At 37.5% G+C, this 72,089-nt stretch overlaps 3 protein-coding genes across 3 annotated transcripts; 1 reads left to right on the top strand and 2 right to left on the bottom strand.

Moving 5' to 3' along the window:
- The first annotated feature begins 8,210 nt into the window (after positions 1-8,210).
- On the top strand, positions 8,211-24,991 carry LOC140171393 (uncharacterized). The gene is given in 4 exon segments (XM_072194639.1): positions 8,211-8,290; positions 20,653-20,814; positions 21,471-22,211; positions 22,214-24,991. Coding segments are annotated over 3 exon segments (3,183 nt in total). The 5' UTR covers positions 8,211-8,290; positions 20,653-20,770; the 3' UTR covers positions 24,612-24,991.
- LOC140170798 (craniofacial development protein 2-like) lies at positions 14,879-16,495 on the bottom strand. Its single transcript, XM_072194018.1, has one exon. It carries the CDS (start codon positions 16,493-16,495, stop codon positions 14,879-14,881), a length of 1,617 nt encoding a protein of 538 aa, XP_072050119.1.
- Positions 24,992-40,753: 15,762 nt separating the features above from the next.
- On the bottom strand, positions 40,754-42,077 carry LOC140170799 (nucleotide-binding oligomerization domain-containing protein 2-like). The gene is made up of 2 exons (XM_072194019.1): positions 41,930-42,077; positions 40,754-41,421 (listed from the first exon to the last, which is right to left on the bottom strand). The coding sequence occupies exons 1-2, from the start codon at positions 42,075-42,077 to the stop codon at positions 40,754-40,756; spliced, it is 816 nt and encodes a 271-aa protein (XP_072050120.1).
- Between the last annotated feature and the right edge of the window lie 30,012 nt (positions 42,078-72,089).

Raw genomic sequence — 72,089 nt, forward strand, 5'->3', positions numbered from 1 at the left:
ATAGCCCCGAATTGCGTGCTGAATCATAATCTCTTTTTTAATTTACCAGTCACGTTGTGCATTTTTGTTTCTTTAATTTATTTCCATCACGTTTCTGATCTTCTTTGTTATACAAGTCCCGTTTTAATTTTTTTATCAGCTTCGTCAATTTAGCATTTCTTTATAGTTTTGCATTCGGCCTATTTGCTATTTTTTCTGAACACACGCCCATCTAGAACGCTTGTCAAGCAATTTTTTTTTTGGGTGGGGGGTATTTTTATTTTTCTTGTTTTTTGCTTTGCTATCTTCTGAAGATAGGGCCTACGAAGAAAAGTTAAGAAACTCTTTCGGAGTAGTTTTATGTTTGGTGATTGTTTTTTGCTGTCTTCTGAAGATAGCAATTACGCCGGGTTCATATAATACAAAAGAGGGGATTTTGATATTGTGCCCCATCCCAAAATGTGGAATGGACATGTCCCCTTGCCCCTTGGGACCCTCCCCGGATTGACGCCCATGATTCATTGTAGGCCTATGACCTGTGCAAGTTGAAACTTCTAAGACAAAGAGTTTTCAAGATATGATGATTTGAAGTAGTCCTGGTTTTGAGTTTTGTGTAACGCTTTACTCTTTGGAGTCTTCCTCCACCGCTCCCCCATGACATGACCCCGGGGGACATGACATGAAACATCCGGTCATTTTAGACCAGAAGGTGTACTGTTAGCCATGTCTAGACCCCGTCTAGACATGTTATTCCAGTTGAAATACATACACCCCCTATGGAAGATATGATCTTATCCTCCCACACAAGGGGTATAAATTTTAAATGGGGTCGCCCATTCAGGTAACCCCATTTGAAATTCACACTCCCTGCAGATTAATCCCATGACGGTCTTCCACAGGGGGAGTATGGCTTTAAACTGGAATCGCCCAATACGATGCTGATCCAGGTAGGTCCCTTCCATGATGGCCTTATGTTATTCCCTATGCATTTAAATAAAACTTATGAATAATTAAGTAGCTTTTTACCGTCACGCTACAAGGACACAATCGATGTCACACTTTTAAGGGATCTGGAATGAGCGTTTTGACAGTATTTTTTGTGGGACATGGGAGCACATCAGACATATTGAATTGCATTCTGAATACGCAGAATGTCTTTCTGATATCAAATAATTTTCATTTTTTTGAAATTCACGATATGATACAAATTTTATGACAAATTATTAGAATTTGATATTTTCACATTTTTGATATATAACAGTCCTCGAAGTAAATTTTATAAATCTAATGATATATTCTTAAAGTGTATGTAGTTGGGAGGAAAAGTTGACGATCAATTGAAAATTTCAGAATTTTCAATTGATCGTCGGCTTTTCATCCCACCTACATACCCTTTAAGTATAAATCATCAGATTTATAAAGTTTACTTCGAGTAAATATCAATGTCAATTTTTAATGATTTGCCATAAAATGTGTATTACATTGCGAATTTCAAAAAATCAAAAATGTTTGGTATCAGAAGGACATTCTTTGTATTCAGAATGCAATTCGATATGTCTGATGTGCTCTAATGTCCCACAATAAATACTGTCCAAACGTTCATACCCCATCCCTTAAGAGCAATAAATAAATATATCATAGGCCTTCATCATAAAATATTTAGGATTTCGATTACAGTGAACATTGTAAGCGGCGACGTGAAGACTGAACATCCGAGAATGTGATTGACATGTTTACTCCCTATTCCAGAAAAATACACAGCACTAATGTTTTTGGATTAATAAAAATGTTATCATGTTTTGCCAAATGAAACATAGCTAAATCATAATCTTTTAGGTAGTTCTAACTGGCAATAAAAGTCAAATATTAATATTTGACTAATTTTTGGAAATAGGCCTAAGGGCCAAAACATGCCTTTTTAGGGTGTGCCAATCAAACCCAAAGACTTGTACAAAGACTAATTTCCGGTTATGCATTTTAAATTTTGGAAAACACATTTCCTTATATCTTTGTTACCAATTATCAAACTTATCAAAATTAACATTAGTATTAATTAATATTAGATTTATGAGCAAACTCATAGAAAATTTTGAATGCTTGTGCCAAGTCTTTGAAGACGTGACTGAAATGGTCAAAAAATCACATAACATTTTTTTGGCCAATTTCCTCTCAAATTGTCAAACAATTAAAATTTGACTTATAATGCCATTTAGAACTAACCAAAAGATTAAGATTTAGCTACATGTTTATTTCATTAAATCATGATAATATTTTTTTAAATCCAAAACCCACAAAAATTGTGCTCTATTTTCTGGAATAGGGAGTCACTAGCTACACGCATTGTAGTGCTAAACAATATTCTTTTTTTTAAATTCCTATGCAGTTCGAAGCTTATGAATAATGAAGTGGCTATAGGATCTTTTGATGTCATATTTTTAAAGCTTTAAATAAATCAGAATATTGATTAAAAATAAAATGAAATATTGAGGATTTTATTGAACATCATTCATGTTTAACGATCAATTTATTTCCGACAGTAAATATTGGTATTGTGAAGTAGGTGGCTTTATACTCATACTTTGCTATCTACTGAAGATATCCTTTTTTTAAATTCACTTTGATATCTAAGATATAGCCTATTTCATACCCACATCTTACTATCAACTGTAAGATAGTTTTATAATCGTACTATGCTATCTACTGAAAATCACGAATTTATACTCAACCTCTGCTATCTTCGGTAGATAGTTTTATACTCACACTGTGCTACCTAATGAAGATCATAAGTTTACACTCAACCCTTGCTATCTTCTGTAGATATAGTTTTATTCTCACACTATGCTATCTACTGTATATAGTATTATATTCACACTATGCTATCTACTGAAGATCACAAGTTTATACTTAACCCCGTCTATCTTCGGTAGATAGTTTTATACTCACACTGTGCTATCTACTGAAGATCACACTATGCTATCTACTGAAGATCATGAGTTTATACTCTACCCCTGCTATCTTCTGTAGATAGTTTAATACTCACACTATACGGTAGGCTATCTACTGAAGATCACGAGTTTATACTCATCCCCTGCTATCTTCGGTAGGTAGTTTTATACTCATACGCCCTATATTCTACCTGCACAGAGAGCCATCATCTACAAGGCCATGATACGATCAAAAATGGAATATGCCAGCAGTGCTTGGACTGGTGCAACTAGCTCAGCTTGACTCCGTCCAAAATAGAGCTAAACGTGTCATTGGTCTGCCAACAAATGAGTATGAAGATCATCGTATTCAGCCATTGAGCCACCGCAGGGCAGTTGGAGCAGCCACCCTCTTCCATGGTATGTTTTACAAGGAGGCCCCTGAGTTGTAATGCCAGCTGATGCCAGACATCCATGTCCATGACCCCAGGTTGCGACGGTCTGTGAGATCCCATGACCTAACAGTGGAAGTCCTAAGATAAAACCTTGTCAGCCATGAAAGATCATTTCTACCATCTACAGCCCAATTATGGAATTCTCTACCTGCCCAAATTCCAGCCATTAGATCGAGGGCCAGCTTTAGCAGGGAGGTTAATCGCTTTCTGGGTACATCCTCGTCAGCAGCTTCTAAATGATTTATTTGTCTCTGCTGTTAATGCCCAGTTATGCCATGTCGTAAAAAAAACAAAAAACAAAAACAAACTATGCTATCTACTAAAAATCATGAGTTTATACTCAACCCCTGCTATATTGTGTAGATAGTTTTATACTCACGTTGTACTATCTACTGAAGATTATGAGTTTATACTCAACCAGTCTATCTTCGGTAGATATTTTTATACTCATACTATGCTATCTACTGAAAATCATGAGTTTATACTCAATCCCTGTTATCTTCAGATATATGGGGAAAATAAAAAGTTTAGGTTTTTTTTTACCGTTAACTTCAATATTGGCTGAGGGACAGTCGGGATCACCGAGTTAATTCACTAAGAATAAATAAAATACTTACATGAACTGAATTATTTAACAGATGTTTTTGATGAATAGTATAATTAGTTTACTGTAAGTTTCACCCCATCTATTATGGATGGCGGATACTTTCTTAAGACGCCTAAGATAATACGCTTAACCTTGCAATCGTAGACGTCCACACAAAATCAGGCATCGCAAACGCAAAATCGGACTCAACTGAAATTTTGGGAATAAGCTTTTTTCGTGAATATCTACTGAAAAATATCATAAAAAGAGGATGCTAGGATCACGAAGTACTCCTTTTAGGGGTAGGTCACCCACCTTTGCAAAGTATTTTTTGTGGGACCTGAGCGGGGCTGAGCGGGGACCCGAGGGTACATCAGACACACCAAATTGCATTCTGAATACAAGGAACGTCCATCTGATATCAAATTAAAACCCCAAAGACTTTATTGGAATCAGTCAATAGAAGTCTATAGAAGGGTAGACAGGATATCGGCATATTGGTTCACATATGGAAAGAGTATCGATACATATCGATCGCGGCAATCGGCTGATATTTCTTCAATATCTACTATTTAAATGGGTTACATGAAGTTTGGTCTTTGCGGGGGTAAGGGTTTGAACCCCAAAAATGAGTTGGTTTGCTAACTCACCCCCCCAAATCAATTCTCTTAAAACCAATCCCAAAAGAAATTTAAACTTCCCCAACCCACTACCCTATAGTAAATTAAATATTAAAAATTGGCCCGGTAAACACATAATTTCACCTTCACTCTGTGCAAAAAGAAGTGTAAAATTGAAAATTGGCCGGTAAACATGATAAACATAAACTTTCACCTTAATTTTTGGCCAAAATAGTGTATAATTGAAATTGCAATTGTAATTTGATTTTTTTTTATTTCCCCACTCAGACAACTGACCCTGATACGCCACTGAACATAATAAATTCTTGGACCCTCCCCCCTAAAAAGTATTTTACAAAGTCCACACTGGTCACATGTGATATTTAAAGGGGCACATGCACTTAAATTTGCATAATAATACAACGCGTGTCTCTATTTCGTATATTCTCCAGACTCCAAGGCCTACTCCTCAGTTGCAGACTAGCTTTAGTCTTGACAACTCATCAGCAGGACCGTCGAAGGCTGGACGGTATCTAGGCACCGTTCAACCAGTTGGAACTGTTCTTACAAGATCCTCCCGGCTTCAGGTGAGTGGTTTTAAAGTTATACTTCCATGGCAGATGTCTTCCAGGGTAGGGAAGGTTTGTAAGACTAAAAAAGAAATTGTTAACGTCTAAAAATTCACGGCAGTTTCAAAAACGAATGCGGAATGATGTTTTTTTTTACGATTTATTCTATTTTGTAAAAACTAAATTTTGAATGAAGATGTCATTTTCAAGTGTTCAAAAGTACACAGAATAAAATTATAGTTTATTTACACAATTGAAGTACAAATATCAATTGTTTTAAACCTAAACAATGCGAGTATCGAATCAAGTATACTCTTCTTCCAAGTTTTTCTTAGAATTTCATTATTTTACGACTAAAAAAGAGGAAATAAGAAACGAATTCAGCCTTATTTTAGCCTAAGAAGCTGACATTGGCTGGCGGGTAAACATCATTATAATATTTTCCTGTAAACTTGTGAAACTTTTAATGAGAGCGTATAATTGAAGTGTCATCGCGTATTAACTGCGTTGAAATGCACTTTTCTCTGATTGGCGAATGTTTGAACGAACCTTACGCTACGTGTTGTTAGCCCTTACCATAGTATTATATCATTCGCTGTTTCTTTTTTTGGAAGTGAATATTCATTTATTTGACAAAAAATGTATATCAATGTATTGAGCTGGATGTTTGAATTGAAAAAAGTTGAAAGAATTCACGGAGATCTTAAAATTTGAGTTTAAAAAATCCACTATCAAGAGTCGAGGGAAAACCCCCTTGTCTAAACATTGATATCGGCCCTAACAAAATGCTATCACCAAGGGTTCTCACCAGGGGTCGTATTGCAGGTTTTTGCCCCAGGTAAAAAGCAAAAACTAAAAAAAAAGTGATAAAAAGTTCAGTTTTTCATCTCAAAACAAATTTCTAAGTTAAAACCCAAAATTTCTGGAGTGTAACAAGGTCAGATTTTGTAATTATTAGTGACATATTAATGGCATGGGTTTTCATTGCTCACTAGTGCTTTCAACTGAAAAGTGGCATATCAAATTCAAACCTTTTTCATTTTAAGGATTTGATGAGACAAAAATAATTATGTTGAATGATTCATTAAAAGTTGTGTGTTACTGTTTATGAGCTTTCTGTGTTACTTTTTAAAATTTGAATGACTATATATTTGTTTTGCCAGTTTTTGCTATTTTTGCCAAAGGCAAAAACTTTCAAAAACAGGTTTTTTCCACTTTTCTGGCCGGCAAAAACCGAACTCTGGTTTTCATCAAGGTTGTTCATCACAAAATCCAGCAAAATATTATTGATTAGGATGAAAAGTCACTAATGCGGCCCATACACGGTCATTTTGATTGATCAATATTAAAGACCCTAGATCCAAGAGTTTGTATCCACTCCCGACTCTATCGAGGGTCCCCAATATTGATCATTCTTAGTCAGTGGGAGTGGTCTAGTTCGTATACACATTTCTGATTGGATAACCGCATGATTTCGGGTGCCGTCTATCAGGCCGTAGACGACCCCACGTCATCATGCGTCTTGATAATGCGTAACATGCGTGTAGAGGTGCGCGTATGTATCGCGCTGGATGCGTAGACTAGTGCGGAATACGCGAACGCGCTAGCAATACGCGCAACAGAATACGTGAAGTTGTAAACAAGTTTCGTTCATTTTATAATGAGGGAGTTTTTATGTCGGTAACTTAGTTTTTGCTTAAAAATTTGTTTACAGTTATTAAAATAATATTTAACTGACTAAGAATGAGAATAAACGATAGAATTTTTATTTTGCCTATCCTCTCCTATGATAGACGACAGGCAGGTCCAATATTTTTATCGTAGTGGATACCGGCTGCGCCGGCATCCACTACTCAAAATATTGGACCTGCCTGTCGTCTATCACACGGTAGAGGATAGGCAAAATAAAAATTCCTATCGTTTATTCTCTAAATAAATGTGATCGTGTATGGGCCGCATTACCTGTTCAGACTCCCTTTTCATGTTTTATTAATTAATGTTCAAAGTAGAAACAATGCATATTTAAAAAAAAAAAAAAACAGGAAAGAAGTTTGTGTAACCTATAGAGCGCTTGGATAGTGCAAGGTTATATTGATCATGAATGGGGCCACAAAATTGCCCTATAATCATGATAATACAAACGAATAGATCCTTTAATTTCATTGAGTAGTGTATAATGAAAGTTTCCCGTATGTATGATAGAACCATCATATATTGATGACCGAATTAAAAAGACTATGGTTTGCGTCTGACGTCATGGCAAAGGCGCGACATGATTGGTTGCTGACCTGCGCAGTACAGCATTTTTGGTCTGGTTGACAGGACGTCATACGCAAATTAGTCTTTTTTAATTCGGTCTTCAAGAATCTAAGGGTGAGTTTCTTGAAGGGTAACTTATAGCCCATATAGTCCAGTTGCAAAGTGTATGGTTTTTATATGTCGTGGAGGTTTTGTGATTAAGACTTAGAACCAAGCTATAATTCATGCTGAAGACCTTGAATTACCAGAAAAAACTTCGGTGGCAAATGCACTTAGTTCAAAAAGAGTTCAATTTCAAAATTGATCAGATTTTGTTCATAACCACATCAAAATATAGAAATTGTCTAAGTGCAATGACGTCCCAGTAATACAATGAAGGCTGACGACAATTGAGCACAAATAAGCATTACGTCATTGCACAATTTCGGCGCGGGAATTTTGAATATCGCGTGCTAGCCGACTGTTTTTATTCGTTTTAATGGTCAATATGATTTTGTTATAAATACAACCATGTGATTTGTGCTTGATAATTATTTTTCTAACATATAAGACATAATGTTATGCTTACCGGAGACTCCTTTTAAATATCTCAGTAATTCAATGTGAATAAGCTCAAAAATTAAAATATGCAATACTATAAATATTAACAAGATCAAAATACATAGTATATACCGATTTTCTAAAAAGGTATGTTTCTATAAACAGCAATAAAAGTGTCATCATACCGTATACCTAGCAACTGCATTTTGAAACTCATAGGGCTGTCGGATGATTGATTATTTCATAATAAAATATCACCTATCTGTATTTACAGCAGCGCCATCACACGACTGACATAGTGAGTGGTTTGGTTGGCAGAGATCGAGCTGGTTAGTCTACCATTGTGCAGGAACAGTCTGTAAGTAAACATCTAAAAAAAAGTAACTAACCCCCTTAAATAATGGTAATTATTCAAAAACGGGCTATTGTATTAAAAATATGTAAAATGCGTTGGAAGCAGAATTTATTTCTGCACATTTTGATACCTCATTTGTAACAATTGACTAACTATTGACGCCCACAGCGTACATTTAAATCAATATAACTCAAGATTTGAAAGTTGCAGTAAATTCTGTTGATTTGTATTCAGTATAATGTAAGGAAATCTGTACTGTTGTAAGTGCAACTTTCAAATCTGGACCTCACTATATTAAACGTACCGGTGTTTTATTGTTTTCTGAGCTATTGTATCAAATGATGTGTCAAAATGTGCAGAAATCAATTTTGCTTCCAACGCATTTTACAGATTTGTAATACAATAGCCTGTTTTTGAATAATGGCCATTATATACTTCATTAATATATTCTTGTTCATTGATTGGTTAAAAGTGGATCACATGACCAAAAATAGTTTTACCATCAGTACTCCTATCCGTAAATAGTACCTCTAAGCCGTAAATAGTATTTTCAATGTCCCGGATGAGCCGTAAATAGTACCTCCAAGCCGTAAATAGTACTTTTGACCATGCCTTCCGCGCGCGCGCATTCGATGCGACGGAACAGTTCACGCACGCGAAACTGCCATAGCGTCATTTCGCGCTGCTGTAATTGGTTAGCCCGATTTTAGGCTATTCGATTTTTTGAAGGGTAGGTTGTGCTTAAATTAGCCGTGCTGTTCACTCAGGATAGAAGCGGGAGAGTCAAAACGTCAAATAATTTTCTTTTAACAAATCAATGAACAAAGAACATATTAAGGTTAGCCGAGAGTTTTTCATGCGCTTGATTTCAGAGGGGCGTAAGTTCATAACAGAAACAGCCATGCAGAAAATGAACAAGCGTACCGGGACGTAGGCCTACTTACAATAGAATATCGATCCACGGTCAAGACATGAAAAAGCTATGAAACTTGGCTTAATAGCTCGTGCCCGGAGCTCGTGAGTCGCGGGGGGGTCATGAGGGGCGGCATGCCGGGGGGCACAAGCCGTTTTCGGCAATTTTCATAAGGATTTTATCAATTTTAAAATTGATTGGGGGCACTTCGTCAAGCTACGCCCTGGAAAATGTGTTGATTTTGAATTTATAGCATTGATATCTTTGATGAAATCAATGCTGCTATTCCCAATACAATGTAATAGGGTACACTAACATCAACAACAATATCAAAAAGTAATTATTTACAAATCGAATTTGGGAAGAATATCAACAAGACAGACTTAGCAGGCCTACAAATTTCTGAATTATATAAAGTGAAAAACAATCGATCACGATTCACTGCAGTCAGCGAATCAATCAAATAAAACTAAAAAGACAGGAGCAAGAAAGAATAAAGAAATAGTGAAAAAGAGAAAGAAAGAGAGAGAAAGAAAAAGAACTAAAAAGAAAGAACGAAAGAAAGAAAGAAAGAAATGAAAAAAAAAGAAATGAAAAAGAAAGGGAGAAAGAAAAGGGAAAGAAAGGAAGTAAAAATGAGAAAAGAGGGAAAAAAAGGAAAATTCAGCCGCACGGGGACTCGAACCCAAAAAAATAGTTCATAACAGATTCCCAGTCCAACGCTCTATCCACTCGGCCATACATCAGCTTATGCAATTGACTGTTCTCGAAGCGGATATGTAACTATAATTGGATGCAATTACGTGATTACAATCGCGTCCGCACAATGGCTCTTAGAATAAACACGCATGTCGGCGCTGAAATTTTGAACGAACTAATGGAGGAAAACCTCGTTTTTTGCAATACTAGCTTCAATTTGGAGTGAAAATCAAATGGGATAGCAATTGGCAGAATGTTGAGAAATAATGTAGGTATTCAGATGTCTAAATTAACGTCCCGTAATCAAGATATCGATAATTACACAAAACAGTTTTTTCTCAGGCAAGATTCTCGAAAATGTTCCCCAAAAACGGGCTTTTAAAATTTAATCGGTACTGTATTTGGTTCTTCCCCATGGCAACATTATTTCTTTAATCGATTTGTAGTACAATACAAAAAGAAGAAAACAATCACTCGGTGTGGTTTTATACGGGGCGCACATTTGAAAAAAACGTCATGGAACGTGTTTTTGATCTTGTGAACATGGTGCGAAAAACGGCTTTAAACGAAGGATTTTCAAATTTATTTTAAAAATTTGTATAAACACACAAGAAAAATGTTAAGCTATATCCAATGCACCAACATTTCACTTGCTGCGATATTTGATTACTGAGAAAACTCTGTTTTAGAGAACAACTTTATACGTCTTTTATACGTTTTTTATACGTTTCTTTGTGTAACCTTAATGAAGTATATAAAACAAATATATACTGCCTTTATTCGAAGTTCTGGTTAAAACTATGGTCCCTCGTTGAGATCAATTAATACTATTTTCCTTTGGGGCTGCGCCCCTCAGGAAAATAGTACTATTGATCTCACCTCGGGCCCATAGTTTTAACCAGAACCTCTCATGGCAGTATATATTTGTATATTATTTAAGGGGGGTTGGTTACTTTTTCCCTACTTATACAATCGATAATTCATACCGGGAGCCACTGTACCATTATGTCTGATTAGTGCAGATTGATATTATTTTTCACACGAGGACACGAACACGAAGCATCCTTGATATGAGGGAATATGAAAAAATCAATCCGAGGTCAAAGGTCAAATGTTTAAGTTTCTCGATTGGGCTACTGAGGCCATTCGATGTCAAAGGTATATATTTGGTGCAAATCATCCTTGATATGAGGGAAACATGAAAAAATCAATCTAAGGTCATCTGCGTTCAAAGGTCAAATGTCCCGATTGGACTTGACCGTTGTGCAAATCATCCTTGATATGAGGACAACATTTAAAAATCTAAGGTAATCTTGGGCCAAAGGTACACTCGTTTTCAAAATGTCATATATTGTCACATGGGTCAATGTGGTTTTCAGCTTAAAATTACGTTTTCCCTCAAATTACGTACACTAGGCGGCTCTCGGCTGGGCGCGATTACCTGGCTGACGGAGACTGTACCCACCAAGTTTCATGCCCATTCGACAGTTTTTACTAATTTGACCTCAGATGATCCCTGGTGAATGGTAAATGACCTCCCCAAAATTTGGCTCTAAATGGTGATTGTACCCACGAAGTTTCATGCCCATCCGACAGTTTTTACTAAAGAAGCGGCCCGGGAGAAGCGGTTTACTAAAGAAGCAGCAGCCACTGACGATGCAGCAGCCACTGACGATGCAGCAGCCACTGATTTACTTATTGACCTCTGGATGACATCGGGTGACCTTGACCGACCCACTAACCAATACAAACTTGTCCTGTATGTGGTCAATATGCACCCACCCACCAAGTTTGAGGAACGTGCGACTCATAGTCTCCGAGAAAAGAGGTGGACAGACAGACACACAGATTCCGGTGAATTATATAAGATGTGGCATAGTGATGATACTTGCATACACATACATTGACATTAGCTTGTACCGTCTCTGGGGAGCTCACGTATTTAGGACCAAAGGTTATTAGGGCCATGCAGTTCGTTTTGTAACATAGAAAATCGACTTCTAGTGTTCTTGACTTAGCCAGTTTAAAATAAAGAAATAGTAAAGATATAAAAATAAAGAAATAGTTACGACAACTCAGGAAATCTGTCCAATTTTCACGGCGTTAGTATTTTAATTGTAAGCCCATCAACTTTTATTATCTCGAGATTGTATTTTCGTCAGGAATTCACGAAGTCACGTTGCGCAATTGAGTTCGTGACGTACTTATTGACTTAAAGCCATATTATAACATTTTCAAACAAAATAGATTAGCATATATTTGCCATAGAATGTTAGCTTTTACTGTCAGATATATCCCCTTTTATTTTTGAGCCGAACAACTACGGCAAAGCAAAGACAATTGGAATTTACTACCAGCGCACATGTCGCCAATACGTACCACTCCTTTGTTGTTGTGTATATCACCGTCCCGCACGCCGTGTACGTACTGTGTGTTATGAACATCGTGTATGCGTTCGAATAATTCCATCGTAATAATAAAGCGCCGGTTCTCGGATTTTGGCAAAACTACAGCATCTAGAGTCTTGATTTTTGCAGGGTATATTTGTTCAATAAAGTACAATTTAATCGTGTAAAAAAAGGAATTTTAAAAATTCAGTGACGGCGTCTTCCTCAGCAAATGTTATAATATAGCTTTAAAGTCAATAAGTTAGGATCTCGAGATCATAACTTTGTGGCTTAGAGCTTGTGTTACAAGCGCCATCATTTGATAACTATTATGAGGCGCTTGTAACACAAGCTCTATTAAAGGTTCGTGACTTTAAGGAACTCAAACGCGGCGTGAGTTTGTGAGTTTCTGACTTTAAGTCACGAAAATAAGATCTCGAGATTTAAAAAAGGTAGACGAGCTTACAATTAAAATTTCAACAAAAATCTTGAGATCCAGAGTTGTCTTCACTATTTCTTTATTTTTACATCTTTACTATTTCTTTATTTCAAACTGGCTAAATCAAGAACAGGATTCAAGTCAGGATTCGTGATCACAAGATCCTGACTTCTGGAGTTACAAAGCTAACCGAATGGCCCTTAGTTACTTCCTTATGTATGTTAGGTACAAAAACTCATATTCCAAAACTTCAGGTCAAATTTGATCAATAATTGGTATATACTGCTGGTAAATAATATTAGTAGCTTTACCGAGATGGTGTCACTGTACCGATGAAGTTTACAATATACACATGTGAGGGATGTTGTCACATCTTGGATACCAAAGTACAGCATTTTGGTAGATCAGGCAACACTCATTATATTTGAACTTGACTGGGCCAGTAACCTTCATTGTCAAAACATAATTAGGGTGGTATTGTTTCAGTGCGAAAAAAGGGGAGATATCTGAACAGAATTATCTTAGTGCCATATCTTGATAAAATTATATCTAACGATCAAAAGTCTATATGGAACCAGTTTTATGATCGAACAACTTATACATGATGGGAGCCATTCCTTTTCAGGGATATTTTTATCTAAAGAAACCGTAAGGACGAATGATGTGACTTCATTTGACCTACCTTGACCTAAGGCGTCGGCACGGATGCTGATGCACTCTGCCTTGCCATCTGATCCATGGTGAATCCATGCCATACCACTCGGTCTTTGGCCATTCTTCCTGCTGCTGCTATGGAGGTGATATTTTTAGCCAAGCAGTCTGTTTTGATAGTGTCCATCCATCTTTTGGGAGGTCTTCCACGTGGTCTTTTTCCATGTACATTGCCCTCTATCACAATTTTGGGGTATCTGTCATTTCGCATTCGCTGAATGTGACCAAAGAAGCGGATCCTTTTTTTGGTGTTTTTATCAATGATTGTGTTGTTCAGTCCAAGTGTGTCCCGTATTATGGTGTTGCGTATTCTGTCCAGTCGTGATACGCCCATGATCTTTCTCAAGCACATCATTTCAAAGACTAGAAGTCGATTTTCGTCTTCTTTCTTGATGGTCCAGGTTTCGGCTCCATACATTAGGATAGATAGTACTAGGACTCTGTATAGTTCAATTTTGGTGGCCTGTTGAATGTCCTTTGCATTCCATATGCTATGAAGTCTTTGGACTGCTCCTAGAGCTTTTCCTATTCTGTGTTTGATGTCTTCTCTGCTTGTGCCCTTCTGAGATATGGTGCCTCCCAGGTACACAAACTCATCCACTTGCTTGAGCAGATTGCCATTAATGTTGATGTTAAGGTTGACTTTTTGGCTGCTGATAACCTGTACTTCGGTTTTACCAATATTGATCTTCAGTCCGAGGTTCGAGCTGCTACGAAAGACGTTGTCCACTGCAGTCTGCAGGTGACTAGCAGAGTCAGCTAGCAGCACAATGTCATCGGCGAAGCGGAGGTTTGAGATCATCTGTCCCTGGATCAATATTCCTATGTCGGTGTCATGGGTTGCGTACAGCATAACAAGTTCAAGAAGTATGTTGAAGAGTTGTGGGGATATCACACACCCTTGCCGCACTCCCACTGTTGTGTGAAACCACTCAGTCAGGTCGCCATTCACACGCACAGCACTGTTTGATATACTGTATAGTGCTTTGAGGAGCCTGATGATCTTACTTGGGAAGCCGAAGAATCCCATTGCTTTCCACAGCCCATCCTGCCATATGGTGTCGAAGGCCTTTTCAAAGTCAATGTAGCAGCAATACAGGTTCTTGCCTTTCTCAAGGAATTTCTCTGCGATTTGACGTAAGGTGAAAAGTTGGTCGACTGTTGATCTTCCAGGTCGAAAGCCAGCTTGGGATTCTGAGATGACCTCCTCTGCTTTTTTTTCATGATTCTACGTTGTAGAATGGTGGTGAACACTTTCCTGCATGGCTCAGTAGGCTGATGCCCTGTAGTTTGCACAGTCTAGCTTGTCTTTTTCTTGAATATGGGTGTTATTACGGCCTTTCCCCAGTCCTCTGGGAAGACTTCATTCTTTCATATTTTGTTGCACAGCCGGTGCAGGATTTTGACACCTGCTTCACCCGATGCCTTAAGCTCTTCAGCTGTCACGTTGTCATATCCAGGTGCTTTGCCATCAGATAGCTTTTTATGGCACTGGTAATCTCATCCTTCAGAATGTCTGGCTCCTCTTCTGTGCTTGGCATTTGTGGGATGCTGTTTACTATCTCTTCATTAATAGGGTTTTGGTTGTTGTAAAGTTGTTCATAATTTTCTCTCCATCGGTTTTTCACATCTTGAAGTTCAGTTAGTATCTTTCCTTCTTTGTTCTTTACAGTCTGCATTTTGGTGGTTGGTTTGTTAGTGATTTTCTTTATTGTAGAATACACCTCTTTTGACTTGGCAGCCTGGTGTGCATTCTCTACATTTCTGCATAGGTCTTTCAGCCAAATGTCTTTGCAGCCTTTGGTTTTCCGTTTGATTTCCCTAGTGAGGTAGTTGTACCTTGTCTTTTTGCTAGGATCTATCAGTTTCTCCTGCTTGACCTTTGAACGTTCTTCACTTAAACTGATGACCTCCTCGCTTATCCAGGGTTTAGGCTTTTGAGCCTTTTTGTTTCCCAGTATCTTCTTTGATGTGTTGCTGAATGCTGTTTTTATTGCTTCCCATGAGTCATTGATGTCAGTGTCTTCATCGTCAAGCAATGGGGCAAAGCTACCCCCAATTTCGACCTCATATCTCTCTCTTGTAGCTTGAGTCTTGAGTTTGAAGACATCATATCGCTTGGGATATTTTGGTTTAGGTTTAGTCTTGAATTTCAGTTGGATGTTTGCTAGTACAAGTTGGTGGTCGGATCCCACGTCAGCACTTGGAAAGCTCCTTGAGTTTGTAATGCATCCTTTCCATTTGCTGCTGATCATAATAAAGTCAATTTTATTATGAGTTCTTTGATCAGGGGATTCCCATGTCCATTGTCTGCTGGCTTTGTTTTGTTTGAACATAGTGTTGGTGAGGCACAGATTGTTTGTGGCGCAGAAAGTTAACAGCTTTTCACCTCTGGCGTTTATGTTCCCATATCCATAGTTCCCCATTACATTTGCCCATTCTGAGTTGTTGTCTCCTACTTTGGCATTGAGGTCCCCCATTACCATTAGAATGTCTTTTTTGGGCGTTTTGTTTATTTCATGTTGTAGTTGGTCGTAGAATTCGTCCACGCTGTTTTCAGTATCTGCAGTATTGGGTGCATATACTTGGATGATGGTGATTGCTCCCGTCTTAGTTTGAAATCTTGCAGACATTATTCTTGCTGAGATGGGGTTGTAGCCTAGGAGGGCATTTTGTGCCTGTTTGTTGAGAATCAGAGCGACTCCTGCTCTGTGGATGGTATCATTTCCTGCGCAAAGGATTTTATAGCCTTCCATGGTTAATTCGCCAGAGTCTGTCCAATGCGTCTCAGCAATTCCCAGTATTTCCCATTTAAAGTTTTTCATTTGATTAAGTAGTATTTCCAGGTTCCCTGGTTGATACAGTGTTCTAACATTCCAGGTCCCGATTCCAATACTTGTTTTTGTAGTTAGTAGTGCCACTCTTTCCTTTGGTGTATCAGCAACAACCCGTCTAATTGGGAGTCGGCTTGGTGTTGGTCCCGCGCTGGGAGAACCATCAAACCTTCCGATTGGCTTTAGGGCTGCAGCGTCATGGTGCTCTGTCCTTTGTAGGCCCATTAGAAGAAGTGGCGGGTTAGTAGTTTCAGGGCTTTAACCCTGGTGCTGTTTTGGTTCTTCATCATGAATCAGTTCCACTCATATGTAAGCTAGGCGGGTGAGTAATCCTCTCCTAGCCACCCTGGTCTGTCCGCCACCAACTGAACAAGTCAGTTGGCTCACAACCCCGCCACTTGAAGGTAGACCAGGACGTTTACCCGTTATCTCACAAGTCGGTCGTCCCCTCACACTACATGCTACACTACTGTCTAAACTATCTACATGCTACATGCAAGATGCTACCAGGGACGGTCTCCTCCTTGTATGGTCCATCATAACAAGTATGATAAGAGACTACAGGCTTTTAGGGGGTCAACATTAAATTAAAGGAAATCTGTACCATAAACTAATCAATGGCTAATATAGTTATATACCCCTAAATTAAACATACCAGACAGTCTATATGAATTTCGGAATATTCCTAACAAAGAAAAAGCACTTTTAATCCTTCGTTTCTGCGATTCATGGAAGCCGCCATGATAGCTGCTTGCGAATCCTTTCTGCCACAAGCGGTAGTGTAACCTTTCACACAGACCCGCGGCGAGCGTGTGTTGCTATGGCATTCGCGACCCCACAGCGAATTTTGGTTTTAGTGCTGTTTTTACTTTTCGTTCTCAAAAGACATTGTTGATCATAAATATTACTTAAAATACATTTTTTATGTTCTTCTGTAGTTTTATGGGTAAAAATTGTCGCGTTTTCTTTTGAACGAATGTTGAATCTGAACTTTGGTAGTATTCGCTTCGTGTCACCAAAGTTCACGAGGGACGAGGCTCGTGGCACGGATTTCGATGGTTTCAAAATCGGGGTACCGTTACAGCGTAATAAAATACATCGGGTATCAATATGGCCGCCACCATGGATTACAAACTGATCGCTGATTGTCGTAAGGAATTAAGAATTTCTCCTTTATTTGGACGTATATAAGCTTGGGACTTTTACTGTTTGTCGTTTTTATTATTACTGCAACTATATAGCCATTGATTAGTTTATGGTACAGATTTCGTTTAATGGAATATGACATATCGTGACCCTACTACGACATTTCCCCCAAGTCATTTTTTAGATAGAACAAAGTGCAAAATGTGGTTCAAGCATGCATCACTCACGAAATCACTCTAATTATTTCGGATTATTCCCTTTAATATGTATCATTATCATTTGTTTTTGTGCAAATATTGGTGAATAAATATATTTAAATGCATCTTGAACCATGTTTTGTACTTTATTCTCAAACTTACAAAAAATGACTTCAGCAATTAGCGTAGCAGGCTGACGATATGTACTTTAATTACCATAGGGTTAGAACCTATGCTTCCCATACTGTTCTTGACAATGTGATTTGCATATACTAGGGATATGAATCGATACACTTGAAAAAGTCGAGATGATTAACAAACCCAAAACGGTATTGAGAAAAATAATAAACTCGCTGAATGCAGCAATTCATACTGCGAATTTTGACATCTCATTTGTTGCACTGCGATCTCGTTCAGAAAAGATACAAACATTTCAATGGTAAAGGATCGGATTTCAAAAGTTGCAGTAGCCGCTCAGTACAAAAGTGCATTTCCTCACAGAACAGAAACATTTTCCTCACTCAGCAGGGATACATTATATGTCTGGCTTGATGGGCGTGTTAGCCATCTTCTTCAGAGTGTCCCATAGGTTGGGTTCAATTCTGCTTTTCATCGATTATTCAACCACGCAACCATCGTAATGGTTCAAATTTGAATAAAAATGGTGCGCACAATATAAAAGCATGTACCACATTGCATACTCATCCAGTAATCTATGCAGAACCCTTTGTTAGGGACTTCTGCAACTTTTGAATTCCGACCCTTTACTATTGAAATGCTTGTAATTGTCTTCAACAAGATCGCAGAGCAACAGATGAGGTGTCAACATTCGCAGTATGAAATGCTGCATTAAGGGATGGGTTTATATGTGTGTAAATGGAGGAGAAATGGGAGGATTTGGGCATGTTTGCTGTGATTGTTTGCCTAGCAATATTGATCACAAGTACACAATTGATGGCGCATATCAAGGACCAAACTCTATAGTTTTATATTTGAGCACGATCACTTCTGTAAGGTCATGGGAAATTATGTAAATCGGCTTTTATATTTGATGTTGCATATCGGCTCACGCACTTTTTTTTTGTACCCAGTATTTCACAAAGTCCCTGTACTCTGATGACCCTATGACTTTTTGCTGGTATGTTGAGCACTTTAAACAATTAATTATAGTACTTACCTCCTACTTTAGGAACATGCATATGCCTTAATGTATGTCGACCATGTCAACAACCCAGTGTAGTTTTACATGGTTGGAAAAGTCTATTTCCTTTCGCTATTTTGCCAATCATAATTCATAAATTGTCCAACTGTTTTGACAAAAAAGAGTTTTGCAACTATTCCGCCAGCAAGGAAACACAAATTTATGTGTATCCAGTGCGTCCTTTACGTTTAAATAGTTCAGTTTATTGTCAAGTTGTGCCTCTATACGCCATATTTACGGAATTGATGATACGAGCTGATACGGAATTTTTGAACGCAAATTTCTTGAAATATACATTACCTTTTTAACTTCTCGCCACGAAATTGAATTCATAAGAAGGTCAAGTACAAGCCTTCCATTATGGCTGGTATCATCATCTCGATTGGTGTCTTGTGTTAGTATTATTCCATATTTTGCTGGTAGAAGTTCAATGAAACCCTCCATAATTCACGACTTGTGTCACTTGTGTTATAAACTCGATGTGTTTACTATATTGTCGCTCGGGTCCGCGACTAATCGCAGGGACCGGTCTATCATTAGCTATTCTATACACTTTTCAATAGCCTTATTGTGATGTGTGGGAGTTTTAAAAGCCGAGCCATGAACAAAATATAATGCGAGCACCCGGGGGCATCAACTTTAGAGGTGACGGTATGTGCCTGTCAATATATGCCCCTTTTTTGAAGCCGACTATACCCGATGACCAGGCACCTTCAGTTTTCAAAATATTATACCCAATGACCCCTTTTTCATTTTGATTGTACATAATGACCCTTTTTTTAATAAAAAAACCCCAACGTTTTGTATGATATGCGCCTACTTCGCGACGCTTGTAGGCACATATACCCATCAATTCTAAAGTTGAGTGCCCTGGGTGAGCGCATACTGCGGGCCAATGAACAATGAGATAGTGGCTTTTCTGATATCGCTTTGAGGAACTGTTGAAGTATAAATCAGCCAACGAGTAGGTGTGTCCAAATTGCACATCTTGAATTGAGACCAAGACATGCTGTTATTTCAATTGTTATACCGTTCCGGTTGGTTTATTACCTACCATTGCCTACGAGATGCAGTTCTAAGGTGACAGAGGGACAGGTCTGCAATTCGATTCCACAACCATTCATACCTTTCATCTGTTTTATTGTATTATCGTGCGAATTGCTCCGTGGTACCTTACGGGTACCTGAATTTTATTTGAATGAAGATGACTCTGTCATGCTCGACGTCATATTGCATAATTTCTATACAGTATATGCAATAAACCAACCAGAACAGTATAACAATTGAAATAATAGGCAGTTCTAAGATAGGTTAAGAAGAATATAACGTCACAATTCTGTATTATTATTCAAGGTTGTAACGTGTGTCTATGCTGTCATGTAGGCCTACCTGGCAACAGACACGCCCCCGGTACAAACAGATGAAATTTGTAGAAAAGCGTGATTATGACAAAAAACATTAAAAAATGATACTTTGAGGTATTGTTTTTTTAATTTTTGTATGGCAGATCATACATACACATGTGCTGAGGTCAAAAAGGTAAAAATTTTGTTTTTTACCCCTGACTCACCTGTCATTCCAAACAACCCCTTAAGCGAATTTATTAATTTGCCGAATACTATTTTGTATTTTAAATTATAGCGACTTTTTCAAGTGTAACAATACATTTTTGAGAAGTGTACAAATGGTGTATAAAAACCCACAGCCACATGCAGCTAAGAGACTTGTAGTAGTGATTTTACATTCTAAAGTTTAGGAAAATATGGGGCTCCAAAAATAATCGACCTTATGTTGGCCATATGTATTTGTTGTATTTATGATTGTTATAATTATTACAGGATGTTACTGTGTCATCTTTGGTGATACCTACAACGTGTAAGGAAGCCGAACTTAGTGCTCGTTATTGGCTTTACGATTGGCTCCTGTTACAGTGACATACAGAAAATGGGCTCCATCATGCAGCAAGTGTTGTTGTTTGCACTGACGTTGGCATTTTTAAGGTATTCACAATACATGTGATATATTTTACATTGAGAAACCTAACAAATGTAGCTAGCAATACATGCATGAGTAATGTAGGGTTTATTATGTTATGGGTTAGCGTCCGTCATCGTCCTTTAAAAAGGCGCCTTCCCTGTGACGTCAATGACTCTTGGGAATGAGCAAAGTAGATATGTATGCAACAAATTTGGTTGCCATGTACAATAACTTTCAAAATATCTGCTCCGAAACGAAATCAGTGGTCATAATTCTAATAATCAATTTTAAAGAATTTATCAGTGTGTAATATGATATAATGTGATCATAAACTAGTTAAAGCCAACTCAATTCGTAAATAAAACAAGAACATGGCCAATCATGCGCCGATTTCAAGCAGCCTACGAGATACCCCGCTGTTTCCGGTTTTGGTTTTATAGCCAATGAAATCGCTTCTTTACAAATAGCTGTTCGGCTGTTTTGTTGTACCAGGGAGAGATAGGAATCGATTTCATTTTCTGTGTAACCGAAACAAACCAAAACAAAAAAACAACAACTGAGGATTCAAAATCACCTGGGCGTCTATTTTTTTTATTGCATTGCTGGACTGAAAATCTGTGTGTATTATATGAAATTTGAAAATTGAAATACCTAATAAAAATTCCTTCCTTTTTGCCAGATGCTACTGTCACAGCCAGGAGTTTGACGACACAGAGGTATGTGATTTTGTGGTAATTGGATCTGGGACTGCTGGTTTGACTGTTGGGGGTTTATTGGCAGATATTCCATACTGGAGAGTTTGCATGTTAGAACGTGGGCCTAGCGAGAATGAGCGAAAAATGTATGGCTGGGGTACCAACTCCTATAAGTTTACAAGTGCTCACGATCCAGTTTGGTTGACGGAACCTACACTTCAAACAATTGTTAATGGTTACAACCAGAACAAGGATGGGCGAAACATATATATTCCCCGATATCGTGGTCGTGGAGGCACTTCCAGAGTATATGGAGCCATTGTCAGACGGGCAAGTCCTGACGTTCTTGACATGTGGCCACGAGGTTGGAAACACGAAGAGCTTTCACATTACTACAGAAAATCTGAAGATCACTATTGTCATTATGATTCCGAAGCCGCAACAGGGATTTCTGAGGAGGAATGCAATAAATGGCACGGAAAAGGAGGGGGAATGCAGGTTAACACACAACTAAAAGAAGCATTTCAAAAGTTTCCAAGAGAAATGGCGTACATTTGCAATCAAACCACAAGGCCATGGAACGGTTTTGCTGCTGATTATAATGGTCCTGAAGAAGGCAGAATTAGTTGCAGTATGTTTCAGCAATTCAAACTAAGAACAGAAGAACGTGACAACCGTGCATCCAAAACGGGCCGAGGCAGCAGTTTTACTGTTATTACAAGGAGGCGATAAACAAACCTGAACTTTACACACAGATGACAGTTACAAAAATCCTTTTTGATGGCAATGGTGTAGCTACTGGCGTTCTCTGCCACCATGGCCAGGAGGGGCAGGTTGTGAAGTTTTTAGCACGAAAAGAGGTTATTCTCGGCGGTGGTGCATTTGATACGCCTCATTTGCTTCAAGTTAGTGGAGTTGGTCCAAGAGATTTATTGAAGAAGATAAAAGTGGGTGTAGTAGCTGATAATCCTCATGTTGGTCAACACTTATGGGATCACATATCGGTGCCATATGTTTTGAAGCTAAGTCCAGAGTCCGATGACTTATGCTGTTCCGTTAAGCCAGGTGGAACTCCATATGTCAATATCGATGGCCAAATCCGCAAAACAAGCTATTTGGACAGCATCAATGGTCCATTTTCTTGGATACTACATTATCGATCAAACAACACTCGAGGACCAAAAGTGATGTCAGACATCCAACTGTATGTGATGGGAAACTCCAAACTCTTCGATGAAACAGGTTCTCTGTGCACATCTGATGCGGGATTAGAACTGAACGAGTACGAATTTGATGGAGAGCACGAATATGACGATAAAGAAGAAAACCTTGAAGGGACTATTCGTATAATTAACCAATGGCCAGAATACAGAGGCACTGTAACCGCTAGTACCTCTAGCATTCTTGATAAACCTTCAGTTGATTATGGATGGTCATATACAGTAGATGGTGTACAGACCCCAGAGTTTCAAGAAGGAGCAAAGCTTATGAGAGATCAAATTCGTCTACTAAGAGACATGTTTTTTGGTAATGATGTTCATGAAAACTTAAAAAAATTAGTTGTAGATGAAGTTGCACCTGGAAAAGATTTAGATACAGATGAAGAGTTGGATGCTTGGTTCAGAGGAATGTATGTGTCCGCATTGCACCCGGCTTGTACGTGTAAAATGCCTGAGTGCGCAGATGAGTACTTACAAGTGCGAGGAGTGTCAAAATTGAGAGTTTGTGATACGTCGGCATTTGCCACTCAAACGGACGGAAATCCTGCTGCTACGCTATATGCGATGGGTGAAAAACTCGCTGATATGCTCAAATATCAGTATGTAAAGTATGTTAAAGTTGCAGTACGTAAGGATCTATTCGTTCCTGTGGAGGATGGGCAGGATTATGAACGTTTGGTAGATGTATCAACGATAAAAGCCGGCACACAATGCATTGATGTCTCATTTACTAGTCAGTGGATATCAACTGGCAAGGACACGTCTGCTGTACTATATGAATGGTCTCTCACCTGTAATGGAGAATTTGACGACAAAGAAGTGGCGAATTTTGTTGCGAAAGCAACTCTGGATAGCGATACTAAAGATGATTGCTCGTCAGAGGGCATTCCACTATTTACCACAGAAAATGTTGCAGATGGAGATCAAGAGTCCAAACCCTTGCATTATGAGTCGTCTTACATCTATATAGTTTGGTGTCAAGCTTACAAATCGGCCACACCTGATGAACTTTGGACAAAGGTTGGTACATGGAAAGGGCCGAAAATACCTGGGACAACTAACTGCTTTAAACTCAACTGCGACCCAGAAATATGCTCTAAACTGGTGAAGTTTGACGATTCTGCAAGGGAATTTGTCTATACCGATGGAGATTCAATGAACACAACTGATTATACTGCGATAAAGAAGGTCGCATCCCGCCACTACGATAAATCATCGGTCTATTTCAGATCGGCGTCGATGAAATCATATCCGGGCGCAGATTGGAAGTTTGCTGCTGAATATTTCCTCGAAGACGTCTATGCTTCATCAGGTCGACGACTGTCCCGTCAATACCCACCACTGAATAGTCAACCTGGTTGGTGGTCTGAAACGTCTGATGGACTGTTATATTATGAAGCCAATGGAATGCGCACGAGTACAAAACTTGCTAGTTTTGATTTGGACGGTACACTTATAGATACAAAGAGTGGTGACACATTCCCTCAGGATGAGAACGACTGGGTGTTTAAATACGATGGAGTAGTCGCAAAACTGCAAGCAAACCACAAGAATAAAATCAATAACGTTATCATGAGCAACCAGAATGGTATTGAATCCGGAGCACAGAGCAAAACTGAATGGATGGATAAAATAGAGCAAATCGTATCTCAAGTGGACATTCCAATGTACGCAATGGCATCCATTCGAGACAACAAATACCGGAAACCAAAGACTGGAATGTGGGACTACTATACGTGTAAACTGAACCAGTTTCAGATGGTCGATAAAGCAAGTGCTGTTTATGTTGGAGACGCAGCTGGTCGTCCTTCGGACTTCAGTGATTCTGACAAACAATTTGCAGACAACGTTGGAGTCCAATTTCAAACTGAAGAAGCGTATTTCCAAGGGAAGGTAGAGCTGTAATGTTCTAGAAGCAAGTGCAAATATGATTATTGACAAACATGTAGAAAAGTAGAAATGTGAAGTCATTTTCAGATATGTTATGCAGAATTAAAATGATATCAAATTTGTATATCAAGAGAAAACTTGACTTATAGCCAGAACGCGGACCCTATTTTCTACGCAAAGTCTATGGAAAGCTATTTAGTGATATGAACCCTCTTTCATACCATCAAATATCGAGTCCATGTCATCTGCACATGGTGTCAGGAAATTAATTTAAAGCCATGACATTAGCCGGGGACATCGGTTGACATTTATGGGCGAATTGAATTGTTCAGTTTTATTTATATAGATAAAAGCAAACTCTCTTCCCAATACATACTGCAATACCGAGCTTTTTACATAAATTGTTTGATTGAAAAAACTACTACAGTCAAGACCAGTAAATCCAAAATAAGTCAAGCGTATCTTTGAAAAGGAAAAAGCAACATGAAAGAAGAACTATTACTATAACCAGAAAGCTGGTAGAGATCTTCCCGTACTTATCCCAGGGGGTCCATTTCTACATCAAGATTTAACAGATGGCGACCAACAAGAATACTTAAACATCATTACTTAAATGTAAAACGCTTAGGAAAAACAGAATTCTAAGATCTTAGACTTTCAACCTTTGAAGCAAACAAAAATCCAAGTTTTGCTTAACCAGTGACAAAATTCCATCAGCCACCAACAGTCAAACCTCCAGTCAAGTTCAGAAGTTCCTCCACAAGATCATTCGGCAGAACAAGAGCTAACAGAAACAGCTACCAACTCAGAGTAACGACCTCCAACAAGACCAAGTCAATAGATACGTCTAGCTGAGCAACCCCATCATAAACCATTAACACCATCAGGAACAGATGTCGCAACAAGAACCAAAAGAAGATATTTTACCCTTCCCAGATCACTTCATTTGATCAAATAACAACCCCATTACATTGTACAGGCTCCCTTTGTTTTCAATTCGAGAAAAATTAAAGATAGATAGTTAAGAAATGAACATATTTTGCAACATCTGGATGTGCTCTGACTATTGAGGTTGATTTTGTCACTGTCGATCCATGTTGCACTAGAGAGCAAATTGGTACAGGAAATTAAAATGGGTGAAGTGTATTATGGGAAGTGTAAGGTATATTCTCTTTGTTGAACCTATGAATTTACAAACTTCAGATAATGCTACTTTGAAGAAGGTATATCTCAGTGTGGCCGGGTTAGCTATTTCAAATTTGTCGGATAATGCATGACACAATTTTAAGCGAGTACTATGTCATATAAACTTGTCACGATGGTGATCCTTGTTGCGCATGAAATCTAGCATTTAATTTGCTCACCGATAGCTTCACATTCGATGCTAAAGCCCGATGCTTTCAAATTCTAGTAGTAACATGATCATAATTATAACAATTTTGCTCAAATTAAACACAACAAATGCCCTAGGTCTCCTAGATTTTTCTTTACCTTATTTCCCGCGCTCCAACATGAATCTGCAATTTGATGTATGACTTACATTTTTATGATTCTGCAGGCTATATCGAAATGATTCAGTACCCATCAATTTACTGAAAAGCCTTCCTCTTCCAAATTCAACATTGGAAACACATGAAATGTCCAGAATGTATTATTTATGACTACATTATTAATCTTCAAATTATTTGGTTTGAATTTTTATGTGTCAGAATCATCCAATATCAATGAAAACTAATGGGTACCAATCATTTTGATACAGCTTGTAAGTAAAGCTTTTTGTATTTGTAGTGGAATTTGCACCGTGTATTTCGGGAAAAGATTATGATACCTATAGTTATGTGTTGATCGATCGATCGACAGAAAAAGTTTTGTATAGACAGAATTGCTTGATGTGCAGTGCAGTAAATTTGTAATTTACAAAGCGAATTTTAATGCCAGATATTATTTTAAAATGGTGACTTTTAGTGAAATTATATGTGTGTGTAAATTAACTATGATATACCCTGTTTCAGGGGAGCAACTTTTAAACTGGCTTTTAAAGGTATTGTTGACATTATAGTTTGTTTGAAAATATAGGTGTAATGCATCCTAGTTAATAAAAATGTTGTAAAAGAGTGTACACCACAAATGCATTACCCTATGCGTTACTGTGTAAAAACTGGTTGCTTTAAGCCTTTAAATGTATATTTTCTGCAAATGTCAAGATCTAGGTAGTCATAAAAGACGAAGTTATAATGTTCCAAATCCAAAGATACTGTATCCTGCACTATCAAATGTTTCGTCTGGAGACTGGAATTCAGTATTTGATATAAAGCAAATAATATATTTGGACGTATTAGCAGCATGATAGTCGCGTCGGTTGTTATTCAGGAAGTACGTGTGTGAAAGAATTTCAAAGGAAAAATCAATTAAAATTGAAAAAAAAAAAATCTCAGTACAATTTACATATTGTACCTAAATTGTATCCATTGATATAGATTTACTTGATTTGAACAGTTCAAACCTGTTCAATTGACCTTTTCGATATTAAAATCCCGTAAGACTTTGCGGGTACACGTCATTTGACGCCACGCCATGACGCCGATGTGCACATCGTTTAGCAAAATCATTTAATACTGCGTAATTGGCAGCCGTGAAGTGCGCAGTAACGACGTGCGCATCGGCCTGACGCAAGATAAACGTTTAAGATTAAGAGTTCTACAATTGCTAGTAATTATTTCACATAGTAAATTAATGTTCTTTGTAAGCACATGCAGACGCACAGAAGAAAATGACGATTAAAAGAATAATAATTATTTTTCTTGTCATAAAAAAACCTCGAATTGCTGTACGGTGTGTTTCTTTTCCGTCTTTATCGTGTGATGGTACTTAGCTGTTTCAATGTTTCAACTAAATTATTTATTTGAAACTATCATTCAATCAATAATTCATTTTTAAATCATCCTATCTATATCTATGAGTATCTATCAATCACCAATCAATCGTTGAATCATTAATCCAATATATATCATTAATTAAGCAAGTTTAATTGAAATTAATATTAATTAAAATTGAAATATGACAATCGAATTCGAAAAGCCTGTTTTTCGATTGAAAAACCAGGGTTATAAAAAAAAACCCAAAAAAACAACAACAACAACAACTAAGACAATCGAATTGAAAAACCAAGTTTATGGGCGGAAAACCAGGTTTCTCGGTCGATAAACTTGGTTTATCAAAAACTATGACAATCAAATTCGAAAAACATGGTTTTTCGATTGAAAAAGCAGGTTCATCACAAACAAAACTATGACAATCGAATTGAAAAACCAAGTTTATCGGCGAAAAACCAGGTCTCTTGGTCGATAAACTTGGTTTATCAAAAACTATGACAATCAAATTCAAAGAACCTGGTTTTCCGATTGAAAAATCAGGTTTATCAAATAAAACTATGACAATCAGATTCGAAAAACCTGTTTTTTCGATTGAAAATCAGGTTTATCAAATCGAAAAACCAAGGTTTTTCTGTTCTATTGTGTAAACGGTTTCCAAAAAATAAGTCCCCCCCTAAGATTTTTTGGTAAAATCCAAAAACGGCTTGATCAATTCTCTTGTTTTAAAGTTTAGAACATAGGCTGATTAGTTAAGCATCAAGTGAATGGTGTTTTCTTGTTATCTGTTATCATCTTCACTGAGAAATACAGCCATTTATAAAATTTTCGGCCAAAAAAATGCTGCACTTTTCTACATAGGCTTTTTATGCATGACTTTTGGTTTCAGACCTCTTTCACTTGAATAAAATTAATCAAAAGGAATGTTTCTATATATTTTTTGTTTTTTATTAAAATAACATAAGTTAAGATGTTCATGAATTAATTTTTACACTTTTCAAACATGTTTTATGGTTCAGTGAGTAATCATATAGCCATTTATGAAATTTTATTCATCAACAAAAGTTGAACTTTTCTTAATTGGCTTTTTGTATGCATTAAAGTGCGTAAATTTAACAAGTTTTTCATTCTAATTTAATTTATTGGGAAGGAACAAGTATAACTTCAATGATAATAGTAGCTGGTAGTAGCTGATGTTGGTCAACACTTATGGGATCACATATCGGTGCCATATGTTTTGAAGCTAAGTCCAGAGTCCGATGACTTATGCTGTTCCGTTAAGCCAGGTGGAACTCCGTATGTCAATGTCGATGGCAAAATCCACAAAACAAGCTATTTGGACAGCATCAATGGTCCATTTTCTTGGATACTACATTATCGATCTAACAACACTCGAGGACCAAAAGTGATGTCAGACATCCAGCTGTATGTGATGGGAAACTCAAAACTCTTCGATGAAACAGGTTCTCTGTGCACATCTGATGCGGAAATAGAACTGAACGAGTACGAATTTGATGGAGAGCACGAATATGACGATAAAGAAGAAAACCTTGAAGGGACTATTCGTATAATTAACCAATGGCCAGAATACAGAGGCACTGTAACCGCTAGTACCTCTAGCATTCTTGATAAACCTTCAGTAGATTATGGATGGTCATATACAGTAGATGGTGTACAGACCCCAGAGTTTCAAGAAGGAGCAAAGCTTATGAGAGATCAAATTCGTCTACTAAGAGACATGTTTTTTGGTAATGATGTTCATGAAAACTTAAAGAAATTAGTTGTAGATGAAGTTGCACCTGGAAAAGATTTAGATACAGATGAAGAGTTGGATGCTTGGTTCAGAGGAATGTATGTGTCCGCATTGCACCCGGCTTGTACGTGTAAAATGCCTGAGTGCGCAGATGAGTACTTACAAGTGCGAGGAGTGTCAAAATTGAGAGTTTGTGATACGTCGGCATTTGCCACTCAAACGGACGGAAATCCTGCTGCTACGCTCTATGCGATGGGTGAAAAACTCGCTGATATGCTCAAATATCAATACCTAAAGTATGTAAAGGTTGCAGTGCGTAAGGATCTTTTCGTTCCTGTTGAAGATGGACAAGATTATGAACGTTTGGTAGATATTTCAACGATAAAAGCCGGCACACAATGCATTGATGTCTCAGTTACTAGTCAGTGGATATCAACTGGCAAGGACACGTCTGCTGTACTATATGAATGGTCTCTCACCTGTAATGGAGAATTTGACGACAAAGAAGTGGCGAATTTTGTTGCGAAAGCAACTCTGGATAGCGATACTAAAGATGATTGCTCGTCAGAGGGCATTCCACTATTTACCACAGAAAATGTTGCAGATGGAGATCAAGAGTCCAAACCCTTGCATTATGAGTCGTCTTACATCTATATAGTTTGGTGTCAAGCTTACAAATCGGCCACACCTGATGAACTTTGGACAAAGGTTGGTACATGGAAAGGGCCGAAAATACCTGGGACAACTAACTGCTTTAAACTCAACTGCGACCCAGAAATATGCTCTAAACTGGTGAGTTTTGACGATTCTGCAAGGGAATTTGTCTATACCGATGGAGATTCAATGAACACAACTGATTATACTGCGATTAAGAAGGTCGCATCCCGCCACTACAATAAATCATCGGTCTATTTCAGATCGGCGTCGATGAAATCATATCCGGGCGCAGATTGGAAGTTTGCTGCTGAATATTTCCTCGAAGACGTATATGCTTCATCAGGTCGACGACTGTCCCGTCAATACCCACCACTGAATAGTCAACGTGGCTGGTGGTCTGAAACGTCTGATGGACTGTTGTATTATGAAGCCAATGGAATGCGTACGAGTACAAAACTTGCTAGTTTTGATCTGGACGGTACACTTATAGAAACAAAGAGTGGTTACACATTCCCTCAGGATGAGAACGACTGGGTGTTTAAATACGATGGAGTAGTCGCAAAACTGCAAGCAAACCACAAGAATAAAATCAATAACGTTATCATGAGCAACCAGAATGGTATTGAATCGGGAGCACAGAGCAAAACTGAATGGATGGATAAAATAGAACAAATCGTGTCTCAAGTGGACATTCCAATGTACGCAATGGCATCCATTCTCGACAACAAATACCGGAAACCAAAGACAGGAATGTGGGACTACTACACGTGTAAACTGAACCAGTTTGAGATGGTCGATAAAGCAAGTGCTGTTTATGTTGGAGACGCAGCTGGTCGTCCTACGGACTTCAGTGATTCTGACAAACAATTTGCAGACAACGTTGGAGTCCAATTTCAAACTGAAGCAGCGTATTTCCAAGGGAAGGTAGAGCTGTGATGTTCTAGAAGCAAGTGCAAATATGATTATTGACAAACCTGTAGAAAAGTAGAAATGTGAAGTCATTTTCAGATATGTTATGCAGAATTTTGACCAGATTAAAATGATATCAAATTTGTATATCAAAGGGAAACTTGACTTAGAGCCGGAACGCGGGCCCTATTTTGTACACAAAGTCTATGGAAAGCTATTTTGTAATATGAACCCTCTTTCATACCAATCGAGTCCATGCCATAGTTCCAGGAAATAATTAAAAGCCATGGCATCAGCCGGGAACATCGGTTGACATTTATTGGCGAATTAAATGGTTCAGTTTCATGTATACAGATAATAGCAAACTCTATATTCCCAATACATACTGCACTACCGAGCTTTTGCATGAACACGTGAGGTGCCATCCCCGGTTGGATAGATCGAGTTAGTATCATGCCCAAGCATGTACTTTCTCTTTCGGTAGGTTGGAACCTTTCCTGGCTGGGGCACCGAGTACGCTTGCGCTGTGTGCAAATTGTTTGATTGAAAAACAACTACAGTCAAGACCAGTAAATCCAAAATAAGTCAAGCATTCATTTGAAAAAGAAAAGGCAACATAAAAATGGAACTATTACTATAACCAGAAAGCTGATAGAGATCTTCCCGTACTTATCCCATACTTAAACATCATTACTTAACTGTGAAACGCTTAGGAAAAACAGAATTCTAAGATCTTAGACTTTCAACCTTTGAAGCAAACAAAAATCCAAGTTTTGCTTAACCAGTGACAACATTCCATCAGCCACCAACAGTCAAACCTCCAGTCAAGTTCAGAAGTTCCTCCACAAGATCATTCGGCAGAACAAGAGCTAACAGAAACAGCTACCAACTCAGAGTAACGACCTCCAACAAGACCAAGTCAATAGATACGTCTAGCTGAGCAACCCCATCATAAACCATTTACACCATCAGGAACAGATGTCGCAACAAGAACCAAAAGAAGATATTTTACCCTTCCCAGATCCCTTGGCGCAAGATATATCACTTTGTTTTCAATTCGAGAAAAATTAAAGATAGATAGTTAAGAAATGAACATATTTTGCAACATCTGGATGTGCTCTGACTATTGAGGTTGATTTTGTCACTGTCGACCGATGTTGCACTAGAGAGCAAATTGGTACAGGAAATTAAAATGGGAGAATTGCATTGTGGGAAGAGTAAGATATCTTCACTTTGTTGAACCTATGAATTCACAAACTTCAGATAATGCTACTTTGAAGAAGGTATATATCAGTGTGGCCGGGTTAGCTATTTCAAATTTGTCGGATAATGCATGACACAATTTTAAGCGAGTACTATGTCATATAAACTTATCACGATGGTGATCCTTGTTGCGCATGAAATCTAGCATTTAATTTGCTCACCGATAGCTTCACATTCGATGCTAAAGCCCGATGCTTTCAAATTCTAGTAGTAACATGATCATAATTATAACAATTTTGCTCAAATTAAACACAACAAATGCCCTAGATTTCCTAGATTTTTCTTTGCCTTATTTCCCGCGCTCCAACATGAATCTGCAATTTGATGTATGACTTACATTTTTATGATTCTGCAGGCTATATCAAAATGATTGAGTATCTATCAATTTACTGAAAAGCCTGCCTGTTCCAAATGCAACATTGAAAACACATGAAATGTCCAGAATGTTATTTATGACTACATTATTAATCTTCAAATTATTTGGTTTGAATTTTGATGTGTCAGAATCATCCATTATCAATGAAAACTGATGGGTACCAATCATTTTGATACAGCTTGTAAGTAAAAGCTTTTTGTATTTATAGTGGAATTTGCACCGTGTATTTTGAAAAAAAATATGATACTTATGTGTTGATCGATCGACGGAAAAAGTTTTGTATAGACAGAATTGCTTGATGTGCAGTGCAGTAAATTTGTAATTTACAAAGCGAATTTTAATGCCAGATCTTATTTTAAACTGTAAAATGGTGACTTTTAGTGAAATTATTTGTGCGTGTAAATTAACTATGATATGCCCTGTTTCAGGAGTGCACCTTTTACGAGGCAAAAAGCAACTTTTTAAGGTATTGTTGACATGATAGTTTGTATGTTTGAAGGTGAAAAATTAACAATAAGGCACGCTGTTCTAGAGCTGCGTTCAAAAAATTTAACAAATCGTTTTTGAATTTGATTGACAGGCGTCGTCAGACGCAAACTAGTATTTTGTATCTTAATTAGAGGGAGTATAACTTGAAAGTATAGGTGCTATGCATCCTAGTTAATAAAAATGTAAAAGAGTGTACACCACAAATGCATTACCCTATGCGTTACCATGGTTACTGTGTAAAAACTGGTTTCTTCAAATGTATATTTTCTGCAAATATCAAAATCTAGAAGTCATAAGAGACGAAAAAATTAAATGGTCAAGTTATAATGTTCCAAATCTAAAGATATTGTATCCTGCCTAGCTCTGTACTAAGCCAAAAAAGAAACTTATAATTTTTCACAAGGTCCTATCTTAAAATCCTCTCCATAAAAATGAACAAAAATTGCACACAGGATTACTTCAATACTCTACTCTAAACACTGGTCAGTAACCAAACAGTTGTCCACCTGACACAACAGCAAAATGCACTGACATGCAATACCTTCCTGGACCACATTCACAGCGCAACAGATTTCTTTGGCTGGGTTCCAATTATTCGCCTGTACATGAACAAAAATTACACACATGATTACTTCAATACTCTACTCTAAACACATGTCAGTAACCAAGCAGTTGTCCAACTGACACAACAGTAAAATGCACTGACACGGAACAGCTTCCAGGATCACATTCACAGGCGAATAATTGGAACCCAGCCAAAGAAATCTGTTGCGCTGTGAATGTGGTTCAGGAAGGTGTTGCATGTCAGTGCATTTTGCTGTTGTGTCAGTTGGACAACTGCATAGTTTGTGATATGTGTTTAGAGTAGAGTATTGAGGCAATCCTGTGTGTAATTTTGGTTAATTTTGATAGACAGGATTTTAAGATATGACCTTGTGAAAAATTATAAGTTTCTTTTTTGGCTTAGTGTATATTTGGACATATCAGCAGCCTGATAATCGGGTGTTATTCAGGAAGTATGTGTGTGAAAGAATTTCAAAGGAAAAATCAATTAAAATTAAAAAAAAAATCTTAGTTCAAATTTTAGAAATAAACATTTACATATTACACTTAAATTGGAAAATAGAAAATTAACTGCGTCGACATTTGATGAAGGAAGCAAAGAAGCGAATAATAATAATAATGTCGTAAAAGAATATTTATTTTATTACACGAATTTTCGGGCCTCGCCCTTCGTCAGGTGACAAAAATAGTGTTGCACTATTTTTGTCACCTGACGAAGGGCGAGGCCCGAAAATTGTAATAAAATCAATATTCTTTACGACATTATTATTATTATTCGCTTCTTTTGTTGCCTTCTTACACTAAATTGTATGCATTAATATTGATTTACTTCTTTTGAACATTGAAAATGTTCAATCGACCTTTTCATTTTCAGTAAATCCCATAAGCCTTTGCCGTTAGATGTCATGTGACGCCACGCCGATGTGCACATCGTTTAGTGAACATCGTTACTGCGCATATCAAAGCCATGAAATGCGCAGTAACGACGTGCGCATCGGCGTGACGACAGCACAGGTCTACCAGCAAAGTCTTAAGATAAACGTTTAAGATTAAGAGTTCTACAATTGCTATAATTATTTCACATAGTAAATTAATGTTCTTTTTAAGGGATCCAAAATGAGCGTTTATTGCGTTTCGACAGTATTTTTGTGGGACATGAGAGCACCTCAGACCTATCGAATTGCATTCTGAATACGAAGCATGTCTTTCTGATATCAAATAATTTTCATTTTTTAAAATCACAATATAATACAAATTTTATGACAAATTTTGATATATAACAGTCCTCGAAGTAAATTATATAAATCTAATGATATATTCTTAAAGTGTATGTAGCAGGGAGGAAAAGCCGACGGTCAATTGAAAATTTTGACCTTTCATATTGAAGATATGGATTTTTCCCCCAAAACACAGACCTAATTTTTTTTTGGTGTTTTGGGAAAAAAAAAATCCATATCTTCAATACGAAAGGTCAAAATTTTCAATTGATCGTCGGCTTTTCATTCCACCTACATACACTGTAAGTATAAATCATCAGATTTATAAAGTTTACTTCAAGTACTGTTAAATATCAATTTTTAATGATTTGCCATAAAATGTGTATTAAATTGCGAATTTCAAAAAATCAAAATTATTTGATATCAGAATGACATTCTTTGTATTCAGAATGCAATTCGATATGTCTGATGTGCTCTGATGTCCCAAAATAAATACTGTCCAAACGTTCATACCCCAGCCCTTAAGCACATGTAGACGCAAACAAGAAAATGACGATTAAAAGAATAATGACCTTTCTTGTCATGAAAAAACTTGAATTGCTGTACGGTGTGGTTCTTTTCCCTCTTTAACGTGTGAAATTACTTAAATGGTACTAAGCTGTTTCAATGTTTGAACTGAATTATTTACTTGAAATAATCATTCAATCAATGATTAATTTATAAATCTACGGGTATCTATCAATCACCAATAATCAATCAATCAATCATTAATCCAATATACTACCCATGCCATTAAGCAATCATTAATTAAGCAATTTTAATTGAAATTAATTACAGGTTCATATAATACATGCGTGTCACTTGTTGGTAGTGAAATTGTACAAAATAATGCACGTATACTGGGATGTTGATGCGTCTAACGCACAAGCCCTGAATGGGGAGTGCATAAGACGCATCAACGTCTCAGTACAAGTGCATTATTTTGTATAATTTCTCGAGCAACAAGTGATATGCATTTTTTAACCTATTTCATACACGAGAAAAAAATCTCGTGATTTTTGCTATTTTTATAACAAAATTGTTACTAAAAATGTTGGAAAATGCAAGCATATGTAAATGCATCAACCCGCGAGAAAAACGAACGCGTCCAAAAGCACTGCGCGTACTACGCGGAGTGCGCGCTCGCACAATTGTACAGCATTAATGCATGCCTCGTATTTTATTAACGCTTGCTCTGATTGGTTCTCACTATCTAGGAGTGTATGAATTTTAATTTTAATTCTTCAATCAAGCTAGCTGTGACTTCAACCCGTTGACTATTTAGAGAATAAGTAAGGACACAGACTGGAACAAAGCCGTGGTCAAAATTACCCATAGAGACAAATCAGTCAATAGAAGTGCATGACTCCGGGAGTCTCTCTCGGCTTGGCTTCGCTAACGAAGATCTAAAGGCTGTTGTCCATGTTTGCCGCGACGGGCTCGCTGGTGACTGACGAGGCTGATGCGCAATAGGCAGGTCCGACTGCAATAATTGCAGATAAAAGTCTCATCTGCAGTGGTGGGATTCCTAATGCTGCTCTCTTTCCGTCTCTTTCTCTTGTCTTAGGGGCGCACCATTAGATTTCCAGGGGGGGGGCATGGGAGTTTTTTGAAAAAAACAACTTCGCCCACTAGTGAGACGAAAAAAAAACTTTGCCCACTAGTGAGACGAAAAAAAAAAAATTTGCCTCACTGATGAGTACAAAAAAAAAATTTCACCCACCCAACTTTGTATAAAAATTAAAATTGAAAAAAAAAAATACTTCGCCGCCGAAGGCGGCGAAAAAAATTTTTTTGGTGCTCTCGGAGGCGAAAAAAAAAAAATTCCACCGCCTTTGGCGGCGAAAAAAAAATTCTGCCTGACCCAAACTCCCATGCCCCCCCCTGAGAATCTAATGGTGCGTCCCTTATCTGGGTTCTTCTCGTAACTTCAAAGGCAGAGACAGCTTGCTGATTGGTATGTCTCCAAACAATACGGTCAGCAGCCAGGGTAGACTAGTGACTGGGGTCTATGTTGCAGGCTTTCAAGGATGATGTAAGGCAGTTTTTGTACCTTTTAGAGGTGCCCCTACATTTTGTCGCCCCGATGACAGCTCGTCATACAGAATTATCTTCGGTAGGCGGTGGTCTTCCATTCTATGCACATGTCCTGCCCATCGTAGTTGTGTCATATAGTCTCAGTGCTGAGGATGTCTGCTTGCTCAAGGACTTCGACGTTGGTAATGAAGTCACTCCAGTGCTTGTTATTCAGGTGCTTGTTGTTCTACACTCGTTTGTACAGTCTGCCAAAGGCGCTGTTTGCTTTAGCCAATCTGCTGTCAATCTCTTTGTCCAGCTTGGCATCTGAGGAGATAGTAGATCCCAGGTAGGTGAACTAGTTGTTACGAGCCGTACTGACTCAAGGCCAAAATCACCTCTTACCCAAATTCACACGAATGCACAACACACATACACTGTTTGAAGTCTTTAATTGAAAGATATGATTGGTACAAATATATGACAACAAATTCATATATACAAAAATAATCACACAATCACAATAATATTTTAACTACTCAGTACTTAACCAGCAGTCTTCTTGTAGGTGATCATAGAGCTTTTTGTACACTTGCATATCCTTGCGTATAAAATCCTCACACAAATATGGTGCTGCTTTCTCCAAAGGATTATCCCCTTGGGCTGCTTTCTCCAAACTTAACTCCTTGCGCTGCTTTCTCCAAACTTAACTCCTTGCGCTGCTTTCTCCAAAAATGGTGCAATTTCCACCTTTCACACAATATCTTCAGGAAGCAGGACTGCGATGCAGTTGTCCCCACTTATATTGACAGTTGCATTCAAATGTACAAGAAGACCACCAGCTGTGTAGAAGCTGTTATGGCAGCGCGGAGGTAGTCACGTGCGTATTTATAAATACGTGTTTATAAATAACGTAGAAGCATCTTCCACATCTTCTGAGCTTCACCGTCAGTCATTGTGATAATCACTAACCAGCTCACATATAAGTCAAAGCTTTTAATGACCTATCATATGAGCAAGATTATACTTCAAAGTTGTACGAGTGACATAAATTTGACGACGTGTAAACTCTCTGGTGTAAAACTGATCAATGAGATTCCAAGGCGTTCAATGCGTCGTGTTTGGGAAATGTTTTCCACATGTCGCGTTGCAACGTTTGCAGTTCGAATATACATTGGAGTTAAATGTTACTTTCACATCAATCTGAAAAATTCATATTCCGAGACGAACCTTGGCGGTGCACACCGCCTAGAGTAAAAAAAAAAGAAAAGAGAAAATACCGATGTTTCATTTGTCATGACTTACTTTATATTACTTTGTATTTACTAATATTTTTCTTCATTAATGATCACGGTTTTAACTCACTAACTGCCAACATTATGTATCCAGTGTGTAAGCCTAAGCGCCCGTCCGTACGTCCGAAACAGACTATTTTGTTACCAGACGTGCTAGTATTCTAACCATGCAGCTAGTCTGGATATTTTGACCGTTACGTCACTTGTAACTAGGCATGAAGACAATTCCTCAAGGAAGAACAGATTCCCGGAACAAATTACTTGTGTTTCATCTGGTTACACATACAATGACATAACAAAGATGGTCAGATCTACTTTTAGGAGCAGCCTGTCCTGATGACTAGTTGCCTTTTTGCTCAACTAGCGCGTCGTCTATTCGTTGGTCCTAAGCAAGTCATGTTTGAATAATTTACTGTTACTTTTTGACAAGAATAAAACAAGCGTAATTTTTATTAGACAGTTGGGTTACTGTTTGACTAGAATATTAACGTAATTAATAAACAGTTGAGTTTACTCACCCAAAGTTTTCACACTTTCTTTCCCGGAATAAAAAGAGTATCTCCTGCAACTGGCTAGCACTTAAACGGATATTCAGCAAACCAAAGTTGACCAAACTAGACGTTTTCAGGTTACCAATAAGATCACTAAACACTTCTTGGGACACTTCTTCGTCAGTTGCTTCACGTGCACCTACAATAATCCATTTGAATGATTTCATTTTTGGTAATTGAGATGAGAGACATTTTAAAACATCCTCATGATGTGCGTTAATGTTCTGTACCGATAAATTTTGCAGATGACTTTGGGTAGCCGCCTTAAAAAATTCCAATAATCCATTGCTGTCCTTCTCTGCTTTCAATGTTATCTGGTCGAGATCGAGAGACAAACTTGTCAGGGCTTCAGTTTGAGGGACGTTCGTGATGAGTACCCGTAATCCGTTATCATCGACACTATTGTCATAAGCAAACAGTGTTTTAAGATTACGTAAGGAAGGAATCATCTCCCACAATTCCTTGGTACTCTCTGTTGGAGCTTTGTTATCCCTAATCTCGATTGTTTCTAAGGCTAATTGCAATCTGCCCATTGACATCGCCAAGTCCGCAATACCTTTCCCTCCGTGATTTAGGGATAGGTTTAATATCTTGAGGTTTCGTAAATGGTGAAGAATTCGCGAAAGCTCGATGAAATGGTCATCAATCATCTCCGTGTTTCGCAAATCAAGGTACGTTAACAACGGTAGGCAATTGTCTCGTATGATTGAACAGATACAATCAATCTGTGCAGACAAGTTGATGTCTTGAATTTGCAAGATATGAATTGATGTAGTTCGTCTTAAACAGTCACAAAAATGCTCTAATGATCCTTCCTCAACCGCTTGCCATTCTTCAAATATGTGCCACAGTGATACTTGTGCAAGAGCGTACGACGGGCCAGCATCTTTTTCCATTTCTTTAACGATGGGATACTTCGTTGAATGACGTGTAATAAGTTCATCTTGTACCTCTAATGGCTTTTCAGATATGTCTGCAAGTTCATTTCGAAACCTGACTGAAGTCAACATTTCATTATATTCCGATGTACTTACCCAACGGCCAAATTTTGGAGGTCCCGTAATGCGTAAAGACTTAACGAAATCAGGAGGGGCGTTCTGCACAAAATGATTGACAGCCATTGCAGTTTCAGATGTGGTCCCATAAAATACCATTTCTCCATCGGGAAAAAGTGGCAGAAATGCTTCACACTGTTTGATTCTACCTTCGTATAGGCAAAGTAAAAGTAAATTCAAAAACTCTTGAAATCGCTCATACTTGCTTATGTCTAGGCTTACTTTTTGGAATTGTTTTATCTCAGGCTTCATTTCTTCGTCGAAGATGCGCATTAGATACTTACAAATATTTAATGCTGAAACAGGATTGATTGTTATTCCACAAGCAAACAGCAATATCAGACGAACGTGTAAAATATCAAAAATGTTACGTAACTGACGTAAATATGCATGGAACATCTTTTGCTCAGTATCTGCTAAGTCAGCTAGGTATACGCCAGCGCAATATTCTTGAAACGTCTTATGGAAGAACTCGTAACAAACTTTCTTTTTCAGACTCGATACTAATGTTTGACGTCGTCTGGAGTGGTTGTCTTTCCCCCCAGAAGAAGACGCTTCGTCCTTTAGTAGAAAGCCAAGTTGACAAGCCAGTGATGGGTTAAAGTCATCAGATCCAGAAGATGATGCTAACTCTTCTGAAGAAAATACTAACTGATTGTTAGGAGGCCAGAGACATTTGAGGGAGATTCTTCCTAACAACAATTGCGTAACTCGTATCACTTGTTTCGTTTGATCCTTTTCACTTTCTTTTATCGGTTGTTTGGCAAAATAATGTTCTATCATATAGTCGGAAAGATCGCAATAGAGTTCTGTCATTGTGCTCATGGTCGGAGGCTCGCCCTCACTTTCAAGTCCTTGCCAATAATGACAAAGTAGTTGTGTTACTAATGGAACACTTGCTATACCAGGGTTAAAATGGTTTGATTTTAAATAGCTTATCAAACTTTTCGCCAGACTCTGTGAATCTTTGAAGACTTTACTTATATACGTATTCACTTGGCTCTCCGAAAAGCCAGTGATCTCGAAAACAGTATAGTCTTTACATTTCTTGGAAAAATCTGTGAGATTGTTAGGCCGTGTTGTTACTAAAACACGGCATTTTCTCAAACTAAATTTTTAAGTAGTTTTGATAAAGAACCAGATTGATCTTCACTCATATAATTTATTCGACTTTCATCATATCCATCGATAATGATACAAACACGATGTTCATTTGCCTTTATGATTTGAAGTAGAGATTCGGGTGAGAAGTTTGAGTCTTCCGGAAGGAGTTCATGAGCAAATATGACATCCACAAGTTCTGCATCCTTGTCAATCCATCGAATCTTGAGCAAAAAGAGCAAATCAATGAAGTCCCACGGAGATTGATGTGCCCCTGTAGCCGTGTTTTTATTTGGTTTACGATTTTCATCCATCTGTTCAGGGTTTAAATTTGAAACAGCCCAATCATATGCAATTTTCTCCACTACTGTGGTTTTCCCACATCCAGGTCTCCCTTTAAGAATCATTCTTGTAAATGGTTTATTTTCGTTCGACCGTCTGGTAAACATTTCTTCGTATGCCTGCAAAGGTTCTTTTGCCGATTGACAAAGTCCGGGTTTTTCTATAAGCATAGAAATATTTGTAAAAACTTCGCCTAGTGGAATCATTTCAGAGTACGAAGAGCTCCACGGATATTTCTTTATTTTACCGTACGTTCTGGTATAGTAATCTACCAATGCATCTCGGCAACCTTTGAGATCACTTTCTCCGCAGGAGTCTGTTTGGCTCCCTAAAAGGCAAAAATAATTGTATACATGATTAAAGTAGAACATATGGCTGTTGAATAATATTCACTCTTTATTAAGGGCTTTATTAAGGGCTCGTTTAAGCGACGTTTTTGCGTATTTTTGTGGGATCTAAGAGCACATCAGACATATCGAATTGCATTTTGATTTTTTTCCCCACAAACAACAAAAAATGTAGGTCTTTTTAAGAAAGAAATCTATATCTTCAATATGAAAGGTGAAAATGATCAATTGAAGGTCGGCTTTTCCTCCCAGCTACATACACTTTAAGTACATATCATTAGATTTATAAAGAATTTCAAAAAATCAAAATTATATGATATCAGAAGGATATTACTCGTATTCAGAATGCAGTATCTTCCACACAAACGTTGCTATCCGATTCCTTAATCTACCCATATCTAACATTTTATACTTGAACAATTTGATATCTGCGTACCTCTGCTTTCCTTCGGCTGTGCAATTTCTGTTGCTGGAATTTGTGACATCAACTTTTTATTGGTTTAACTTTCTCTTCTATCATTTCTCCGAAAGCAATTTCTCTCCGTTTATTCTCTTCTCTTTCTTCTTTAAGCTGTTTAAGGACTTCATCTTCGCAAGCAGCAATTCCTTGAAATTCATCTGCTAAGAATTCCTTCATGGTTTGCGTCAGTGGAGCTTTAGCGTTTTCTGTTGCCTCAGATGTAGGCAAAGACTTTCGTATCTGTATTATATAATGAGGCACAGACGGAGATCAAATTAAACATGGTAAAATGTGCTTTTATCAATTCGGTATTGATATCACGGTGTTGTTATTTTAGAAGTACCATTTTGAAGCAATGTGTCAGATGAGTTTGTGGGTGTGTATCGGATGCTATTAATGGGGGAGGGGCCTGGGGTGTGTAGGGATGTGGTTCTGATAAGGGAGGACCTTGTGATGTGGGTAGATGGGTTACGGTTTTCGGGAACGTTTTCATTGTGTTAGTAGGTATGGTAGTGGTTTGGGGAGCTACATATATGCGTGTATATATATACATTACAAAACGGTGTACCTGGTTAAGGCGGGATTTGACGTCACCATCTTCATGTGAAATCTTGTTGACACGCGTCAGGCTTTCTATGAGAGTCTGAATATCTTGAAAATATTCGTCCATTGTCGAGTCCTCTATCCGAAACTGGTCCTTCATTTTCAAATGGCAAAGTTCATTCCGAATTTGGAACACCTTTAAAATTAGGTGAAGAATATGGCATTGAATATAAAAGTATAAATACAAATATTATACATTTTAATGCATAAATTATTTCTTGTCAATATGTTATTAACAATTATAAATCATAACAAAAATATCGCTCAAAGTATTATTTTCAGTCACTGTCAGCTCAGGTTTTAACAGGTTTAAAGTATGTTGCCAATTAACCATGTCATTGGATATAACAGAATGAAGGTATCGGGTACAAAATTTTGAAAACAGTGGGTCGTTTGGTATACATTTTTGAGAAGTAATCGGTTAAAAATTTCCCATGGAACAAAATTATATTTTTTTTTTTAAGTTTGCAAAATTTACAATACGAAGTTTCTGAAATAAGAGAATTTTTCCGCATTATTTTATGGCATTTTGATGATACAGTTCTAAAAGAAAGGGGAGTCACTGGGTAGTCGAACCTAAGAATTACATAACAACAAGTTGCCATACACCAAGTGACAAACTATAATGAGCTGTGACATTATCACCCAATTTACATCTCGCTGTCCACAGCCAATACAATTAGACATATCATTTATACACAATGCGATAGAAAATTATAATAATAGTGTATTTATTATGCAAATAACCAGTTTCCTTGCTCATGTGTAATTCTCGCTATTCGCAATAAGGGCGCCGCCAGCGGTTTGCGATGTATCATGGGAAAAATCGTGATGTATCGTGGGAAAATGTGACAATTAAGTTTTTCTCTATCGATTACGAATAATACCGTTATATTGACAAACTAAACGTGACAATATTTTTTAGTTTGTCAAAATAAAGGTGTTACATATTCGATACTCAATAATACTTAATGTGATTTGAAATGTACATCAATTTTTCCCTGATACATCGATTTGCGTGCTGGCGGCCCCTTATTGACAAACTAAAAATCCCAGACAAACAAGAACCTAGACCTATAACTTTGGTTTGCGTAGTGAAGTCAACACTGCTTAGCAACGATTTTGACAAGGACGAAACCCGGACGCAAACAAGCAGACATGTTCGCGTCTACAGAACATTTTGCGTTTGACGCGGGCGATAACGGCGCAGCAATCACGCAAACGATCGCGTTTTTCGTTCCAGACATGAACGCTTATTTCTCCGCGTCCGACCACCCGACCAAAATCACCTTGGATACGTGGCTTCACCTACTGCCATGGTTAGTGATGGGCAGTTACAGGTCTAGGTGGTATGTCTATGCGAATAGCGAGAATTAGCACCATTGGCCTGTTTGCCAAATATGGGCATTATAGCGAAAATGTATTAATATTACAAGGTATATGAAGAGAATATATCCGGAAGGTGTCCAAATTAGGCTCGAATATACCTTATGGTCGATACTATCGAGTGAGTTTGATATTTTTAAGAATGAACTGTAGAATGAATGGTAGCAATGGCATCGGGCCTTGATTCACTACAAAACAGTCAAAATGCTTGTTTTAAACTAAATGTCACGTGATGGCACCAAAAGTGTTCACTTGTTGTCCCTTTTTTCTCCATTTGAAACTTAACATTCCCCCTCACGGTTCAAGTAAAAAATTCAGATTCCCCCTCAAGACCTCCCCCCAATCAGAATCCCCCAACAGCCCAGCAAACACAAAATGTTTTACAGAAAACGTTTAAATGTCTGGTTATAGAAAGGGTATAAAAACGTTTTAATAACATTCCAAAAACATTTTTGAAAACTTGATACAAAACATTATAAACAAAATGTTATTTTGGGGTTGAAAAATTGTTTTGCGAAAAATGTTTGACCAAAATATTTGCAATAATGTTTTAAAAATGTTTCCATGACCTTTATATAACCCGACATTTAAATGTTATTAAAACGTTTTGAAAATAACAAAGAACATTTCTGTGTTTGCTGGACAGTCCCTAAGGTTCTCATGTACGTGGCGCTGGTACGTTTCACATTAGATTTGACTTCAAAATCTCGATCTATAGACCTTTTTCTCACACGTCACCAATCAATCGATATTGGGGTCCAGCATTCGAGTCATTAGCACCCAAACGCAAATACCGCGCCGGCGCGAGCGATCAACTTTGCGCCACGCTAGGCGTCCTGCGCGGAATTGCCAGCTCGCAGTACGCGTATAGTTCGCCACGGTGTAAAAAGTAAACAAAATTGTGAAACAAAACAAAGATTGAATTTTGAATAGCATCGCGGTTTTTCCGTATCTTTTGTATTTTATAACTGGAACAAAGGTAACTAGTATACAGTTCCCGTTTAAACAATTATTTTATGGAAGCTAACGTGAAATATGACAAAACAGAGGAGAAAATACGCAGTATTTGGTGTTTTTACATCGTGGACACGTGAGAAACGCAGTGCACGTGTTGTTTGTTTACATCTCAGACCCCAATATCGATTAGGTGACGTCATCAGAAAAAGGTCTATATTATACGCCACTGCGTACACGCACAGTCCGCACGCAGGGGCATCTAAATGTCCAAATGCAACCCGATGTGTATTCGTATATGCATACCTGTTTTAAGGCATTGTATACATCCATATCTTCATTATGGTATCCTCTGAAATACATCATTATTTTGAGCAAGCTACCAGAATCAAAATCACGTAGCTGTTGTTTATGGTGGTCCTCTAGTTCGGATGGTGTTTGAAACACAAAAACTTTGGATAGCTCAATAGGATCTTGACATATATTGGACGGAGAAACATTCTTCCAAGAAATCTCCCAAGTCTTTGGAAAACATATTTCTTGGATTGCCTCGCCCCACTCCACGCATGACCTGCAAAACTTGTTCTTTGTGGTAGGTTTCTTCCTCAGTGGACATCTTTCAGGGGTCAGACAGGGACGTAATGTTTGTTTCTTTGCTTCATGCCATGTTTCTAGTGCGGACTGGAGGCTAGGCACCGCAACCGAAGTAACCAATTGAACAGCCGCGTGACACTTTATGAAGTTGGTCATCAACTCCATTGTAGGTATATTGATGCTCTGAAAATAAAAATCGAAAATGATCAAAGGAAAGAAACACATTAAGGTTAAACAAAGTGTTGAAGGGCTTTACCTCCAGAAAAAATATATTATTACCTTATACGTAAGAAAATATGTCTACTTATCATGTGCAATAAAAAAATCCGGAAAAAATTGTGTGAAAATGTGTTTTTAGCCTATTTTTTTAGCTGTTATCAAGCACTATTATTCGATTTGTTTACAAGCGCCAAGCAACTGTCGTCTGGGAGAGTGATTGACATCTTTATTATTAGAGAAGAATGGAATCTGTATAGTTCATGAATATTCATGTAGTATTTACACAACCTGTATCAGAGAGTTGATATTCTTGAGAGGGCACTCTATTCACGTGGTTTCTTTTCCAACGCTAAAAGATCACGAATTTTGGTGGTTTGCAAATGAAAAGTGTCCGCACTATCGATTGATTACGTAACTGTTATGAATAATGTATTAGGTTTTCAATGCAATCGCCTCGACCCATCAATACATATTATCTGTATTTATCAAAGTACTTGGAATAGCAATCTGGTGAGTTCACTGAACTACGCCCTAATACTGATGGAGTTTTAATGGCGTTTAATGGCGCTAATCCTCTCCATACACAGATGAACAAATACAATAGGAGAAGGTCAACACATATGACCTCCTATATGACATGTTATATGAGATGTACAACAACCTGAATATCATAAAGATCAGTGTTCGTTTGTGCATATGAACTGCATATTTACAATACTAAATATTAGTCGTTATATATTATGCCAAATATTGGTATTATGACAACACGGTATATGCATTGTATATAAAACAACTAATAGAGCCTGCTATCATGGCGTCAGGTCATTGGTTCATCATATCCCGTATGTTTCTTAAAATTCATTCATATTTGAGACAAATTTCTGTGCCCATTTTATAGGCGTACAGGTGGATCCGGTTTTTTTGGCCATTTTCATTTCTTTTTGATGAAAGAATTAAGGTTTTCCACTGCACGGAGGCCACTATGTGATACTAATTTAATGCTATTTGTAAATGAATGCGGATTCCCGGTTGTTGTTTTTCCACAGTGTGACAACTGTCCACCCATCCAGACAACATCATAACATAATAAAACGTCTGTATTTGTACGATGAGTAAATATTAAACTGAACTTTGCCTTGGAACATTGTGTAAGACGGTGTAAGATTTTGTGGGCGCCCTCAACATTATTATCCTCTTTGTATCCGTAAATGACATGGCATAGACTGTGTGAATTCTATGAAGACTACTAATACATAGGGTCATATCCATGGACACAAGTACCGATAATTGACAACACGATACGCGACTGTATTTAGGGGCTAAGCACTAATAATTAATAATGCCGGGTAGGGCCTACTCCTGGGCGACTCGTGTGGGCAAGGACGCTTAGGACGGTGACCAAATGAGTCCCAAATTTCACCGGGGGTGGGGGGGCACTCAAGTATGATAGTGTAGGCCTAAACGCATGACTTTTTAAACACCCCTAAAACGAGTTTTACCCTACCAGCAAATTTAGGATCAATAGGCCTAAGCTAACTTAATACACTAAAGGAAGTTTTGGATGAGAAAACGGACATTTTGATGAGAAACGGCCAAAATGGTGAGAATTTAAATTTTCTCATTCTTTTGGATGAGAAACTTCCTGGTGTGTGTGTCAATCGTTATTGTCTTATTAAAACTGGTGAAAATTGGTAATCCCTGCTGAGCTCAAAATAAACATTATTATTTTGTCATCCAAAAGAAGAATGAGAAAATTAAATTCTCATCAGTGGCCGTTTCTCATCGAAATGTCCGTTTTCTAATCCAAAACTTCCTCTCAGTAGTGATAGGCCTATAGGCATAGGCCTAGAATTTACCTCCTAAAGAGTTTTTGCCTAGTAAAAATGCAACAAATGTAGGCTACCACTTTTGGACTAAAAACATTGAAAATATAGGCCTACTTCCAACTTGTTCAGTTTCAGAAAACTACCCTTATTTTTGTGTCACGCGCGTAACTTGCCTATCATTTTGCTTCAGTCTGCTCCATGACCCAAGCGTGTGTCCAAGATAGGCCTACATGTTAAACAAAGAAAGAAATAGAGATCGAGTGGACTAACGTCCGTTTTCTTGATTACCCACCTTTGCTGTTTCCTGACACTATGATCTGTTTTTATTTTCTTCAGATTTGTGATGATCACCATCAGGCTACCATCATGACCATAACTGAAGAGATATTGAAGCCTGAAGGTGAATTTCTACTTTAAAACAGATAGTAATGAAACCAGTTTTTATTTTCCTTGCTCTAGCGAATTCACAGAGAAGGTGTTTCTAGTACAATACAGCGTCGGACTCTAGCTGAGAGCGTAGCCTAAGTCCAAACGGACTCCAAGAAGGGCTCTCCATACACAAATGAACAAACACAAAGGAAGGTAGTCTCCTCCGTGACCAGCTTGATTTCGATGGAGCGAAAACAAATTGGCTGCAGAGGAGACGGGTAATTTTGCCATGCAAATGAGGTGAGTGTCATCCCCCTGCCTGTATCCCAGCCATTTTTGCCTAGTTATCGTAATCGTTCATATAAGACGCCCATATGATCCATGGTGTTAAACTGATATTCAACAACTTTATATCTCTCGATCTTTGCGATCCGAAATATTGAATTTCAACTTTAGGCACATCTCTAGCAAGATAATAAATACCTGTCACAAATAGAGGTCTTGAAATGTTACTTGCAACGTTAAAAATGTGAATAGAGAACAAATCGGGTTCAAACATACTTCAAAAATATGAAGGTAATTGTCAACGCCTACTACCAGAATAGCCGGAAGAGGGCAGACTTCATAAGGGAGTGTTCATATATTTTAGCGGGGGACAAAGAATTTGGAACTTATTTCGGGAAATTTGGTGGGTTTTTGGTTTTGTTCAGGCCCGTACGCAAAAAGTCCCAAAATTTATGAATTTGCGAGCGTAGCGAGCAAAAAAATCAGGTTTTTTACGGCTTTTTGGTCAAAAAAGGTCCAAATTTTGGGGGAAAAGTTCACTTTTCACGAAATCGCCTCCCCCCCTTTGGAAAAAGTCCACTTTTTCAAAATCAGCACCCCCAAAAAGAAATCCTGCGTACGGGCCTGGTTTTGTTTTTTTTATTTTATCTTCCTGTTCGGGTGTTTCGGTTGGCACATTTTCGGGGCATTTTCATGCACTTCACAGGAGTTTTTCGTGGTTTCTCTGTAGCTGCCGTGTGTACTTTTCCCCACGTACAGGGTATAAATCCCGGGGTATAAATAAATAAATGAATAATAACATATAAAAAAACAGAATCTGGAACTTCAACGTCAAAAAACAAGACAAATTGTACCCTGCTAAAAATATCAACCCATATCCTCTCTGAGAATAAAAATAATAAGACTCCAACCTCACCTGCAAAAAAATATTTTTTCGGGGATAATTTGGGATAAGTTCGGGCCTATTTTATTGCGACAATTTTCAAAATCTATAAGGTGAAATGTGGGAGTAACTACAGAATACCCCTCTCGGGGGTATAGTTGTATAAAGTTGTAACATGTTTGTATGTATTGGAATAGGGTGTTTTGTGCTTGAGTGGGGTATTCTGTTTTAATGATTTGTGTATGGTAATGTTCTGAGTATGGTATCCTGGAAACTAAGTATAGGTCTTGGTTTTTTTGTGGGCGCAGTCGGCACAGACATAGTTGAAAAACCGACAGAGTTGGCGTTTGACGTGGACGCAGTTTAAATTGGCGGGTTAATCAATGCAGCGTAGATGCATTATTTAAGTCGCAGTTGAAAAAAATGAAGTCTGTTTGTTTGTTTGTAATTTATAGTGTTTTTTTTGCTAGATGTACTACTCGGGAGTGTATGTGCCCGGTATAATAGGTGTCGGTTTTTAACAAGGCGCAGTCGGCGCAGACGTAGTCAAAAAATTGACATGTTTGTTCTTTGGGGCGTGGTCGCAGTATTGCATGGGAATCAGGTGTTTTGTGCGTGAGTGGTTGATTGTGTTGTAATGAGTTGTGTATGATAATGTTGTGAGTGTGGTATTCTGGAGACTAAGTATAGGTCTTGGTTTTTTTGTGGGCGCAGTCGGCGCAGACGTTGTTGAAAATTGACAGGTTTTTTCTTTAAGCGTGGACATAGTTGAAAGTGAGGATTTTATAAATTGGGCGTGGACGTAGATTAGCGGGGGATTTGTCCCCGTTACCGTTGAAGGAGTACAAGATGTGGTACGTTTGTGTATGGTAGTAGGCCTATGTGAATTATATTTGGTACTACACGTATACCTGGACAAATTCTATGTCTAGTTTTTATGTCGGCGTAGTCGGCGCAGACGTAGTTGCAAATTAACAGGTTTAGGGCTTTGAGCTTGGACGTGGATAAAATTGGTGATTTTATGAATGGGACATAGTGTTGGGGGATTTGTTTCCTTTACGTTAAATTAGTTTAAATGACTATAATATGTTAGTTTGTGTTTGATTGTGTGTGAATGTGGGCAGTACATGTACAGTTGGACATAGTTCTTGATTTTTATGTCGGCGCAGTCGGCGCAGCCGTAGTTGAAAGTGGCAGATTTAGCATTTGGACGTGGACGTGGTTAAAAGTGGCGATTTTATAAATGGGGCGTGGATGCAGTATTGCGAGGGAATTTGTCCGCAATGGGGTTGAAGGAGTAGGCCATCAATATGTTGCTTTGTGTTTGATAGTGTTTGAATTTTTTGTTGGTACATGTAAGTTGGACAACGTATAGATCCTGGTTTTATGGCGGCGTAGTCGGCGCAGACGTAGTTACAATTGGCAAGTTTGTGCTTTGGGCGTGGTCGTAGTTAAAATGTGATTTTATATATGGGAATGGTCGATTTGTTCCCGATGAAGCTGATTGGTATGCTATGTTGTTTGGATATAGGTCGGGGTTTTTATGTCGGCGCAGTCGGCGCAGACGTTGTTCAAATGATGGCACGTTCTGGGTTTAGGCGTGGATGTTTAAATTCAGTATGTGAATATTGTTATATTTGATTACGTAAATGTTAATAATATGGGAACGTAATTTGTTTTGTGGATTTAATAGGATTAGGGGAAGCTAAAAGAAAGGGGTAATCGCGTATGACGTTTTAAGAAAGGGGTCATCGGGTAGGCCTATATTCGAGTTAAAATATTTGGACCTACTCACAAGACACACATATCATCACGTTGAGTGCTGTATATGTTCCGCCCCTTTGGGCCGTGAAAAACTCTCTCCGTGGATCGGTTTCTTGGGGTGAACCCAAGCTGGCTACCTCTGAAGATCCTTAAAATACATTGTAGGGTATTTGCCCCGGTCTTCATTTGGTACCATATTATTGAAGGTTATCTTTGAATTTTAATGTTATCGCATCAATTAGGACCAGTCAAATTGAGAAATGATGTTAACAGGTTTGTTGAACCAGAATGCTCTTCTGATATCAAATAATATTCATTTTATGACAAATTTTAAAATTTGATATTTTTCAAAATTTGGAGATATAACAGTTCTGGAAGTAAATTATATCAATTTAATGATATAGTCTTACATTCTATGTAGCTGGGAGGAAAAGCCGACGATCAATTGAAAATTGTGACTTTTCATATTGAAGATATGGACTTATTTTCAAAAAGACCTAATTTTTTGTGTGTGTTTTGGAAAAAAAAAACAATATCTTCAATTATGAAAGGTCAAAATTTTCAATTGATTGTCGGCTTTTCATCCCACCTACAATACTTTAGGTAGAAATCATCAGATTTATAAAGTTTATTTCGAGTACTGTTAAATATCAAAAATATAATTTTTTAATGTTTTGCCATAAAATGTGTATTACATTGCGAATTTAAAAAAATCATTATTAGTTGATATCAGAAGGACATTCTTCGTATTCAGAATGCAATTCGATGTGTGATGTGCGCTAATGTCCCACAATAAATACTGTCCAAGCGTTCATATCTCTTCCCTTAATGTATTGAAATTATGCTCTGGGCTAATCTTTATGTCTAGAAATATGTGGTATAAGGTCGATTAAGAAAATACTCGTTTAGGTTTTCCTGCTTGATTTTGTTTGGTTAGGCCCCTCTGTTGATCAAAAAACTTCTTGAAGTGTTTCATAAACTATACAGTTGTAAGTCTATAGAACTTATGAACCATTTTCATGAAAAGGTAAAACTGAAAGTTCCGAAGATGATTTTTTTAAGCATATTTAAATAAAAGGAAGTGGGTGGGAATGCTAAACATATTTGTGTTTACTCGCCTACAAATCTTATTCCACATCGCAGCGCAGTGCGATGTTTCGATGCTTTTAGGGAACAAACCAAAAGATCGATGACGTCCTATAAACGTAACTAGTTTCGTTTCTCAGCCGACCCCTCCTCCCTGCCAGAAACGTAATAATGAAATGTTGAAAATTTTGACATAATAATAATAATGATATATACTTCAGACCGATGTTTTTGTACAAACGTAATCGAGTATTTTACCCCTCCCCCTAAACGAAACTAGTGTCGTTTATAGAACGTCATCGATCTTTTGGTTTGTTCCCTTACAACCTTATTTAGAAAGATATAGCAAACTTTCCATGATAGAGATTGGACCCAAGACAAAGTACACCCAAATTAGGTGACAATTCAGAATTAAGCCATGGCTGGAAAAACACCTAAATGTTGTGACTGGTCCGGCTATGGATAGAATTGGGCTATTCCAGATAAAACATGCACCCCCCCTATAGAGGGCAAAATTTTTTTTTTCTAAAATGTCTGGAATTCCAAAGCATACTTGAGGAAGAAATCTGGATTTCCGGCCCTGTTTAGTGCATGTAAAATCTGGAAATCCATGGAGGGATATAGAGGGTTTTTAAAAATTGTCAAAAAAAAGTTGGAATTTTCAATTGACTTACCCAAAAAAATCTGGAATTCCATCGCCCTCTATAGAGGGTTTCTAAAAATATCCAAATAAAAAGTTGGAATTTTTCAATTGACTAGCAAAAAGTCTGGAATTCCATGGAGGGTATAGAGGGTTTTAAAAATAATTTTAAAAAGTTGGAATTTTCAATTGACTTACAAAAAAACATCTGGCATTCCATCGCCCTCTATAGAGGGTATCTAAAATTACACAAATAAGTTGGAATTTTTCAATTGACTACCAAAAAGTCTGGAATTCCATGTTAGGGTTTTCAGAGTTATTTTAGGCTTGTATAGGTGTTTATTGTTCTAAAGGTTTCATTATAATTATTGGCTTTATCTGCATTTATTCCAAGTCATCTATGATGTTTTACATGTATAATATAGGACAACCACCAAGGCATGTGTTTAGTAGTAACGTACGCTTTTCAAAGTCGGGGACAGGGGTCTCGATTCTCTGACTGGTTTAAAATTTAATAACTAATTCCCCAGTTCCCCCCCCCCCCGATTGGGTGCATTATTTCCCCGAACTTTTTGACAAAAGTGGGGGGGGGGGGGCACATCCCCCTGTCCCCTTTGCGCACGCCACTGGTGTTGGTATCCTAGGTAGGCCTAACCACTAAAATTAAGCTTCTCTTTTGTGAAGGGTTGCTGTTCTCCTTACGGGTTTTCAATAACAATGTGTGGTATGTATAGGCCTACTAGTTTCTATATTGGGCCTAAAAATGTTTGATTGGCGTAATTTTAACATTTTTGTTAAACTGGGTCTTTAGGTCCATGAACTGAACCACACAAAGGGACGCCTACTCTGTCGGCAGCACACATTTCGAACTATAAAAGGATTGTATTGTGAAACTCAGTTTCTTGCTTCAGCTCTTTCTAAAAATTCATTAGGGCAAAATTCGTTCTTTATGTCCTTAATTATTCTTTCATCCTGTTCTTTCTTTCTTGAGGCCTAGATCTTTTTCACTACTTTACAACTCGAATATTGGTGTATTGTCAATGGATATACCGTAGAACGTTCGCTTAGTAATGGCGCTATGGGCCCACTTGATATAACTGGTATTTTAGACACAAACTTAAAGTGCCTCTCCTCAAAAATCCCACCAGCAAATAAGGGCACATACCCTTAATTCTTGTTGTGATTTTTAGAGGAGGTAGCTCTCTCTTTGTACATGAAATTTACCCCAAGGCAAAGGAGCCCATGTGCGCCATTAGGCGAACGTTTACGGTACATAAGAATTAAAACTTTCTTACTTTGGTTTGAGCTGAGACTAAAATACCTAAAGCCTCAAATGTTGTTTTTTATATTAAATATATACCTGTATTTGAATGAAATAGATTTATAATAGGCTACATGATAAATACATGAAGCCACAGCAAGTAGAACGAGTCCGATCTTGTCGCGCCGAGGGTGCTTGCTAATTGCTGCAGTACCATGTACTATGCAGGTGCTCCTTTGTTAAAAGGGAATTCCCTGATTGGGGAGTGGACGATCAAAGCGAAGTAAGAGCTCATATCTAAAAACTTCTAAATTCGTTGGGGACTGTTACTTTTTAAAGTTTAAACGTCTGTATACATACGACATGCATGAATAAAATACGACATGAATAAAGTAATCGTCTTCCAAATCTAGGTATATCAATTTAACACCCAGATTGGGAAGATAGAGGAAATGGTCCTTTTATTGTTACCAAAAATAAATAACTTGACTCACAAATGCTAGTATTTCGAACGCAATGCAACTTCTTTTCTAAAATTTGCAAGTTTCTTGAGTTTTCTTGAGTAAACACGACCAAGCTGAGTTGTCCACACTTGCGTTTTACATGACTTTGTTTATGTAAATATATTCAAGGTTTTTATAATTGACACCTGTCAATTTCTTTCCTTGCCCTGTTGTATAACTATTATTATAAGATGAGCTCAAAGTGTATATTTCTACATTTTGAGCTCAAAATATTTAATAGGGATATCATATGTCTATACTACGTACCGGTATTACTATGATGCGCATGCGTTGTGTGTGCTGTGTGGGAGTGTGGGCTGTGGGAGTGAGTGTGATGCTGTTTAAAAAAATGTACAGGCCTATAAAAACAAAATCTTCGCACAAGCTAGAATGAAGAGTGAAGACCCAAGTCAAGCTGGGGATCACCATTGCAGGGGATGAACCTATAGACCCACACCACTCTTCGTCATACATAAATTCTCCCAGCCACATTTCCCTAACATAATATGAAATTTAAAAAAAAAAAAATTTAGTTCGGCAGAGGTGAGGCTCGAACCCACGCTGCACCGCTATCATGTATACAGTATCGACATATTACCAGCGCCTTTACCGCTCAGCCAACTGACTTGTTGGGGCCATCTTGAAAATTTGAACATATAATCACAACTTCAATTACTTCAACATACCATGTGACAAGCAAAGACAGAAAACGTACCATATTTTGGAATTTTATCTGCTTAAAAACATTAATGTGTAGAGCTACCATTATTAAGTTCTCAGGCGCATACAGACAATACGAGGGGCCTATGATACATACACAATTGATTTCGTGCACGCACATGCTCTGCAAGGTAGGGAGCCTAGTCAGCCTACCATTTTTCTTGTAAGACTGTCTGGATTTTTGCAATTTATAGTAAAAGTCCACGTAGGTCCCCAAAGTCCTTTCAGATATTACAAGATAAAATTCCCATAAAGACGAAACAGTAATCTTTAGTGGGGACCTACGTAAGTGTTAATGTTTATTATTCAGAAAATATTTTGGCGTATATAAAATTGAAATAAAATTCTCTGCTTCCAAATTAAACCACATAAACTGAAGCATGATTGGGTATCACGAATCGTTATATATGATGTAGGCTACAGTTAATATTCAAATATTCTTTTACACATATGATGCTTCAGTTTTTACACAAACAAGAATTTGTCTTAAAAAAACAAGTTCACGGATCAGGTGTATAGTACATGTACTTTGAGCTACTTTGGTCTAACATTTAATATTCATATCTAACCTACTCTGCACTTATTCGACAATAAATAAGTGATATGAGGCTTAATAATGATACATGTGTCTTGACTCTGAAAAACAATATTTTTTAAAAACCTCATTTTGCATTTAGTTTTTAAGCCACCGTGGAAGCCACCTACAGGATCTCATTTTGCATTTAGGGTTTTTATTGCGTCGCAAAGTAGCAAAACTTTCTTTATATATGGCCCAATCGTGCCTGGAAAAGGCTATCCCTCTTACAACCTATCAACAGGTCTGATTTCTATAATGAGGTGTCACCGGGTTTCATGAGATAATAATACCAAATCTAAACACCATGAAATTCAACACATCACGCGTCACGACCAAGCTCACATTGGGCGCCCATTCCTTTTTTAAAGGAATTTTTTATTAAGCCACCTACAGGAAACAAATTTGGCTATAAAGTACGAAGAAAATTGTACATGTATGCAAGATGGCTTATCACTAAAGTAAACAAATTACACAGCCATTTGCTCTTGCTAGCTTTTGTCAGGGTCAGGGATATTTGTCTCATAGTCCTGCTTTTATGAACACCAATATTATACAAGTTTATAGGCCTACACATGGGTTATTACAAGAGTCAATAAACATTTGACCAATTAACTATGGGCTTAGTTTTATGCAATGTAGTTATATTGAACTTTTTCTGAAGTAAGTCGCCTGCTGCATAGTTTTCTATACAGATGATATGTTTACTTTGTGATTAGGCCTGATCATGAAAAAGGCTAAAAAATTCCTACACTGAGTAGACTCTTTGCCGGGTTTAAGGGCTAAATAGTAATATGAGATGTGGGGGCAAGTGGCATCATTTCACTGCCGTGAAAAAATATTTCATTGAAAACCCTCCCACTCAGCTATTTTAAAAAGCTAATCAGGCTTCCTCAGCATGTGCAATAAATTAGCATTACATTTTTTCTTACTCATCTGGAATGGATAACAATTGAAATGGCAGACATGTTGGTTTTAAGTTCTAAGTGACAGAGGGATATTTCTCTAGTTCGATTCCACAACCATTCACACTTTAAATATCACCTGTGTTATGGTATTATTTTGCGAATTGCCCCGTGGTACTTTATGGAGGGGAGACTTTTATTTAAATATAAAGGACGAGTGGCCAGAATTCGGTAGGGTCTATACTAACTATATAGCTTTACAAATTCAGAGTCTTGCAATTATGATTTTAGAGCCAAAGGGGTAACTATATTATAAAATTATAAAAGGTTAGAAAGTCAGTATTTAAAGCAAGTCAGTAAGATACACCTCTACACTACAGGCTGCACTCCATAGTAGGCCCACAGCTAAAAACTACACTGACAGAAAAAAATTAAAAAGAGGAGAACTTTTTATTTTTATTTTTTCTACAATGCAAAATTGATCATTAAGAGGAGGAAGCAAATTATGTTGCCAATACCGTATGTTAACTTTAATTTTCCACTTTTATGCAAGAAATAAAAGAAGAAGATAAAATTCCTTTTAAAGGGAAAGCCAGCTTCAATGCAGAAGAGGTCTTGTAATTAGTTTGGGTGGAAGGCATTTTTAGGATAACTCTTTTTTATGATCCATCATGTTTCATGACAGTCCACCAAACCAGGTGGTGTTCGCATTCATTCTCATCGTCAACCGTGTAATTGAACAAACATTAACTCCTATAACTTCCTGTCAACTCTTCAATTAATTACTCCAAATTGTTCTGTCTTTTGTCTTTTCTGCCTTGCTCATTATTAATATAAAGAAATACACTGCAGTTTTTAGTTAATTGGCTAAAAACTGTCATCCTACTTGCCTTATACATGCACATTAATTTTATATTAATTTATATATTAATTTGCAATTTATGCATATCACATTATAAAATGTATAAAGACTGATATTGTTCAATAGGCCTACATGTATATAAATTATACCCATATTAAAAATGGGCCCTGAAATTACATCGAATTTTTCCCGTTGAAAAGACAAAACTGATGTTTAAGATATCAATTATTTCATAAATTACATTTTGAGTCATTTTTATCCATAAAACGATACAGGATATAGGATATTTTTACTTTGACTTTTACGTCCATAAAGGTTTTAATCATGTTATCAATACACACATCTCATGCTGTGCTGACATGATCTCCAGGAGGTCTGATAACAAGGATACTATCATGTTCTTTCGTTGACATGCTGTGGAAACTATTATAGGCCTGGCATATAACTTTTAATGTCATATTTCCTTCAAACCATAACTTTTGAAATTCTCACTCGTTTTCATTCGTTGAAACGGCAAAACATACTTTCTTTTTCTTACAAATCGAATAACATGTCTTACATATATTTTCACCATAAAAATTTCCGCTAAGTAATTCAAACCAATGCTAGTACCCCGTAATCTCTTTATCAAACAAAGACGATCTCCGAATTAGATAGCCAGCTCTTAGCTGGTGAAAATCAGAATCCCTCAAAGGGACAGGGACAATAAAATGTTTGTTTGTTGTTGTTGTTTTGGCCAAATAATTATTTTATTGTTTTGATTACGTTCGATAAATTTGGTTTTACCATAGACCACTTATTTTTCTATTTTGGAGATTGATGACAAAAGACATAATGTACGATTTTGGTAAAATTTTAATTTTGTTCTTCAGTTTTAACTAAGCGAAAATAATGAGGTAAAAAGTAAAAAACCGACTTAGCCGCTTAACTGTGGAGCTTTGGGGGATCCCAGTTTTATTATAAAAACTCTAAATTTTACTTTGGAGGTTTAGTCCTTTACATGGTATTTCAGATAGCATTGGGCAACTACAATCATGTAAGAAGTACAAATTTGAGCAAAATATGCAGCAAATGATAGCTTTACAGTAATACCAGAAGATGGGAGAAATATCTCTTCTGCTGATCAAGCAGACCCCCCCATCCAAAACATAGTGACTGTGAAGACTGCGTGTATTATAAACACAAGTGTGTATAACTTTGTTTGCCAAGTCATGGAACCTTTAATGTGTTTGAAGAGCATTATTATCTTTATCCATGGTTAAACAAACAACCATGAACAAGATCTTGTTCTGTTACACATACATGTCACGTCTATTTTGTCCCGTAATAAACTTTTTAGGCTGCGTCTTGAATGCAGCGCCTCAAGCGGTGACCTGTTTTTAATTTATAATCGTAGCGGCTCTGTCATTGGTTATTATATCACTCATACATAAATTCTAGACAGTTCATTGGTTGATTACCATTTATCATTTTTACTATCACCCTCTCCGTGTGATAGTCTTTACCATCATGTGCTCTGCCGTCGTGCGCTTGCGCCAAGCCGTGCGCTGACTCTTGGACTCGCCGATTTAGTTATGGGGTGGACCCCAAAATGTGAACTATATCACGGCAAAACATGGTGTTATGTTGATGAAAAAATGTGTTTACTACCTTAAATAGTATTTTAGTAATAGAATTTATGCATGAGTGATATAAAACAAATATTAACTGTCTTAAATTCGTGTAATGGTCGAAATATAATCACTCGGTGAAAGATGTATTGTTCCATTTCACTCGCCGTTCCGGCTCGTGGAATGGAACAATCCATCTTTCACCTCGTGGTTATATTTCGACCATCACACTCATAGACAGTTAATATTTGTATATTATCAAACAAAGCTATCGCCTCAATTCTATACAAACCACGATTAGGGGCACAATTAGAAACTTGCTTGACAAAACTTCGAAATTCTTTTGATGGTAATCTACAGAAGATCTTATCTGATAACACATAGGCCTACATGATTCTACTATACTATGTTAAATTTTATAAGACGGATTCAATTATTATTTCTTCTTCACGAAAGAAAAAGAAAATTATCTGAATTAAAGTTCTGACGGGGTTCGAACCCACAACCTCCGGTTTCACAGTCGAGCGCTTACACTACTGTGCTAGCAGTTCTGTCAGAAATGATTTTGTTCATTAGCTCTTATTGATTACGAAATTAAGCGCATACACTTGAAATGCTATTACCGCACTTGTCTCTTTATAGCCTACTGAATCTCCAATCAATAATGAACCGTTGCCTCTGACTATGCGGTTCATATGCAAATGCTTATCAGTAAAAAAATTTCGGAAGTGGCAAATGCATTATACTCACGGGGGGAAGGGCACTAATAACACAAATGACCATACGGGTATGCTCCCCCGGAAAGACCCCCCTTTTTGGATTTCGCAGCTCCGAAAGACCCCCTATATTTGACCAAATTAGAACTCCGAAAGACCCTTGATTTTGATAAATTTAGCTCTAAAAGACCCCAAAATTGTTCATTCCTCATATTTCTGGGATTTTCAAGCAAAAAGCCAAGAAAGACCCTTGATTTTGACTATTCGCAGCTCCAAAAGTCCCCATATTTTTTACTTGTTCGCAGCTCCAAAAGACCCCCTTTACTAGTACGCCCGCATCTCCCAAAGAACCACCACCTAAAAATTCCGGGGGAACATAGGCCTACCCACCAAATATTGTTGATGTGCCTATAGGCTACTGCTGACATTTGATATAGGCCTACTATTGACTTTGTGATAGTAATACTAGTAAATTCAGTACTTATAATATATCAACAACAAAATAATAGTCAATCTTTCTAATATTAATAATACAGATGATATTAATATATAAAGAGTTTTGTTGCAAAAGACCTTTATACATCTACTTTTTGACTTTTTGAAAAAAACAGCTTTTTCAAAAATTGTTCAATTATTACTAGTTCGATTTGATTCATTTTGGTTTTGAATAAAGTGTTGATAAATAGAAACTAAAAGAATAGGTTTGGTACAATTTTCAAGCCTTCCTATTTATTTTATTATTTCGTTTATATCGTGCCTTTTGTGGATGTAAGGGCTTTTGCAACAAAATAAATTTACCCCTTTTCTAGAAACCATCTTTGCAATCAAATTCGAACCCATATTTTGCACTACTTTATGTAACTTGACTAACGTTTTCAAGAGAAAAATTGAAATATCTCATTTACTTTGATTAAATTCGGCAAAATGTCATTTTTTTAGTATTTCCGAAGCTACAACCTTTGTTAATCAAAACGATTTTTTTTCAAACATAGTGACCCAAAGACAGTTTCTTTTTGGTTTTAATAGGTAAAGATTATCATGGCTAGGCCTATATACATCAAAATATTTTGACATGCCAAAAATATTCCCCTTTTATATAGGCCTACCATTTGAATTTAGGCCTATCCTGACATGTTTCTACATCACATTCGCAATATCGAAACGGTGCAAATACCTATACCTGTGCCAATATTGCCCCCCCCCCCCCTTGTCCCGCCAAAAAAGCTTCCCCCTATAATTCAACACCCTGGGATAAGTATTGCATCACATTACCCCCTCCCCTGCACCTCATCCTGGTGCGGCACTCTTTTGGTGACAGATGATCGAATGGAACAATAGGGTGTCTTCGGGTGACAGAGCATGTGCTCGTAAAAAATATAGGGTATGTGGGTGACAGCGACGCTGAAAAGGGGGGTCTTAACAGCCCTACATACTAGTACGCGTCACCTCCAAAGTGGGAGTGCCCCCCATCAGTCTGACTAAACTTCTTTGATTGATGTAACGACCGGCCGTGACCCAAGTTATGTAATCACTTCGATGTCGAATAAACAAAATACAACACTACATGTATTGTATGTATAAACCTATATAAGGGACGCACCATTAGATATCAAGGTGGGGGGGGGGGCTTGGTAGTTTTTTGGAAAAGAAATTGTCACGCCATCTGATAAAAAAAATTGCTTCACCTCAGAGCCACCCCCCCCAAAAAAATGCGCATTGTCTCAATAAAAACATTTTGGCCCGGTTTTTGGAGGCTCGAAAACTTAACAGTTTATATGTAGGCCCTACAGTCTCGCTAAAAAAAACCCAGTGTATACATATCGCATTAATAATACCGGTTCAAATTGATGATTATTTTTGTATTTTCCCCCAAAACCTTTATTTTTCCCCTCTGATCACGAAAGCTGACTACGCTCCTGATATGAACTCATTTTAACATAAGAAGAACGTTTTTCGTGCTACGCGAAATTTAGGTGCTACAAAATGTAAACTGTTTGCTTCATCGAGGCGCTAAAAATTGCTTCACCGAGGTAGGCCTACTAAAAATTGTCACGACTCAGCCCCCCCACCTTGATATCAAATGGTGCGTCCCTAAAATTGTACCATGCCTGCCATGTATACATGCATGCAGGGACCGTCTTTAAAATAAATTATATCAAGTTGGCAAGTTACTATTTTTGGTGAATATTTTGTATTGAACCATGATCTTTCTGACATAAACATTCAGAGAACACCTCTAAGGAAATATGAAATGTCCCATATATATCTTTACTTTAAAGTCGAAGCTGCAAGATAGCCTGAATAAAATTTAAATTTGCCGGCCAAAAATGTGATATTTTTGAACTTTTTCATGACCACTTTCATGGAAACAAAAACTTACAAAGAAACCTCGGTAAAACTGACGATTTACAAGGAATTTCAAGTCTCAAAAGAAAATCTATCCGTGTTATTTTGCACACAAAATAGTTCTTGTCTCAAAAATCCAAAAGAAGAATGCGTTTTATCTGTACTTTTTAGAATAAAGCTTCGGGACTTTAGGTCTCAAATTTCGTACCACGACAAAAGAAGTACAGTACATACATCTGACACAAAGCATACATCCTTTTGGCCTGATATGGAAACGTAATTAGAAGGTAGCTATTGTATTCTAACAATAAGATCGGGGTCAAATAGCTTACAAAAGGCTCCTCCGATTTATAGTGATCTACAATCAATCGGCAAGCTGCGAGTTATTGATTTTTAATCAATCACGTATTGCACTCCCCAACGGTAACAGAAGGGTTTAGCCCAGGTTGAAATCTCATCTCCTCCCAGTCGTCATAAGCGAATTATAAGTATAAATTGAAACCCTCTAGAAGTTACCAAAGTATACCGCACATGGCGCTATTTATAAACCTGAAAGATTTCTAGCACAGGTCGAATACGAAAAAGACGGATGTGATGTACTGCTCTGTGGTTAAAGTTTTGCAAATTACCAGATTTGATTTTGTTTACTTACGTTTTTTAATCTCCATGTGTTATTCAACCTTTTTATGTTCAACCAGCATGCAGGAGAATTTTAGATGTGCTAAGAACATTGTAGGTTTTACAAAAGCAAAACTTCAATTATAATTATAATGAGTTAATTAAATAAAGCCTAGTAGAAACGAGATGCAGGGTATCTTAATATTTTAATGGCATTATCAATCAAAGTTTTTTTCCTCCATCCCTACACAAAACCCAATGGCATATAAATATTAAAATTCCTCATCAAATTTATAATATGCTAATTAATCACATCCCGTGAATAAAAGGGATGATATTTGATTACTGTATTTTGCATAACATCAGAGAAGATGTATTTCGGTTGAACATCTGCATTTTGTTCCATTCAAAGAACAGTAGTTTTAGCTAGTATGATATTGGATTCATATATGCCTATCCCTCAGAAGCCTATCCATAGAGATGAATTCGTCTGACATTTGGTTTGTAATGGAACATTTTCCAAATGCAAAACATGCAAAAAAAACCCAATGTCAGATTTTTTAGGCGGGGAGCATCATTTGATATAAACCAAAGAGTCCCTCTTTCAAATTTTATATTTATGTGTAATCTCGCCAAAATATCACCAAAATCTGAAGAATTTTTACAAACATATTTTCTATGATTTAAGCAAAATAAATGTTTTTTTTAATTCTCAAAAACACAAATTCCAGGTCGGTTGGGCCCGTAGAGAAGGGTTTTTCATAGCCTTTGATACTATTATTAATTTTTTTTTTTTTTTTACATTTTATAAAACTTAACTAAATATTAACAAAAACTGACGCTAAACTTAATTTGTATCCATCATTGAAAATCAATCAATTCCGGAAATTAAACTTGTTATTAAAACCCCAAGCCACGATGGGTTGATTTGTTTTTAATACCCAAATCTGCTAAAAATATTCTAAAAGCACACAGTAAATTTGAAAACAGATACAACTGTAACACTTTGTAGGCCCCTACTTATACTGCATGGATGGAAGTGTGTGTGCACTATGTGTGCAATGTACCATGAACAAACAATTACGTAATAGTATTGGTCAGTCCAGTGCGTTTCTCTGCATGCTCCTACTATAATTACTGTTTAAGTGGTAATTTTCGCGTACAGTTATTTTTGCGATTTGGAGTTCAGTACAGAATAATTTTTGCAATTGTTATTTTCGCGATGCTTAGTCGTGCCCTATACTTGTAATACATTATTATATATACTAGTATTCGCGAGGTGTTAATTTCGCGGATGGAACTCCATTCGCGAAATCCGCGAAAATAAAACCCTCGCGAAGTGCGCTTGCTTTCTGTGAACTTGTTTTCATTAACTCTAGTGGGTAACCTGGTTGACAATCTCATCCCCCACTCAGTTACCTCATCAAAATGCTGATTTTGGTATCAGATGAAAGCTCATATTCTTCTCATAAGGCATGATCACACGGGAGCTTACCTCCGTGTTACCGTAATACGGAGGTAGTGCAAGGACATGACTTAACATGGATACTTGTCCACACGGTCCTTCCTCGTGGTCTTTAACTCTAAGCACTCCGTGTTAGCTGCACGGCTCGGTCTTTACTTCGTGGTAAATATAGGGATTTCCTGTAAGTTATAGGGCCGTTTGCTATACTGCAAGTACACTGTGGAAGCCGATGTCTCGTAGTTTCAGGGCAATTATGTCCTACACGTGTTCTTTAGCTGTTATTTTCTTCTCCACTCAATTTCTTCGTCTTTCAAGACACTTGTCAGCTCTTCCATTTCTTCTTTTGGCCATTTAATGTTTTGCTTTGTTAGTTTTTTTTTTCGTTTTTGTGCTGCTTCTTTCATCATGTTCATTCTCGGTGAGAAATGGAGATAAATTATTGTGAATTTATGCTAAAGAAATTTTAAATACTGCGAAATTGTAAGTGTTGTATCCATAAGGTCAAGCTTACCCGGAATCTTGTTCATACGGGCACTAACACGGAACGATCGCTTCGTGTTAGCGCGCTACCACAGAGATTTCTCTGTGGTAAATCTTCCGTGTTAAGCTTCGAGGTAGTTAACACGATTGATCAGACGGGCGCTAACACGAAGCTACCTCAGAGGTAGCTTCGTGTTAGCTTAACACGAACTTACCCCTAAGCTAGCCTGAATCCTTCTGGCCTCTAATGGCGGCGCCTTTTTTTACCCACAAAATACTCAGATCTTTCATGGTTGAAAATTAAAAAGCCCCAAAAACATTTTGTGTCTTCATATGCAAAGTTATAACTTGTGTTCATGTTCATGTTCAAAATACATTGGATTTGAAATCATTAAAAGACTATGATATGAACACAAATTATAACTTTAACTGCATATTAATGAAACAAAATGTTGGTTTTTTAAAGTCACCATGAATGATTGTAGCATTTAGCTCTAGCTCGGTCCAGGAATGCGTCAAATCCGAAAAAAAAAATTTGAAAAAAAAATCCTCCCGCCCGCACATCCTCTTTCAAACCTGTGGAGGACAAACAAACAATTATTTTTTTTGGGCCTAAGGAAGCTTAAGGGATCTAAAATGAGCGTTTATTGCGTTTCGATAGTATTTTTTGTGGCACATGAGAGCACCTCAGACCTATCGAATTGTATTCTGAATACGAAGCATGTCTTTCTGATATGAAATAATTTTCATTTTTTGAAAATCACAATATAATACAAATTTTATGACAAATTATAAAAATTTGATATTTTTCGAATTTTGATATATAACAGTCCTCGAGTAAATTATATAAATCTAATGATATATTCTTAAAGTGTATGTAGCAGGGAGGAAAAGCCGACGGTCAATTGAAAATTTTGACCTTTCATATTGAAGATATGGATTTTTTCCCAAAAAGACCTAATTTTTTGGGTGTTTTGGGAAAAAAAATCCATATCTTCAATACGAAAGGTCAAAATTTTCAATTGATCGTTGGCTTTTCAACCCACCTACATACACTTTAAGTATAAATCATCAGATTTATAAAGTTTACTTCAAGTACTGTTAAATATCAAAAATATCAATTTTAATGATTTGCCATAAAATGTGTATTAAATTGCGAATTTCAAAATTCAAAATTATTTGATATCAGAATGACATTCTTCGTATTCAGAATGCAATTCGATATGTCTGATGTGCTCTAATGTCCCAAAATAAATACTGTCCAAACGTTCATACCCCAGCCCTTAATATAAACATAAATTTGGAACTTGTACTATTAGTTTATTACATGTCTTGACAAATCTGTTTCGTAAAGGCCCTTAGGCCTTTCATCTTCAGAAGGCTTAATGTATAATGATGAGGGTGTTTAAAACGTGTTACTAGAATAAAAACGAACCCAAAAGTTTGATTATTGTATAAATGATTTATTTGTTATTTATAATGAAAAGAAAACAGCAATTTTCCTGATATGTCAGAGGTCAAAGTGTCCCAAAAACCCGAAAGTTACAATGACGATTGGGCTTATTCATAGTGAGCGTGTAGAATAATTCAAATATCATAGATATACTTTTGTAGGTCCTGTGGTTTTTGAGTTATGTTGTACAGAGGGCTGAAACAACAACACTTTTTAAAACGTACATAACTCATTATAGTAATTAACAATAAAGTAAGCAAGTTTTCCAAAGTATATGATTTATAGTAATGAACTTCTGCAAAACACAAATTAAGTGTTATTTTTCAATAATAGGGCCTATATATTGATTCAGATAATGAAAATCTGCTTCGATCAACAATACCTTGTTACCCTTAACCCATATTCACATTCATGCTGGGCATGCTGAAAAATACCATGAATATGACCTTGTTAAGTGATAATTGTGTTTACTTTATTGATTATTGACTCAATGACCCAGTATACCTGAAATGATAATTGTCTCCTCTCTAAACTGAGAAGTTAAAAGGGCATTTCGTGATCCACAGCCTCATTCCCCCCACTTTTCTCAAAAAAAGTTGAGATTTTTATATCACTGGAAACCTGTGGCTACATATTGTTTATGTACAAAATATTTCTTGCAGATTAATTCGTTTAGCAAAGATATCGTGAAATTTGAATTACAACGCATTGTCTATGGAGCAGTGTAATACTCATAATCATGCATAACTCGCGAGCGCAAAATCGGGATCGACTGAAATTTTGGGAATAGGTTTATTTCGTGGATATCTAAGGCAAAGTAAAAAATAAAACATGTTTCACGTCCTGGTTTTCAAAAAAAGGAGGAAGAGGGAAAGGAAAACGAGCAAGGTACACCAACTTGATGTGGGGAAACAAGTAAAATACAGACTAGACAATATGCAGGGGGGGGCAAAACCAGCAAATGTAGGCATAGGAAGTAGGCAAAGTTCGATAGCCAAAAATTACCAGTTCCAAGGCTTACAAAAGTGCTAAACCTGCAAAAACAACAAGGATCAATGATTTGTTTTCCTTTCTGTTGTTTATATTCAAGGTATCCTCTTGTATCATTTATTGATCCTTGATGTGTTTTGTGTCCTCGTCCGTTGGATTCACCATTACCCACTTTTTTTTTTTTTTTTGGGGCCCCGGGAGGGGGCTTTTTATTTTTTATTTTGTATTGCAAAATTGGTGTAAATCCCCATACTTGGAGCTATTTTAGCGTGTACAATGTAGCAATGGAAACAGGCCTTCCTGTTGAAGTCAAATGTTTATTGCTTCGGAATGACAATGGGCCATTCCAGATAAAACATGCACCCTCCCTATAGAGGGCGTTTAGCTATGCATGACTGAACACATCCCACAATGCTCCCTGTCCAAATAAGATTACATAATAGAGTAAATGAAACTTTGACCTCATGAATATAACAGTCCACTATGACAAGGGAATATTGACCAGTTCTTGGTTTAAGTCTATAAAAATGATCCATGCAGCTTGATGGTGTAAAATGTAGACTGGTATGAAGACCTAGATATTGTGTAAATCACCCCCCCCCCTTCAAAAATGGAACAAAAACTTAATCAAATGTAATAATTGTCTAAACCTTAGGTCAATCCATGTAATTGTGTTAGCTAATCCTAATCCTAAACCTAATCCTAACCCTAATTTTGTGTAAAATTACATGAAGCAATATTGAACCAAACCTGGTCAGAAGAAGAATTTCTATGCACCCCCCCCCCCCTGCCAAGATGCATCCAGTTAGTGCTGATGTGTTTTACACAAAGTGCCCGGCCCAACTTACTAATAATTAGCAGACGACGTGAGGGCCAGACCAGAGCACCACCACAAGCTTCCGAGTCAAATTGTGTAACCCGCAAAATAGGCCTCTTAAAAATTGAGCTTATTTGTTACATTTTTCAAGAAATATGTGACTCGGATACATTGTTTTGATGCCATATTAAAACTGGGATGGTGTCGGTGAAAGTACATGCTGAGAAAATGATTTTAAATCTGTTCAGCGGGACTACTTTAAATGCAATAGGGCAAACAGATATCCTTGAATATGATGGTGGTGACTTGTTTGTATACAGTACAGAGATGGTTTGAGTTCGATATGCAATATCTGGATTGATTATTCCAAAGTGCTCTTGTTTTTATTATTGTAGTCTGAAAAAAGTTGACTTGTAATCATAAATCTAAGCAGGAAAAAAAATATGTACACAAAATATCAGAAAAGACTGGATTAGGCCGATGTATTTAGAAAGACATGTAAAATATCTGTCAGCGATATGCAAACAAGACTAGTTTCCATCCTGCGCGAAATTCAATGAATTAGATTTCTCAGTGTTCGATAGTTTTTTGATGTATGATTCTTGCACAGCTATCATGAGTAAAGCACATTTGTCACGTGTGAGTATAGAGTAAAACATGGGGAAAAGACCGAAATATGTGTAAGCTTATCAAAAAATGTTTTATATCTAGAGCCTACCTGGTTGGCTACCACCATACGTACATATACTGTACGTTCTGCATGCATGGTTGCAAAATTCAGCACTCCATGCCTGGCTGAGCTATTATCAGTCTTGCATGGTACATGAGACAGCTAAGGACTGCCTTTTGAGGAGAGCGAGAGCAATCGCTCTCTACTGCTCTCCTTAAATCTGATATAGGAGAGCAATTTTTAGCTCTCCTTAAATTAGTTGAACATAAATTATCTCCTTAACAATTAATCCATTTTAATGTAAATGCTCTTATTTAAAACAGCTCTCCTGAAAGGCTCCAGAAGAGTTATTTAATGCTCTCCTGCCAATTCCAAAACTAAGACAGTGTTGTGTGTCGGTCTCCATAGCAACACGTAACACAGCACAGACTAATCTTCAGCATGTTCACTGTGTATAATACGGGGCTGTGCAATAATTATGAGCGAGGGGGGCAACATGGTCATGCCATGGGCAAGAAATCCTAAAAATTTGGCATGTGCAATTCAAGGGGGGGGGGGGAGATTTGTTGGCTGGCCGGGGGGGGGGAGATTTGTGGCAGGCCTAGAAGGGAAGTAAGTGATTTTTGCTGGGCCGTTCAGAAATTTTACCCCCTGGGGCTCATAATTATATTGCACGGCCCCTAAGGCTTAAGTAGAATTCTGTAGAAATCCGAGAAAACAGACTGTTGAATTGTCACTGCCAAAGCGTACCCTTGCCTTGTACACAATATGCAACATTAGCACACAGCCAATTGTGTTTGCCTGTATTCACACACTATAGAGTGATCTTTATATTCACCTCGAAGGTCAAAGTTTCATTTTGATTACATAACAAGTGTTTATCTTGGCTCAACCCATTGTTTGATATGGTAATTTTATTTGGACAGGGTGCATTGTGGGATGTGTTCAGTCATGCATATATAAGCGCCCTCTATACCCCTGTGCACTCTTTATCTGGAATGGCCCAATGGGCTGAGATTGAACGTACCAGCCCAGAGGATGATTTAAGGAAGCCCCATCATGCACTGTAAAAGTGTATCAGTAGAGTTTCAACTGCCACTATATTTTTCAAATCCCATCTGTGCAAAAGATGTTGTTTAAGAATTGCCCGTGTGTCATTATTAGTTGGTCGATTTCAGATGTAAAGTGATGTATGCACGAAGGATAAATCACACCTTCTGTAGATAAGATAACATATAAAATGTGAAATCGACCAACTTTTTGAAGGTGTTTTTATTGTAATATATCTGTCCAAATTCAAATTTAACCATGCACGTGTACGTGTGTATGCAGTGGGCGGGCAGTGGTGTCATGTTCACCCCACAGCTATGCTAACCGCAAGACTTGCTGGGAAGTGCTTAAATCATCCTCTGGTAGGCCTACCAGCCGTGGGGCGTGCAATACAGCCTCCCCGTTTTGGGCCCGTGCTCCATAGCCAAAATTATCAAAAAAGTATCATTATCACCTTAAAAACATGCGGAATCTTCAATTACATGCTTATGAAGCTTGCATATTTTCAAAAGAAAACACAGTTAACATGAATGACACATAGCCATGCTTACCATTATCAACTCTATTGTACACCTTTCTGTATTTCTTAATAAGGCAAACAAATTCGTGTACATTCTAATCTTGTTATAACTGTATGACTACAAGCATCTCACTTATATTTGCATCCAATTTTGTAAGTATATTTTGTTATTACTATCAATAAACCATCAAGAATGAAACAATAATTGTGTATATCTCTGTCTTTGAGTCACATTTGGATACCATATGCAACTTGGACCTGGGGGGGAGTGGGGCACTCAATTTTGGAAGTGACGGGTATGTGCCTACCGGAGTCATGAAGTATAGGGCCTATCGGGTACAAAGCGTTATTTTTAAAACTAAGGGGTCATTGGGTACAAACAAAATAAAAAAGGGGTCATCGAATATAAGATTTAAAGAAAGGGTCATCGGGTAGAAAATTGTGAGAAAATGTAGCCAAATGTTGAAACTTTCGGCATAATTTTGGACAAATGAAGCAAAATTGGACAGTTTCGGCATTTTTTATTTGCATTTTGATGATGCTATTATAGAAAAAAGGGGGTTATGGGTAGCCGCAACCAAAGACAGGGGTTCATTGGGTAGCTGCAACTAAAAAAAAAAAAAAGGGGGGCATCGGGTATGGATTGTAAAGTCCATTTTATCACGTTAAAATTGGGAAAATAATAGAATCCAAATTATATGACTTTGGTCTTGTTGCGATGCATTGCACTATTACATATTTTCTTATACCAAGAAACAGCAAAATACATAAAAATTAATGTGACTGATTGAGACTCTTTTTATGGTTTTTACAACTCAATTAAAAATTTGACACGATTGATTCGAAATATACTACAAAAAATAAGGTCTCTCGTCCCAACGCGCAGTCGGGCTTTCTTGTTAGAACGAGCCATTCCCTCATACATTATGTTTAGTCGTGCTTTGTGTTTAAGAAAGGAACACTGCGAGTTCTCAACTATGAGGTCTATACCTACACGCAAGTGTGTCCATTAATTACGGAACACTGCGAATTCTCAACTATGTCCACGCCGACTGCGCCAACATAAAACCAAGACCTATAAGCCCTCTATCGAATTCAGAACTACGTCTGCGCCGACTGCGCCAACATAAAACCAAGACCTACACGCAAGTGTGTCTATGTCCTGTTAAGAAGCATGCTGTTTTCAAAGCCCCATATCGAATTCAGAACTACGTCTACGCCGACTGCGCCAACATAAAACCAAGAATAAGCCCTCTATCGAATTCAGGACTACGTCTGCGCCGACTGCGCCAACATAAAACCAAGAATAAGCCCTCTATTGAATTCAGAACTACGTCTGCGCCGACTGCGCCAACATAAAACCAAGAATTGCGTGCATATCCTATTTGGACTTGGACGCACTTGTTTAATGGCCCATGGTGTGGAACCTTGGACGCACTCAAATAATGAGTTTTCAACGGCGTCTACGCCGACCAACACCGTCGGGCTGTTTTCAACCAACACGCCCTCTCTGTCTGAAATTATTTGTCCAAATACCAGAATCCCAAAAGCCATGTCGTGACTGTAGGGGGATTATTTGTCCAACTACTAGATAGATGGCGCTTCGTTGAAGACACTGCGTCTACGCCGACCAACACCGTCGGGCTGTTTGCAACCAACACGCCCTCTCTGTCTGAAATTGTTTGTCCAAATACCAGAATCCAAAAAGCCACGTCGTGACTCTAGGGGGATTATTTGTCCAACTACTAGATAGATGGCGCTTCGTTGAAGACATTTGTCCAAGAACCAAAATGTAAAAAGAAATTATGATGTGACTATAGGGGATTATTTGTCAAAATACAAGAAAATATCAAATTGAGGGGGCTATTCCCTTCGAAGCAGCTCGGGGCTGTGCCCATGGTGTGGTGGGTATTGTGTAGTTATGCCGAAATGTGTCGTGGGGATGTGCGGCAGATTTGGGGTGCATTTTCAGCCATTTAGTTTAGACTCTGTTGTATTTTTAGCCATGATTTTATTGACC

The sequence above is a fragment of the Amphiura filiformis genome, chromosome 15, assembly GCF_039555335.1.
Source record: "Amphiura filiformis chromosome 15, Afil_fr2py, whole genome shotgun sequence".
NCBI classification, from domain to species: Eukaryota; Metazoa; Echinodermata; class Ophiuroidea; order Amphilepidida; family Amphiuridae; genus Amphiura; species Amphiura filiformis.

What these genes read in the sequence shown, in the direction of transcription:
- LOC140170798 (XM_072194018.1), bottom strand. Translation starts at nt 16,495, where the DNA reads ATGGGCCTACAAAGGACAGAGCACCATGACGCTGCAGCCCTAAAGCCA.
- LOC140170799 (XM_072194019.1), bottom strand. Translation starts at nt 42,077, where the DNA reads ATGAAGGAATTCTTAGCAGATGAATTTCAAGGAATTGCTGCTTGCGAA. An exon ending in GAAAGTTAAACCAATAAAAA is followed by an intron (nt 41,422 to 41,929) that starts GTTGATGTCACA and finishes TTTGCCTTTTAG; the next exon opens with GGAGCCAAACAGACTCCTGC.